This window comes from Centroberyx affinis, unplaced genomic scaffold (assembly GCF_046629955.1).
Source record: "Centroberyx affinis isolate AG114_WGS23_722 - 3 ecotype Tasmania unplaced genomic scaffold, CSIRO-AGI_Caff_v1 ptg000766l_1, whole genome shotgun sequence".
In the NCBI taxonomy this organism is placed as follows: domain Eukaryota; kingdom Metazoa; phylum Chordata; class Actinopteri; order Beryciformes; family Berycidae; genus Centroberyx; species Centroberyx affinis.
Genome location: NW_027279376.1, coordinates 346,558 through 418,201, shown reverse-complemented (window position 1 = coordinate 418,201; position 71,644 = coordinate 346,558). Strand labels below are relative to the sequence as shown.

General features: G+C 43.5%; 4 protein-coding genes across 6 annotated transcripts in view; 2 read left to right on the top strand and 2 right to left on the bottom strand.

The window, feature by feature from the left end:
- Window positions 1–25,400: 25,400 nt before the first annotated feature.
- Window positions 25,401–29,551, top strand: mrps22 (mitochondrial ribosomal protein S22). Of its 3 annotated transcripts, none has more exons than XM_071520096.1 (8): window positions 25,401–25,531; window positions 26,146–26,306; window positions 26,452–26,616; window positions 27,051–27,194; window positions 27,469–27,552; window positions 27,905–28,050; window positions 28,213–28,321; window positions 29,134–29,551. In XM_071520096.1, the coding sequence occupies exons 1-8, from the start codon at window positions 25,405–25,407 to the stop codon at window positions 29,224–29,226; spliced, it is 1,029 nt and encodes a 342-aa protein (XP_071376197.1). In that variant the 5' UTR covers window positions 25,401–25,404; the 3' UTR covers window positions 29,227–29,551. The 3 variants fall into 3 exon arrangements, with proteins under 3 accessions (XP_071376197.1, XP_071376198.1, XP_071376200.1); XM_071520097.1 differs by having other exon boundaries at window positions 25,405–25,528; XM_071520099.1 differs by having other exon boundaries at window positions 25,405–25,538; window positions 26,159–26,306.
- A 63-nt stretch (window positions 29,552–29,614) lies between these two features.
- LOC139644644 (coatomer subunit beta'-like) lies at window positions 29,615–43,899 on the bottom strand. Its single transcript, XM_071520086.1, has 22 exons — window positions 43,827–43,899; window positions 42,794–42,931; window positions 42,425–42,511; window positions 41,770–41,896; window positions 41,427–41,575; window positions 41,154–41,300; window positions 40,459–40,558; window positions 40,216–40,358; window positions 39,301–39,500; window positions 38,545–38,655; window positions 38,354–38,442; window positions 38,164–38,270; window positions 37,719–37,862; window positions 36,673–36,803; window positions 35,872–36,079; window positions 34,985–35,095; window positions 34,085–34,299; window positions 33,868–33,960; window positions 33,335–33,515; window positions 33,027–33,098; window positions 31,217–32,410; window positions 29,615–31,075 (listed from the first exon to the last, which is right to left on the bottom strand). The coding sequence occupies exons 1-22, from the start codon at window positions 43,827–43,829 to the stop codon at window positions 30,986–30,988; spliced, it is 3,840 nt and encodes a 1,279-aa protein (XP_071376187.1). The 5' UTR covers window positions 43,830–43,899; the 3' UTR covers window positions 29,615–30,985.
- A 1,908-nt stretch (window positions 43,900–45,807) lies between these two features.
- On the bottom strand, window positions 45,808–48,349 carry LOC139644648 (retinol-binding protein 2-like). The gene is made up of 4 exons (XM_071520091.1): window positions 48,277–48,349; window positions 46,805–46,983; window positions 46,428–46,529; window positions 45,808–45,861 (listed from the first exon to the last, which is right to left on the bottom strand). The coding sequence occupies exons 1-4, from the start codon at window positions 48,347–48,349 to the stop codon at window positions 45,808–45,810; spliced, it is 408 nt and encodes a 135-aa protein (XP_071376192.1).
- Window positions 48,350–71,526: 23,177 nt separating this feature from the next.
- LOC139644653 (lysophosphatidic acid receptor 4-like) overlaps window positions 71,527–71,644 on the top strand; it is a 1,058-nt gene continuing 940 nt past the window's right edge. Inside the window, exon 1 of the mRNA XM_071520100.1 lies at window positions 71,527–71,644. This exon is cut by the window's right edge and continues 940 nt beyond it. Within this exon, the coding sequence (XP_071376201.1) occupies window positions 71,528–71,644 (117 nt within the window). The 5' untranslated portion in view covers window position 71,527.

Here is a 71,644-nt window from a genome sequence, read left to right as displayed (position 1 = left end):
CACATACCTCAGAGCATGTGAGTGTATGTCTGTGTTTGAGGTTTGTGTGTGAAAGTGTGTGGGTGCGCGCAAATCTCTGTTATGTGTGATTGAATGAGAGCAAATGAGATAATGTACCATATGGTACTAAGTGTGTGTGTGAGAGTGTAAGAGAGTATGTCTGTGTGTGTGTGTGTGTGTGTGTGTGTGAGATTGTGTGTAAAGCAGGAAGCGTACTACTCTGCAGTACGATGCTGGCGATAAGGGTGGTGTGTGTGTGTATGTGTGTGTGTGCGCGTATGTGTGTGTGTGTGTGTGTGTCACCAGGGAGGTGGGACGGGGTTCAGTGGTAGGACACGGTCGTCCATGCTGGTATTCGTGAGAGGCTCCCAAATACCAGGGCGGGGTGGGAGGAGGGAGGTGGTGGGATGGGGTGGAGATGGAGGGATGGCGGGGGGTGGTGGGTGGTGTGTGTGTGTGTGTGTGGGGGGGGTAGTGGTGGCAGAGTGTCGGCCCAAAGCCTGGCACAATATCTACTCTCCCCGTCCCTATGAAGGAAGATGGCACATGCAACACAACAAAATATGGGATGTTCATCCACTAAATCATCTGCTGTCAAAACTTCAAAAAACAGGGAGTACATTTCTAGCAAAATATTATGTAATCACAGTAAACAGTACATCCTCTATAGAATTATGGCTTTTATCCAACTGTTACTGACACATGCACACTGACATTTTAGATAGAATATCCTTCAGATTGTGTTTAGAAATAGTTTTCAAAATATGCAAAAAATGACCAGAAAATGTGATGTACATTTTTGTTAAAAGTGTTTAAAATGTCTTGAACATTTTGGAACTTCTACATGTTGTCAACAGCACACAGGAAGAAAATGCATTTCCAGTGACCAACATATAAAATGAATGTCATCTACATGTTGTACAGCTGTTGTACAATTTGAAACACATATACACATATTCTTAAATATATGAGGAATGTGTTTTTTGCAGTATGGGACAGCTTGCCTGATGTGATGCATCAACACAGTTGGGATGCGTTTCTGACCACTTACTTTGCTTGTCTGAAGCCAACACTGCATTAGATGCAATAATCTGTGTGGGTTTTACAGCCTTTGTAACAATATATTTTGTGAAATCATTAGTGCAATTAGTGAAATGGTAGTAATTGTTTGTGACAGCCCTATTAGGCAGCATGGTACTTGGACATTTAACACATGGTGATCATATCTGTCATAAAGATGCTACAATCTGTCCAACAGTTTTCATGGGGCAACATAGTAGTAATGAGTGTGTTTGTGCATATGCATTATGTATGAGCACCTGCATTTCTGTGAGCTTCTTTCCGTGTACTAATGGCAGCCGGCAGTGTGCGTGTGTGTGTGTGTGTGTGTGTGTGTGTTTGCAGCAGCAGGTGTCAGTAGTGACAGGGTGGAATGTCAGAGCAGAGCAGACTTTGGCTCAGAGCTGGAGTGTGAAGTGACACTCAGTGCTAAGACTGTCAGCCTAATTGCTGCTGCTCACAGCTGTTCATCCGCAACACACATGCAAATGTGTACATGCATGCACACACACACAAACTCACACACATGCTGAAATGCACGTTCAGATGGACACACATACGATACGATATGATATGATATGCTGCGATATGCTGCAATATGATGCAACATGATGTGATACAATACGATACATTACAATATGATACAACACAATACGATACCATATATACACACACATATGGTCATGCACACACACACACACACACACACACACACGTGCACACAAATCCTATGGACACACATACAAACACATGCATACATACACACACACACACACACACACATCTAATTAGACCCACACATGCACTCAAACACAGACACAAACACACATCCACATTCAAACGCTTACATTTATGCATACACACACATGCAATTAGACGCACACATGCACCCACACACACACACATACACACATGGCACAGGAAGAGAGTGGTGAGGCGGCCGACGGGAGCAAACAAAAGCCGTGCCCCTAAACAAACACACAAACACAATGAGCATTGAGAGAGCTGGATAGGCGTACAGATGGATAGAAAGACTATAAGTAGCTCCCATGTAAGTCATGTTATCTGAAAAACTCTGTTTGTGTGTGTATGTGTCCTTATGGCATTTAAAACCAGGGCATATCCTTCCTTGTTCCGCCTCCTGAAAAGCGGGCCATGGAGTGTGTGTGTGTGTGTGTGTGTGTGTGTGAGAGAGAGAGAGAGAGAGAGAGAGAGAGAGAGAGAGAGAGTGATAGTAGCTGCTGTATTATTTTTGAAACCACTATGAAAACAAACTTAACCATTGAGTGCTTGATGGGATGTATGTATGTGTGTGTGTGTGTGTGTGTGTGTGCGAGCATGCATGTGATAGTAGCTACATGTACTTTTGGAAACCACATTTTGGAAACCATTATGAAAACATACGTGTGTGTGTGTGTGTGTGTGTGTGTGGGTGCGTGTGTGTGTGTGCGTGCATGCGTGTGATAGTAGCTACTTTATTATTTTGGAAACCATACTCTTTAAACGTGACCTGTTGACAGTAAAGGTAAAAGCACCAGGGTATACACTCACTCTCACTCACACACACACACACTCACACACACACACAAAACAACACTCCAACGCACTAGGGGCCCCTTATATTCCAGCCTCTTTTCCAGCCAAATTATTGATACACCAAGTGTGTGATATCCATCTGCCGGCGTGTGGCACAGCGAAAGAGAAACCGAACAGAGGGATGAAACGGGGGCGAAAGATAAATATTTGGTCTAAGCTAAACCGGCGGTGTTTACGTTAAGAGTAGCGACTGTTTGTTTGAAGCCTGTCTCTCTTTTTCGGCGTGTAAACTTGGCTACCAGATAAAGCCTCGGCCCTCCTCACCTCTGAGAGACGGCGAGAAAGAGAGTGAGGGAGGGATAACAAAATAAACACAAAACAAACGAAGGAGTGCTTTTCCAGCGGCTCCTATCTCCATCGGAAACATTTACTGTACCGTGGCACAACAAATAATCAGGTGACAAGTGAGCAAAACATAAATAGGGAAGCGCCGCTGCGGACCCACAAGGAAGGCCTTCATGGAGAGAAGGAAAAAGAAGAGAGACGGACGCAGGAGAGAAAGATCAGCTGAAGAAAATATATTCTGATTCCACTGCTAAACCATTCTGTAAAAAAACAGAAAGAAGTATTTTGACCGAGGGAGAAATGCAGGGAAAAGGTGATAAAAAGTGGTATCACTGGAAAAAATTGAGGGAATAAATGATTACAGAACATGGAGACAGGCGGGGGGGGCAGAAAAAGAGAGGCAAAGAGACAGAGATGTAAAGATAGAGAGCAGCCAAAAAATGGAGAGGTTGAGCCGGGCCAAAGATGGAGCGATAGCTCAGCCAATAAGGTCCTGAGTGCGAGTGTGAAAGAAAGAGCCTTTTCTGTGGAGTTCAGAGAGGCTGTCAATCAAAAAAAAAGAGTCCAAGCTCAGATGGAATATTTATTCAGCAAATAGAATAAAAAGAGGGAGAGGAGGGAGGGGAGGAGGTGTAGTTGTGTTTGTGTGTGTGTGTGTGTGTGTGTGTGTGTTTGACGGTATTCAGTCACTTTAAGGTGCTAGATGTTGTATTTTAACATCAGTCATTACCACATTCATTTTCATATTACTGTAATTACCGTAAACCATACTAGTTTGATATTAGTGCAATTACTGTAAACAAACAAGACCATCATTGAGGCAATTGGCAGCCTTTACATTGCATTTTACATTGTGAGTCACTGGGTCCGATTTGGAGGGAAATCTGCTGGATTGCTTTACGGCACAAAACAGCACAAATGGAGCTAAAGCTTTCAGAGTTTCTGGCAACAGCAGACAGTGGAAGGAGTGAAGGCCGATGGAAAAATCACTTCCAACATGTTTATCCTCTTGAGTAAGGTGAAAGCAAAAGCCTTTGACCAAAGAAACAACATCCTCCTTGCGACAAGAAGCAACAGGGTTTATGGGAAACGTGTTTTTTTGAGAAACACTAGCACTAACAATACCACTGGTGTGAGATAGAGGCTATCAATTGTCTCCACCATGGTCTCATGTGTTAACAATAATTATACCAAGGTATCACAATTAATTTGATGATGATTGATGTTTAAAAATGCTACACATAGAACCTTGATGTTGATGATCACCACCTAGAAATGTCTCTCCACACCTCCTGCTTACTTGCAGCTAACATTATTCCTGTAACGTTAGCTGCAAGCTGTAAAGTCAACCACCCCATCCCTAAAATCTTATCTACCATGATCTCTCAGTTAAACCCCTGGGGACCCCCCCCACACACACACACAGACACACACACACACACAGCCTCACCCCCCACAAAAACAGCACAGTGCAACAAGCTGCTGCTGTGTTTTCAATACGCCCTCCTCTTCAACTCAGGACCCCCTGCTTAATAAATCAGTACACCTACTGTCATTGTCATGCGTGTGTGTGTGTGTGTGTGTGTGTGCTACACACATCTCTCTCTGCTGTCAATCCAGTCACATCATGGCCATAAGCTAATTGAATGATGACAAACGAAAAAAAAAAAAAGACATAAATTCATATAACAAAACTATTGGAATTCTAAAATCTTTTAATTCAACTCATTGTCGTCTATAAAAGACCATCCAAACTAATGCAAACTACTCTGCCTTATTGGACGCTCTTTGATGCTGATGTATTTTGATGGGGAATTAGTTTTCCTCCCCCCTCGACAGTGTCGACCCGCTAAACAAGAGCCAGCTGTACAAGCCTGTGATTGCATCTCATCTCCCCACTGTTTGCCCCAAATACCCCAACAGCACACTCGATGCTCACTTCATCAGCAAATAGAAGCAGAGTCGCATGTAGCCGAACGGAGCGCACGGAAATTTCTGGGATCCAACAGGCTTTTTTGGATGAAAAGGTGTGCCGAAGGAGTGGTTCTGTAAAAACATGGGTGTGCGTTGACGAAGAAAGAGAAAAAAGGACACAGAGTGAGAGAGATTTGGACTGATGTGAGAATGGCTTACTGTATATACAGGCCATGAAAGTGTATGAGAGAGAGAGAGAGAGAGAGAGAGAGAGAGAGGGAGAGAGAGCGAGCTGTAACTTTCACCCTGAGCGAGCCTACATTCTCCAGATAGCTGGGGCTGCTCATATGAAAGGCCCTCGCGTGGCGGGGCAGCACGCTGATTCAGCTGCAGGTTATTGTCCCTCAAAGACTCTTTCTTACAGTGAAAATATTGTGATACATCTGCACATATTTAGCTCTCAGCCACACACACACACACACACATAACGAACACACACCCAGAAAGCCACACATCGAAAACACACCTCGTGGGTATGAGAGTCAAAGAGAGGAGTCTTGGAGAGCTGTCAAACGTGCTCACATGTCGGTGGGCTCTCAAAGCAATAAAAACGCTATCTACACGTCATCGGCTACCCATCAGCCCCCGGGGAGCGCTATTGATCAGCACGGCGGCTAATCCAAAACGGACTAACCCGCGGCGATCTCCTCTGCGACGCGCGGTCCTTTTCCCCTCGCAGCCACGCGTGTCAAAGCCCTTTGTTATCCGAAAAACAAGTGTTTTTCACTAAATGTCCAATAACGTTTTCAATGCTGCCCGCGGTTAAGCATGGTGGAAATAAGAAAGGATTCACTGGGCCTGGAATCCTTTGAAGCACGCTGGATAGGGGGTCGGGGTTGTCCACACATACGAAGACGCGCACGCACACACACACACACACATCCTTGAATTGTTAGACATGTGAGGACAGTGGGTTGACTCCCGCTGACTCCCTAACCCCTAGCTCTAAGCCTTGACCTTAACTCTCACCACCGCATGCCAGCACTAACCCTTACCTTAACCTTAATCTAACTCTAAAGCAACCATTACCCCCTAAATATAGCTTTTTGATTGATGTGGTCTCACCAGCGGTCCCCATACGTGCCCACTTTTTTTTTTTTTTTCCTTGTGGGGACATTTAGGACCCCACAGGAGAGTAAAAAAAAACAAACTACAAACACACACACGCACACCCATATACATACATGCCAGATGATATCCTCAAACATTTTCATTAAGTTTTGGCTCTGCAGACGTCAGCCCCGGCGCCCTTTGGGGACAGCGAGAGCTCATTATGTGGGAAAACAAGTCAAACGGGGTGAGGATCTTCGCGACAGCCGAGCGGCATCGTAATATAATGACACACTTCATTTCGTCTACTGGAACTGTATATGGCGCGAGACCCGGGGAGAAAACCCCGCGTGACCCCGCGAGCCTTCGGACTGAGGCGCCATGAAAACAAGGCCTCACTAGTCGCCTCTCTCCTCTCTCTCTCTCTCCCTCGCTCTTCTCTTGTTATTTGTTCAGTATGTAGTACAAATTTCCCCGTGTTGCAGGCGTATAGGGATCAGTGCGGCGAACTGTGCCCAACCTCGGCTTACCTTATGGAGCTCGTTACGGTGCCACAGAGTTCAGGCCTGACAGATCCAATAACCCCTCCACCGTCGTTCAGGGGAGAAATTGCTCCGAGCGATCCGCGCCGAAAAACGCCCCGCGCCTCACCCCGCGTTTAAAGTTATGATCCTTATCGTAATTAATTCAATAAAGCGGTAATGTGCTGCAAACCCGGCACCCCCCTGCCTGGTCCAGTGTGCAGGGGGATATAGGCTTTCAGGACCAGGCTCTCTCGCTGACTTCAGTGTCGTAGGTAATAGGGAGCAGACAGGAGTTAGACAGCGATAGGTATGTCTGCACCGGCGCGAGTAAAGAGGCCTAATCGAATTTGTTTTAGACTTTAAAAAGATACTTTCAGGGGTTTGTGTTAATAACCTAATAATAATAAGAAATGGAAAGCCGATCCAAGGTCAACAGTGGAAGGAGGCCATTTTTAATTTGGAAAACTGGAGCGGGCTCCAAGTAATAGGCTACCATCCTGCGGATGCACACACTGGCTTCCAGGGTCGCCCCGACATCACAGGGCTGATGGGCCAAGGACTAAATTACTGCAACAACTGCTAAGCAGACCTGAAGAAATGTTAATGCAAAGAAACAAATAAAACCTCAAGTTAGTTAGGGAGCCTAAATGAAACAACTTGCGCAAGTGAGTGCAGTTGTGAGTGAAATTTAAAATGAGATCAAGTTTGAGCTTTATATAGTCTTTATGATCAATTTCAGATAATAAATAGGCAATCTTTGAAGAAATCAAAACCATTTGCTATGTAGGTTTTTCCAAACTTTAATCTAAACTGCTGGTAAGAATGACCATCTTATTCACCCACCGTGCCAAGACACATTACCTGGAATAATATCAATATTATCTCTGAAAACAGAGAGCATGTCCTCACAACATTTTAGAGTAATTGGGAACGCGACCTGGCTTAAGATGAAAAATAATATCCAGTCGTGTGTATTGTTTTACTCAAGCCTTAATTAATTCAACAGACTTCTGGAGATTGAAACACTGATTAGACACGCTGATGAGTGTTGCGACCCAGTGTGTGTGTGTGTGTGTGTGTGTGTTAGGTGTGGCTGCTTAGGGTAGTGTTTATGCATGAATGTGTGTGTGCACGTGCATGTGTGTGCATGCGGGTGTTTGCACTTTTTTCCATTCATAAGTGTGCCTCACGGTTGTTACTGAGACATTTGCATATTGCAGCAAAAAGAAGTGACGCCAAAACCAGCAAAAAAAAAAGGAAAAACCAGTTAAAGTGAGTGTGGCTAGACCACCTTGGAAAACTGGAGGAAAAAAGTATTTGGCTAAATCCAAACACTAAGCCCAGCTAAAGCGAGGGGTCCAACGCCTGGAGGCTGCGAGCGCTCAGCCGTATCTCCTGTTACACTTCCAGAGGAAAGGCTGGTGTTAGTGTGAGGTTACTGGCACAGCGAGGGACACTTGGCGAGGGCGGCGTTTGCCTAAAAATGTGAATTCATGATGAAACCGTCCCACATGTTTTCATACTCGGTTCCTCCTAATCCGTGCTCCGGAGCTATAGACAGTCTCGCCATGTTGTAAACAGTGGTTGGGGGGGTGACTGTGGTGTATGCAAATTTAAGGCAAAGCGGGGTGGCAGGTATAGCTACAGGCGATCGTTGGTCAAATATCGGTCGCGAGTCCAATGATTTTTGGAGGGGGGGGGGGAGTTTCTGAAGTTCTCTGTGTTTGTGTGTGGTGGGGGGGGTGGGGGGTGGGGGGTGGGGGTTCGACATCTCCTCATTCAGCTCAGGATATTTGACCAACGTTTGCACCCGCCCCCCTCCCCCCTCCCCCTCTCTGAGTCCCCCCTCGGATTGATTAAATTGGATCAAGATGACACCAATAATTGGCTCAAGCTGGGGGCCGGTGCGCAGACCCAACGATCCATATCTAACTCCTTTTGTTGCGACGGTGTCCCTTTTCCCGCGCCGCGCTCCATTTGGAACGGTTTACCTTGGCTCCGTCACAAGCGCTCTCCGGCGCAAATTCCCCCCGCTGAACGCGGCGGCCCGCTGACATCATGAGAGCGACGGGAAAGGTTACATTTTTCGCAGATGTCTGGGAAAATTGTCGGCGGCGCTGGCTTTTTATGGTCACCCGTTTCATCCCTCTGGTCCCGCATTCCCGGGAGGGAGAGAGAGTATTTTGGTGTGAAACGTTTCCTCTCCTTGATGTCAATATCGATGAGAGCTGAGGAGAAAAAAAACGAACGGATGGAGAAGTCGAGGAGATGATTTATCGGGGCGGTCTGAGTGTGGAGATGTAGTGATAGGAATCAGTGCTTGATGTCAATATTGATGAGAACCTGGGAACAAAAAAGGAGCTGGAGGACATAGGGGGGATTCAGTCATGACTTGAAGGTGTAATCTGTAGCAAAAAAAGGGAATGGTAAATTGGATGCTTGACAGAGAGATTGTCATTTTGGCAGAAGTCAAAAGAACACAAATTAATTTTATCTTTAGAAATCCAGGGAAACTCACTTCTAGTTCAGAGAGAGAGGACCGATCAGACAAACCTGATAATCAGCACTATGCTTGGCTCTGCTGAAATACAATGACTGAATACTTCATTCCCTCCACACGGGTGATTTATTTTCGATGCAGATGGCAAAGCAAAATGTTTAAAGCTCTAATGAATTTAAAGTAAATTGTTACAAAGTGCAGCAACGTGAGCATCGAAAAGCTTAATCAGAAACAATATACACCTCACGGCTCCGGCCAGTGACCTGCCGTTGCCTGCTAAATAGGTCTGACATGTTTGTTATGCTTAGAAATTCCGGACTACTGGAATCTACTTTCGCTCTTCAGGTTGCTGATTTCTCCTGGCTCGCCGCATCGCCTTGGCCCCGGCTCCCCATACGCCCCGAAAAGGCACATAAACATCACATAGACCTCAGTTTAATTGTTTGATTCATGCAGCCGCAGCCGCAGCCGCAGCCTCCCCCGGCCATCCGCTGTGTCCGCCTTCGCAAAGACGAGGCATTAGATGACACGTCCGGGCATTGGGAACAATTAAATCAAGTAAATAGCGCGGGTTATCGCGGGAGGCGATCAGAAGCCCCTCGCCCACCCCCTCGGCTGATGCATTCAATTAGGCCGTTATCTAATGCCCCGACCGCGTCCTATAGGCCCGGGTGATCCCGCTGCGCTGGAGACGCGGACGAAAACACGGCCTGTCACATCCGATTGAACCAAAGCCGCGCGGATCCCATCTCTTCGTCACCAAGGTTACTAATCAGATTTCCATCCAGCACAGCCGCTCGCAGGATTTCCTGATCAAACGTGGCGGCCCCGCCGGCTGGCCCGGGCCCATTAGCTAACATGTTTTCTATGCGCCGGGGTCAGGCGCAGTGTAAAGCCCGGGGAGAAACACTATACCTGTCTTTTTGGAGCAGGCTGGAGGTAGAGCCACCGACGGGGAAAAAAAAAAAAGGAAAAAGGAAAAAGACTTGATCTCAGGAGGGTCAACGCCAGGACTCAACCCAGTTTCAACCCACATCAAGGGACAAATCCAAATAACACTGGAAAATATTAGAGTGCTATCAATCTGGGTGTTTCGGAAACACTAGAAGACCCTTATTCGTTGTTATCCACTTCAGATCCAGCTTAATTTGATTTGCCTTCATCTATTGTTTCCTCTTATTCATATTGTTTAACATCAGTCTGGCTTCTTAGTAATAGACGCCCCAATTGCCATCAGGATAAATTGCAAAAACAATGTCATAAATTGTGATGAATTCATGAAAGGAAATATCTCATAATTCCCTTTGTTGTCCTATGAAACTACGTCAGCAGGTAATTGTCTCTCAGACCAGACCAACAAAATACATTTCTTGAGCATATCAGTTAAATCCTTCACTTCAAATATCATCCCCTATAAGATAAATTAGCTTCTACCTTCTGCATGTATGCAGAGGTGGGAGCTCGGGTTTAAACCAATCAAAGAAGGCTACAGTAATGCATAGAGTCAATGTGGAGCCAATCACACGGTCCCCTGTTTATTTACACAGGGATGACCTTTGAACTCAGCCTACGCCTGCCAAGAGGTACGGTATTAGTCATGGTAACTCGGCGTGTGTGCATGCACGCGTATGTGAGTGTGTGTGTGTGTGTGTGTGTGACATTTGGCTGCGGCTGAGCCTCCTTCAACAGCAGCCCAAGCCAATGCCTGTCTAATTCTCCAGATCATGGGAATCAGCGGAGGTGTAAACACACAGAGCCAAAATTATCAACAGATTACGAGTCTGAGAAAGATGTTGCAGGGAGACGGCCAATTATCATCAGCGTCACAGTGTGTGTGTGTGTGTGTGTGAGAGAGAGAGAGAGAGGGGGGGTGTTTCTGAGTGTGTGTGTGCTCGCCTGCACGTGCATGCATGTACAGTATATGTGTTTGAGAGTGAAAACACACACGCGGGCGTTCCATTCCTATTGATTTGTTCCCCACCGAAACGGCTGAACAGCAGAGGTGAAGAGGTGCGGGGGGGAGGGGGGGGGGTGAGGCACCTACCGCTACACCCTACTACCAGATGTGGCAGTATTGGGTGTAAAGTGCAGGGGTGGGTGGCCGAGAGCCAGAGAGAGAGAGAGAGAGAGCTGCTGATTTACCAGTGACAGATGTGAAGGTGCCCACGCCGTCTTGGAGACGCTTCCTCTTGTTTTGAAAGCTCGCTCCACATGGGCTCCTCATGAGGTCGTATGGTGGCTCTGCGCTGGGCTGCCTGGGTGATAACATTACTACCATCCGCCAAAGAGCGAGAAAGAGGGGAGGGTGTATGTGTGTGTGTGGAAGGGGGGAGGGGGGTAGGCGAGAGAGAGAGGAAATGGAAAGGGTGCTAAAGTGACCGAGGCACCTCAGAGACTTTGGATGAGAGCGGGATGAGATCCACTGATGGAAGGAGTGTGAGAGAAAGAGGCAGAGAGACAGTGTGAAGACAGGATGGGAGAGAGACAGAGAGTGGAGAGAGAGAGACAGAGAGAGAGAGAGAGAGAAAGAGGGGGAGAGAGAGTGTTGAGTGAGGCTTATTCTATTTCACTTAATGTAACCATGGAAGGCTGGGAGCCCCAGCGCTGCCCGCTCTGGGCTCTTTAATGTAAATAGCCGTCACTGCCCCAACGCTCAGGCACATGTGAACACGCCATAGCCGTGTTATATGACTCTGTCTAACCAAACAGCACACACAGACACAGAAATTCCTGCTCCGGCTCTTTTCCCATCACCCGGGAGAGACGGGGAGGGAGAGAGAGACGGCCAGAGAGACGGAGCGAGAGAGAGATCACGGTGGTGAGAGAGGAAACATTTCTTTGGCATGAGGCAAAATACAATTACCAGAGAGACATAGTTCTCTAAGACAGAGGAGAGCAAGATATGGAAGCGAGAAAACCAAGCAGAGATCTCCTGGAGTGAAAAGTTCATGATCTCTTCAGAAATGTCCTCCGTATTGAGTTCAGCGGTCTCTCGGGGACCCGCAGCGCCATGACCCGATTGGCCGTCAGCCTGAGATTGAGGCGCCTGATTGGCTCTGGCACATTCCACATTCTGACCCACTCCGACTTACATTCCCATTGATGTCGCCCTATCAAATTATGGACGTCGCTCTCTATCTGCTAAAGGCGGATGAAATGTGCAAAATTTGTCCGGAGCGCCAAGTGCAGGAGGATCCAAAACATTTCAGCTCACAAAACAGGCAAACAAAACAGGCAAATAAGTGCTTTGATCAAACACATTTTGACAGTACCTGCTCCATATTATTCGTTTTCACAACCTTTCTCCCTTCCCCTCCTGATTTTATTATGTCATCGACAGCATCCCATTATGCCTCAGGAGTTAAAAGTTCAAGTTCAGTGGTTCAGGTCTAACTCCGTGTGCGCTGGTGCTGCTCCTACCGCCATCAGTCATCGGCCACGTCACATGTGTCAAACCGTAGCGTCCGCCCCCGGCAGCCCTCGCCCCCTTGGCCCGCAGGCTAAATCAACACACCACATCCTCCCATTGTGCCCGCCTTGCCGGCCTCCACAGCCCCCCCCCCCCCCCACTGCAGTGCATCTCGCCTCCCGAGCCTGGCGATGTGGGCATATACGTGGGTGCCATCCTGTCCCAGGCGTGATCCGTGTGTGGGTGGTGGTCACGCGAGCGTGTGCCGCCGGGCCAGCGGTGTAGGGGAAGCGGACGTTCACGCGCATATGCATAAGCGGGAATCCATTAAGCCCCATGTAAAACAAACTCAACATGTGCGCCGCTTCCTTTTCCTATGATGGAGAGCTTTTATCCACACTGCCCCAGAGGCGAGCAGCTAGAGGACCCGGGCCGACGCTCAGAGTTGAAAGACAAGTGCAGACCCTAAGGTCAGCGCATGTAGGTGAGAGGTCAAGGAGCGTGCCGATGCTAATCAGAACTGTTTCTGTACATTGCTACGTTGCCTGATGTAGCAGACACATGAGTGGCAATGCACTGAACATTAGACTTTACAAAACTGCAAATATAAACACGCAGTTATCCAGATTTTTGATGGTAAAAAAGAATGCAATCAACAATTTTGGGCATAACAAGCTCAATCCTGAGAGTACTGGCACAACCTGTATGGGAGAAGGGCCGATATCAAACAGACATCTGCTTATACAAATGTATTCCTGTTGACCTGTAAGCAACTCTTTCATACCCTACTCGCACTGGAATCACAAAGTGTGACCACAACATTTCACAGTGAAAAGTTTTTCCACCTGAGCTCCTCTGTGCAGCCAGAGCCAGGTTAGCCAGGTGCCAAAAAGCCTGCCTCCTCTTGTTTATCAAACTCCATCGGGAGAAGCCGCTGCTGGTCATGCAAAATTCCAACCGATACTAAATTCGCAAACTCTGGAATTTGCACCGAAGACCATGGCGGCGCACCAGCGGGGATGTCACTCCCGGGACAAGGATGGAAAGCGGCCGACCCGAGTGGTAAATGAACAAATGAAGTCATGTAGCAAGGAAAATGATATCAATGAAAGAAGCAGCATAGGGAAGGAAGAGAGTGGGAATGAGGAAGCGATGTCTTCCATGAGTCAGTGGGAATGTCAAGGGTAGAGCCAAACCTCACGGAGCGAGCACAAACGCCTTTCTTTGGAGCAGCTGGACCATGACGAGCCCGTCCACGCCTGATATTGAATAAGTATGAAAATTTGTCATAACTTCACCTCAACAATGGAGCATTTTGTTGTTTCGGTTATAATAACAGCAAAAGATATTACGGCATCAAGAGAGGTGTAGCACTTTGTTTAGACTCCTCCCTACAGGTTAGCATAAGGACAAACTCTATGTAATGACTGCCGGCTTATCCCCAATGAAAACAAAACGCCTCTACAAAACACTTCCACCCACAGATTTTGGAAAATTGGGAAAACACTGTTTTATTTTATTCAACCCACTTATGCCAATAGAATATCCTCATAACAACAAAGAAGCTATGGGCATTACTCAACTGAGTATTATTCAAAACATTCCTCAACTGGAGACCGTGCCTCAGCAGCGAACTAACCGAGTACAAATTTCCAAAACAGATATGCATCTTATCTATTCCACGTTTTAGATTTGGAATCGTTTTATGCAGTGCAATTTGGACCCTTTGCCAATTTTATAAACAAGCATCTAACAATGTGTAAAATGAATCTCTCAGGGAATGCTCATGCACATGTATTTATGCACATTAACAAGACATTAAAAGCCTTCCTCTCTCTTTCTCTACTTTCTCCACACACACACACACACACACACACACACACACAGAGACAGCGGTACTAGTGCTGTCTTGGTGGTAATTTGAGACCGGAGGGGACTTTTTTGGAGGAAAGCAGCTCAAAGCTAAGTGAGAGCAGCTGATGTTGCATCATACTTCAAACATTCTTCAAATTAACAATATGTCAAAGGCTATGGAGCGCTCCTCGACACACACACACACACACACACACATACGTGCACACACACACACTCAGATCTCCTTTGTGATAAGGAGTAACCCCAGCACCTCTGCAGATGAGTGTGTCTCAGGCAGATAGGATGAGGGGGTCTTAAAAACTCCATGCTCTCCCACAACCTTTTGAAATGCATCGTGGGACGCAAGAGCAACGGGTACCGAATAATCGCATCAGAAAAAAAAGCCCTCTTTCAATACGAGTCCTCATCCACCAACTCTATTATCATAAGGTTATGTTCTGAAGCGGCGGGAGGGGAGATTCTCACCAGCGGCGGACGTTGCAGATGTTTCTGGAACCGTCCGAGGCCAGCTGTCGGAATGTTTTCCCACCGCGTGAAGGGGGCCGGGGCGGCCGCGCTATTGGCTGCCCCCGCCGGGTCACGTGACCGAGGAGGAACCCGACCGACGCTTTTGGGCGGCTGACCGCCGTTGCCGCGGTCATCTCAACCGGGCCGGCCCACGCGGACCCGGGCCACTGATCTCGGGCCAGAGGGAGAGGGGAGGCGACCGTCAGCCACATCAAACGCACTGGAGCCTCCCACTCACAGGGGGATACACGGTCCGCGGGCCCAGACGTACAGTGCGGCGGAGAGGCTGAGGTCACTCACACAGATGGACACGCATCTGAAAGACACACACACACACACAAACACATACAAACACATACACACACACACAGACACACACACACACACACCTACATGCATTCTTAAATGTGCGCACAGAAAAATGTCCTTCTTACCAAGTGATTTAGTCTCATATTCTGCTAGTGGGGTGAGAAAATTCTGCTTGTTTCACTCTATTTGATTCCTCTCTCTCTCTCTCTCTCTCAGAAAAAGAATTGAAAGACAATTGTTGAGTCAGCACCTTAAACCAGTGATTCTCAACCTTTTTCATGTCAAGGACCCCTAATTTAGTCCACATTAGTGCCACGGACGCCCATTTGATGAGATTTTGTGTCTCGGACCCAAATCTGAGAATTTGTCCAGAATCCCAAGACTATCTATATTTCAGGTAGAGAAATAAGAGTGATACTAAAAAAATAGCCGTTCTTCTACTTTCTGTAATTGTGTTGTAATTGTGTTGTCTTGTAAATTAAATAATGCTGAAGTTTAACAATTCATCAATTTTCCGGGGACCGCTTGGAACCCTCTTAAGGACCCCGAGTGGTCCCCGGACCCCACGTTGAGAACCACTGCCTTAAATATCATCAGTTCAACATATGCACTTATATGTGAATATGTGGACTTATATGTGGGTCCCTTTAAAACAAGTGAACAATTCTGCTAATGGGGTGAGGTCATTCCACTTTTTTCCAATGCAGTTTCACTTGTTTAAGACACACACACACACACACACACACACACACACACACATACAATCCCAGCCCAGCCAAATAAATAAAACCCTTTACACAGACACGACCATTTCAAAGTCTACAACCCTGGAGTATTTCCTCTACACTCACTTTCAAACATTTTCTTCATGCTTCTACCACTTTCTGGTGAGCTGTGGGAGCCAGTGAAAACAGGAGTGTACCTGTGGCAGGCCAAACAGGTGTTAACTGGGTAATCATCAAAGCAGCAAGGTCAACTGCAGTTGATTTGTTCGAAGCCCAGCTTGGCTCTAAGTGATTGGTGCTGACAGACACGTCTAAACATCTCTAATGTTGGCTGCTAATTAAGATTAAACCCTTCTACACGGCACTGACAAGCAATATAATATGTGGGTGTACTGCATATGGGTGTGTGTGTGTGTGTGTGTGTGTACTCACGTGTGCATGTGTGTGAGAGAACGTACGTATGTATGTATTAGAGAGAGATGTAAAATGTGAAAGAGTGTGAAATGTCTTCTGACACTACGCATAAACATCCATATAGTGAAATCTTTAAACCTTTTCTTATTTCCACAGTAAACGTACAGCCAGACTCCTTACACTCTACTCAGTCAAAACCTTCCCAACGCTGATTATTCCAACTGTCTCTTTCTTTCTTGAGAAATGACAGGAGAGAGTGGGAGAGGCTGGCTGGACATGCAAACATAGGGGTGTGCAAGCCCAAATATCCAAGGTTTATGTTTTTACACTGATGATGGGGTAACTACAACATATTTTGCACTTCTCGACTTGATCGCATGTTTATTGGTCAGATGCAGAATATAAGTGGTTCATTTTCATGGGTTTAACATCTAGGTTTGAGAAAGTCCTTATCTTCCAGTTGTGAGTATGAACTCCTCTTGCATCTATAACAAAGGTTATAAATTGAACCCAATGACATTATGAAAATGGAGAGATTGGTGTCCAAGGCTGGCTGTGTTTATTACCTACGTCTTCCCTATAGTCCTAGCAGTGTATGGTAGAATAATATGCTGAAATAAGAATACAAGTTTGTTAGACTGGCCTATGCAAGTTCCTGCAAAATCGTTTTTAGACTGGAAGAAGAATTCTCTTGGACCCACATTTTGGCACAGTATTCGTAGAAAGCAGGTGAGGTGGCAACAGGAGACACTCCCATTCTGCAGATTGTTGTGTTATCACCCCATGGTGCTCAGCCTGAACTGGCCTAGCGCCCTCTAGTGGCCTGTGCTGCCTGTGATAGTTACTCCAGCTCCATATGAAGGAGGGAGAAAGTCTCACTGTGGAGGAAAGTAAGAGAAGAAAAACAGGGGAAAAAAATGGAGTGTGAACATGTTCTTAAATAGATATGACTTTGATGAAAGCATAGCTGTATTTTGGTGAAAGTGAAAGCTGGAGCAGAATGATGGGATGAAGGTGAGGGAGGAAAAAAAAGATCCGGACATGAACAGTAGGCTATAGAGGTATAAGGAAAGAGAGAGAGAGGAATGAAAGAGTGTGTGACCTGATGTGGACCAGCTGCGGTGGCTGCTGAGTGTATGTGTGTGTGTGTGTGTGTGTGTGTTATCAGTGTGTCAGCAGACAGAGTGTACAGCCGCTGCTTCGCCATCAGGGAGTCAGACCCAGAACACTCTGTCCATCTCTCTCTCTTCCTCTCTTTTATTCTCTCTCTCTGTTTTTCATTCTTGCACCACAAACTACTGCGATACCCCCTCACCTCTATCTACCTTATTCTCCGACTTATTTCATTACTAACCACACACACACACACACACACACACACACACACACACACAATATACACACACATACAATATACACACACACACACACACACACTCCAGCCTTTCTCCAGCCGGGACAACAATAACAACAACAGCTGTTAGCGTCTTGCGTGTAACTCCATTTCCACTGCAGCCTCCGTGCCCCCCCCCCCTCCCCCTTGCTGTCCCGGTCTGCTGTGACAGACATGACAGCGATTAATCACCTTTTCTTCCGCCTATTCCCAACCCGGACCTGGGATGCAAAGGGCCGCTGGTGGGGAGCCGGGAGCCTGTGGCTAAAATTAGAGGCCGGCTCAATCAGCGCCCTGATTTAGTGGCAGCGAGTGTGTGTGTATGTGTGTGTGTGTGTGTGTGTGTGTTTTCCGAGTGCTGGGGCGGACCAGAAGGCCAATCCCACTGGATTTCCTGTTCCTATGGGACACTGATTCTGATTACTGTCACCGAGCCGCCAGAGGAAAACCATTCCCCTCTTTCTTTTCTCCAGCTTTTTTGCTTAGATTTTTGTTTTTGCCCCTTTCAATTTGTATCGGTAAATATCAGAATGTCAGATGCATCCCCCTCAACATTCCCTCAAACCCCTCACTCCCCCCCTCCCAGTTAGCCTGGGGTGACTTTTGACCTTTTGGAAAGCGGGGTATTAGCTCGCTTATCAGTGCCACGCTCCCCGTGTCACCTCACCTCACCCCCTGCCTCCTCGGCAATCTTGAATTATAAAAATAACAAGGTGAGAGAGACGGGGACGGGGGACGGGGGTGGGTTGGGGGTTGTGGTGCTGAAGGAGTGTGTGCTGCTTCTCGCGTTGCATGTAAACCCAGTAAACCCAGCCAGCCGGGGGGGGTTTAGTTGGAAACAAATGCAGCGTTGAGGCCTTTCTGATGGAGGTGTGTTGGTCATCGCTGGTTCACCGTTCAGCGGGAGGTAGGAGGGTAGAGGGGGTGAAGGTGAGAGGGTGAAGCCAGGTTAGTGTATGTGCATGTGTGTGTGTGTGTGTGTGTGTGTGAGTGTATGCATTCGAGTGTGTACGTGTATGCGCCTGTGTATGTGTGTGAAGCGGTTATTTCTCAATGTTACCATACTGATGACATTTGGCATAATAGGCATAAGGTTATTATACTTAACCTGTCAGAAGTATACTTAACCACTTACTTAATACTTAATATATGTATAACTCAATACACAACTAGAAGTTAGGTATACTTAAAACACAGTGGGTAGTTAATGAAAATTAATGTAAATCCAGGATTTTCAGTGTGTGGGTGTGTGTGTGTGTGTGTGTGTGTGTGTGTGTGTGTGTGTGAGTGCTGGATGGAGGCCTGTGGAGAGAGAGTGCTATGCATGCAGCCTGGCTGGGGAGGCAGGAATCAGTGAACATAAACAGATGGATGGAGGTCAGTGAGGGTCACTATAGGTCCAGGTGAACTCTACCGCCATCAGCATCCATACCTCTCTCATTCTCCCACTCAGACTCTCTCTCTCTCTCTCTCTCTCTCTTTCTCTGTCCATTTCTCTGCATGCATCCCCCCCCTAACACACACACACTCAAAAAATGTGCACGCTCTGTCTGTTTGACTCTCTCCCTCTTGTTTTCTCTCTCTCTCTCTCTACTTCCATTCTCGCTCTCTCTCTCTCTCTCTCTCTCTCTCTCTCTCTCTCTCTCTCGCTCACACACACACAACAAAAAAAGTTAAAAAAAAAAAAAAAAAAAGTCATTGACAGGCTCATATTCCGCCTTAAAATAGTATTTCTTCTTAAAACAAGAGAAAAATTCTGTCCATAGGGTGAGATGTATTCCACTTGATTCCAATACAGTTTCACTTGCTTCAGGAATTTTCTGAATAACAAGTGCCGATATCATTAAACACGGCAGAAAATCCAGAAAATAGCACTTGATTCAAGAAAATCACTGAAAAGTTGATTTTCAATGGATACAAGTGAAATGATCTCCCCCCACTGGCAGATTTCTGCACTAGTTTTACAAAAATGAAGATTTTAAAACTGAATGAGACTATAAATGACTGGACATTTATTTGCCATTAATGAGAGAGAGAGAATGAAGGAGGCAGAGAGAGTGAAACAGAATGTGTGTGTGTGTGTGTTTCTGAGAAAATGACCAGACTATAAGACTCAATACTGCAAGTGACTACTTTTGCGGTGCTCTCCCTCGCTCTCTCACACACACAACCACACACCCCGTATCATGTGCAGTCTCTGAGTCATTAAAGGGGCTTTCAGCGGGAGATTGTGGAGGGCCTCAGAGGTAATGTCACTGTGCCCTCTGCCCCCCCCCCCTCCCCCCTCCTCTATCTCTCCCTCGCCCCTCCTATCGCTGGCCTCCTATCTGCCCTCTCTCCCATCCTCACTCCTCTTTGTTCAAAGACTGGGGAGGAGAGAGGAGGAGGTGGGGAGGAAAGAAACTGGCCTTGAGTTGCTCCCAAGCCACAACGTTTCACACAGGTGCACACACACACACACACATACACACACGCGAGAGAGAGAGAGAGAGAGAGAGAGGGGGAGAGAGGGAGAAAGAGAGAGAGAGAGAGAGACAGCAAGAGAGAGATATTAAATTCTCCAACAGTTTTCTTTCTTATTGAATTCACTGGATGCATCAGACATCAGTATGGCCAGTTGTCAATACCGCTATTATACTGGAATACAGGAATATAGTTCATCTTAAAGTGCAAAATACCTAAAAGCACAAATACAAAACAGTGAGACTTAAGATAAGATGAAACTTCAATGACCCCTATGGGGAAATTGGCCGATAATAGAATACAGCTGAGAAAAATAGAATATGAATAAGAATAGAACAACTGACAATTGCAACCCTAACCCTAGAATGTGTTATGTAGAACTATGAATGAAAAGTATGGATTGTATAAGTAACAGCATGATATGACATTTGGTGCATAGAAATTGAAATTTGATACACCATCATCATCATATATTCAAACAAAGTGAGCCATTACAGGAATAGTGGAAATTGAAAACAATTTTCAGTACTGACATAAACTTCTAACTGCACCCTAATTTGAGTGGGAGGAATTTGAGTGTGACATTTTTTAAAAAACAGAAATCCAAACAAAGCTCTACATTCAAAATGATCAATTCAAAGTGAAGCTATTTATTCCAGTATCTCCTCTCGCAATTCTACATTTTTTGACAACTGCAGATATTTGAGGACGGACATCCTCCGCACATTCTCTCTCTGTCTCCCTCCCTCTCTCTCTCTCCCTCACACACGCATGCACACACACCTTTCCGTTTCACCCCGGTCTGAACCCGTTCTCCGTCCACTGTGCAGAAAGCTAAATAAACATAACACCGAGTCATTCCCAGAGTGCCCCACTACCACCACCCACCCACCACCCCATATACCCCCTGTGTCCCCTCTCCCTGACCGCCCCCCCACCCCCCCCACCCCCCACCACCCCCTCACCCGCCCTCCCCTCCCCTCTCAGCCCCTCTTCCACACTCAGGTTTCACCTCTCAGCTTCCTGCTGCTCCCAGTCACGCTGACACACACTCTTACACTCAACCTATTGACTGTCGCTGTAAGAATGTGTGTGTGAGTGTGTGAGTATGTGTGCACTGCAAAAAATGTCCATATTAACAAGTCATTTAGACTAGTACTGAGTCTTTAAAATCTTGTTTTTCTCTAAACAAGTGAAAAGAATTTGCCACTGGAGTGAGATCATTTCACTTGCTTCCAATACAAACTTTCAGGGTTTTTTTTTTTAATTTTTTATTAAGTGTCATTTTCTTGATACTAGTGGAGTCATCTGCCTTTTTCTGCCTTGTCTCAAAGATGAAGACACTTGTTTCCAGAAACTTCTTGAAACAAATTAAACTGCATTGGAAACAAGTGGAATTATGTGGAATTATCTCAGCCCCATTGACAAAATTTTGCATTTGTTTCATGAAAAATACACACACACACGATCACGATAGGATTTTATTACTGAATAAGGCACTAAATGACTTGTTAAGAAGGGCATTTTTTGCAGTGTGTGTGTGTGTGTGTGTGTGTGTGTGCGCGCGCAAATCTGTGAGTGTGTGTGTGTGTGTGTGAAAGCAGCCGTGTCCATGTGGATCCACTGTACGCGCTCTATTTCAGGGTCAATTCGATCTTAGTTCAGGAGGTGAGCGGAAATTCCAGTTCAACAGCGAGCATTTCACATTTCATACTCGGGAGTTGAAGCTAAGTGGCACTTTAGGATCACTTAGAATGGAAGTTCATGCTCCCTTTTGTGCAAAAAAACAAAAAACGTGTGTATGTGCATTTGGGAATATATACAGTATGAATTGTGAGAGACAGATAGACACAGAGAAAGGGAGAGAGAAAAAAAATATGTGATTAACATTTCTTATTGCCTGGATTCTGCTGAAAAATCTGGTAAACCTCTCAATGAAGACTCTCTCTCTCTCTCCCTCTCTCTCTCTCTCTCTCTCCCTCTCTCCCTCTCTCTCTCCCTCTCTCTCCCTGGCAGTGGGTCGGGGCAGCAGGATTAGTTTCTGTCAGCAGTGTGACAGCTGTGTACATCTGGTTGTGTAGGGGCCTCTTACAGCTCAATCCACACGTCGTTTCACCGGTGTCTGGGCCTCCGGACTCACCGCCACCGCTCACCTCATTACCGACCGAGCCACACCTCCATCTGTCCGCCTAATATCTAAATCCTACTACTGCAGATTAGTCGGTGGGGGGGGGGGTCGGTCGGGGGGTTGAGGGGGGGGACTATCTGAGAGGAAACAAGATCCTGGAGGAAGGGTTTATGCGTGGCACATGAGGTTTTATTAATGATGCACTCTCTGGGGTTGTGTGGTGGTGTGATGGAGGGGTGGGGGGTGGGGGGGGGTTTGTTTTTTGAGTTGTGGATAGAAGTTGCTGGTTGGGGGCTTGTGACTGCTGCTGCTGCTGTGTGTGTGTGTGTGTGTGTGTGTGTGTGTGTGTGTGTGTGTGAGAGAGAGAGAGAGAGAGAGAGAATAACCTAATAATCTAATGATCTAATAATAAAGAGACCAAGGCTTCACTCTAAAGTTTACCTGGGTCAACAAGTTGGCAAAGTTCATGCCTGTCTGAATCTTTCTTTGAACAAAGTCCTATGCAGACTATTATGTCTGAACCCTATAACTGTAAGCAAGGACACACTCAAAATGTGGGACAAAATCCACAAAAAAAATCCACATTAAAGGATAGTAACAGTAGTTATGATTCACTTACTAGCACAGATAAGGGCACTGTTATCTAAAATTTTCTATTGCAGATAATATTTTGAGTTTTGTTTTCACACAAACAAACAATTATTTTGTACATATCATTTTGAATTTGCCTGGTGGAAAGGGAGAAGATGAGAGCCCACTGTTGTTTTTAGTCTTATTTTGAGACAAAATGATACATGATGATTGTAAATTTAGTATTAGAGATGATGTGTTATGACAACCAATATTAAAAAAAACTGTTTTTACATTTTACGCCCTTTGCTAAAAAGGTAAGTGAATTCCTTGTTCATTAAGTGTCAAATCTGCTGTAGTAGCAAAATGTTAAGCCTGACACTCCCTGTAAGGATTACTCAGTCTCAATTTAAACATTATGTTAATTTCTACTGCACCTCACATCAGGTTTCTCTGATGGATATCAATAGTTTTTAGAAGAGGTTGGATTTTGCTTCAAAGCAATCTGATAAAGTGTGGAATATTTCTATAGCTCAATGATTGACTCAATACTGAAGTCCTGAGTGAGCGAAGGACCTCCAACCTACACACAGCTTGTAGTATCCCCACTTTATTCAAGGACTGTTGTGCAACATGAAGCACTGCAGCAAGAAAGTGACAATTTTTGCCTGTTTTACTCACTACACAATCTGACATCATGTCAGTTTTTAAGATGAACCAGACCACATGCAAAATCAAGCTGAGGAGCAGATTACTAAACACTTAAGATGCACAAATCTCAAATCCAAAGATGAAACAATTATGGTGCAGATAATAAAATAGCCTAAGATCCAAATAATAAAAAGCCACCTTTTACTTTGTCATTCCACATCATCCTTCAGCTATATTAGTAGCTACCATGATTAATCTCATTTTCTTTGAATATAACCAAAAACGAACAAAAGAAAAACAGATTAGCGTGATGTGTGTGTGTGTGTGTTGCATTACAATGATCGTGATCGTGTGTGTGTGTGTGTGTGTGTGGGTGTTTCTCCTAGTATGTCCTCCTTGCAAACATACATTTTTTTTCAAACTTATAATCAATAATAAATCAACCACACAAGCAACTTAGTTCTGTCAGGGATTGTTTCTTGTTGTCGTGTCTCTTTGTTATGTGTTTTAATCCACTTTAATTAGTTAATAAATTTGTTCTTCTGCCTGGCTGTTACTCAAAATAAGAATTTCCTCATAACTGACTTAGGCCTACCTATTCAAATAAAATAATTATTATATGATTTATTATAATTCTGCTAATAAAAGAGAAAATTTAGACAAAAAAGCATTTGAGGAGCATTATTAGACTCAGGGTGACTGTTCTGTAATTATTAGGCAACATATAAACTTTTATTATCAGCAGATTATTATATAATTTCCCAGTCATGTTCATCACAAACTACAAATCACAGTTTTGGTGATAAATAGTTGAGAGTTAAAAAATGAACCAGCGCGCACATATGAATGTTTTGACCTTTGGCCCTACAAGAGAAAGTGTACAGGCCTATGTCTGCATGAGAAAGTGTAGTAGCTATGTGTGTGTGTGTGTGTGTGTGTGTGTGTGTGTGTGTGTGTGTGTGTGTGTGTGTGTAAATGTTTAGGACAGTCCTTATCGTCCAGACAGATTTCACAGTTATCAGACAATTCAGAACACATTGTAATGACAGGTCAGGAATGTGTGTACGCGTCTCAAGGATGGACCAAAAAGCCTGTGTGAACTCTGATGTAAACACATCTTTACATATGAGGATATGGTGTCACATTAGTCTCCATAAGGAAAAAGAATGTGCTTTACTTTGAAATGAAATGAAGGCTGACTAATTGATCTTCAATTGTATAGCACAGGTTGTCGGGGTCTCTGGTAGCATAGTGCCACCTGGTGGTCAATCAAATTTTACCTTAAAGCGCATACTGGTTTATGAAATACTCTATTATTATTAGTTCATTGGATTGTAAGTGAGTAACCTTAACACTAAAGAACTACAAGACTAGTGAGTTTGGTCACTATAGGACCACATTCAAAAATCATAAATCACTTCTTAAAGCTTATTTTTTATAGACATACCGTATTCAAATGTATGTGATATATTTAATGATATCATTTTTACTGTTATATTGCTTTTGTTCCATATTCTTATCTTTTTATGTTGTGGTGCCTCTTTCTTTTTACTTTTTAAATGTATTTTAGGAAAACAATGTTTGCTTTTATTTTATTGTTAAAGCACTTTGTAACCTTTGTTTTTAATATAAAAACAAATAAAATAAAAAATAAATATAAAATATTATTATTATCATTATTATTATAATAAATATGATTATGATTATGATGATTATTATTATTATTATTATTATTAGGTTATTATTATTATATCATAGACTAAATCCACACTGGAAACCTTAGGCTTTTGTTTCTTGATCTATGTTTTGTCTGCTCGACTGTTGCAAAAATGGCCTTTGATAGCCATGGGAACGAAAAATAAACAAATAAAATGTTGAGGCTACGTACTCACGCGTAAACACTACATATCCCATCATTCCTGTTCAACTGTAAGGTCAAAGTTCAGGTCAATTCTATGACGTATTAACAAACATGGCGACGCTGGGTGCTGCAAGGTGCTTACTTCGAAGCTACTCTCGGGTGAAAAATGTTGAGAGTAACAAACACATGTTTATCAGATGTAGCAGGAGGACGCTTTGCAGTGGAACACAAGACAGCAGTAAGTTGTATGTCATAAAATGTAATTGCAAGATGAATCTTTTCTAAACTGTAGCGCTGACCTTGTAGCATGTGTGTCGTTAGCCGCCGTACGTGCCGTTCCAACTCGTATAGAGAATAGTGTACGCCAAACTCTATTAAAATAAATTGGCTGTTAATGTTGCCTTGCTTATTGGCAAACGCGCGTAACCTTCGGTGTATTCGGCTTAAAAATGACTTACAAACGTATAAAGCATCAGTCTTTTTTCAGTAAAATACCACTTACCACAGTGTATTTTAGTGGAAGAAGATGATTGCTACAACAGGCAAACCGGTTTTAAAGTTGAGATTTTATTAAAATGAGTGCTGCCATTAAAATAAGTGCTGCTTGGTACATTGGATAGCTAACTGTCGTTATTAAATGCCACTCTAGTCAGTACTAGCTAGCCAGTACGCAAACAGTGCGTTTCATTTAGTCAGTCAGAAACGTGGATATAAATTCTAAAGACATTGCCAGATACCTCACAGGGTGACATTCTCGCTCAGGCAAATCAATTTGCAGTTTGTTATCCAACGTTACATAGCGTGTTACATGTTTTTTTGGTCTGTACATTAACTCGTAACCCTCTGCCTCAGCTCCCTCAGACAGCAATGCCAAGCCCCAGTTCACGGACACAGCGGTGCAGGACATCCTGACCAGGATAACCGGCCTGGACCTGCAGAAGGTTTTCCGACCCATCAAACAGGAGTTGAAGCCGCCCAGATACAAACTCCTGACTGATGAACAACTAGAGGAGGTACTTTCTACATATATAGTATCTCTCCTCTCCATCAAACTGATATCACTGATGGTGTGATGATAGGCTGATACTGATAGTGTGACAGTGTCAGCCCCTTCATCCAAACCCCTGTCACTCCTAAGCGGTCGGTGTGTGTTTCCAGGCGACCCAGCAGGCCACAGAGCAGGCTAAGAAGCTGCTGCAGATGGCCCCTGTCCTGCCGGAGAGGAAGCCCATCAGCGACGTCCTGTCTGTGGATAAGATCCTGGACGGCATGGACACGGCCAAATACGTCTTCACCGACATCACCTTCAACATCCCACACAGGGTAGGGATGGGATGTTTGTGTTTTGTGTGTGTATAAGGGGGGAGTTGGATGGGTTATTCATAGATATGTATCCCAGCTCAATAAGCAAAACAGTGCATGTTTTTTTACACTAGTAACATATAAAGTCAGTGTGTGTTAAAAGGAGAATATACTGCAGGGAATATATCTCTACTGTTTTTTATTGTCATCAGGGTTTCTGTAGCTCCTGAAAAGTCTTTAAATGTCTAAAATCATATTGTCCAAACTCAGGTTTTTAAATGCAGTTAAAAGATGCATTTTTTTCATGCATAATTCAATTGAGAAACTGGTCTTTCTCTGGTTATCAGAGCCTAAACTCTCTATTTGTATTTTGTTAAGTAACCCTAACCCTAACCGGATGTCTACATTGTCCAAATCCAGTCCTTACCCAACCATATGCTGTGTTTTCCCCTCAGGAAAGGTTCATTGTTATACGGGAGCCCGATGGCACCCTGAGAAAGGCTAGCTGGGAGGAGAGAGACCGGCTCATCCAGGTCTACTTCCCCAAGGAGGGACGCAAACTCACAGCGCCTCACATCTTCAAGGAGGAGAACCTCAAGGTACGGGATGGCAAAGGGTAGGAGACTGAACAGTTTTGGAGGAGGCAGGAGGAGGCTGAAACTAGGAATTAAGGAGAGACAACTTTGTGAATCAGCCAATAGGTTCTTGCCTATGAAGAACTAGTCCTAATCATGAGAATATGAAAGATTTATAGTTTTATTGTGTTTCTGGACAGACAGTGGTGGACATTTAAATCAAAGATGACACTTCTCACAACTCTACTTCTTTCCATTTCTTCTCTCTCTATTTTTCACCCATCTATCCCTCCATCAGTTGGTCTTTTCCCAGGACCGTCATGAGGATGTGTTGGACCTGTGTTTGGTCCAGTTTGAGCCAGACTCCTCAGAATACATCAGGGTAAGACGGCACTGAATTTCCTGCCATATTGAGCAGGACACCAACTGCACTGAAATCTGTACATTGTTAAAAAAACCCAGCTAACTTGCCCCTTGATCCTGAATCGCTGAGTTAATTCTCTTCCAATATTTTCTTTGAGTCAGGTGTAGGATTTGTCCAATAGTAGAAGAGTGTACATTTTTACATTGGCAGTATATGAATTTGATATGAAAGAGGATTGCCAGCGTAACTGCACTCTCAATATTGCTGTGTTTACTCATTCAAACCACATCAGGGTCTTTACATGTGAACCAGACAAGTCAATATACACGCTGTAGTAAATGTATCTCCATCCTCTATCCCTTGTGTGTAGGTGCATGCAGCCACCTATGAGGACTTGGACAAGCACGGCAAGTATGAGCTGCTGCGCTCCACCAGACACTTTGGAGGCATGGCCTGGTACCTGGTCAACACACGCAGGGTGGACAGTCTCATAGTGGACATGCTGAAGAGAGATCTGTGAGTTTGTGTGTTTGTTAAATTAATGCAGATGTGTGAGAATGCTTTGATGCTACTGTAAATGATAATCAGGCTGGAATATCTGGCCCCCCATTGACCCATTTACCCATGTTTTTAAGACCTCTGACCTACCTAAGCCCTCGGTGTGTGTGTGTGTCCCAGGCTCCAGGATGCGGTGAGCCTGGTGTCTCTGTTCCACATGGTCCACCCCCACAGCGAGTCAGCCCAGGACGCTACCAGCCAGCAGGCCACTGGCACCGACCTGCTCAAGGTGAGAACAACTTCAACCCTGGCTGGAAATGTCTGCTGTTTTTAATTCTTTTCCCTAGATGCTTGCCCGTTCCTACGTTTCTATCCAGATCTATCCAACCCACACGTATTATGGGAAAGGAAGGGGGGCACAATGTAGCTTTTGAGAGGTCAAGTCAAGACCATCTCATCTGAGGTTTCCTGTGCGAGAGGTTGGGGTTTTTCTCCGGCGTGGGAACTGCGGGGCCAGGCCCAGGACACATCAGTTCCGATTAGGCCTCACGGCTCGACCCTTGGCCTCTGAGAAATGGGGAGGGACATTGGGAATGACAGCCATTTAATGTGGAAGGTTAGCAGCGGGAGACGCCGGTGCGCATGTCCGTCTGCCGGAGTCACTGTAGCGCCGGGCCTCTCGTTTAGTCACGGCTGATACTCTAGTCACTGAGACAGATGTTCAGCGTGTCTGAGCAAGGAGAAACCTGACAGCCTGACCAATTTCCTTTGCATTAACTCAGTGCAGTTACATGCCTGAAAGGTTTTTGGAGTGATTTTTGTTTATTTCTGTAATGACTATTGTCCTACCCCCAACTTAATGTCAATAACTTTTTAAATTTTTTTGTGCATTTTATTTGTCTTGATGGTGAAGCACTTCCTACTCCTCCTGTGTTTTAGAAAGGTGCACTACAAATAAAGTTAATGTCATGATTATTATAGGTTTATACTCCTAGAACCTTGTCAGATGAATTGTTGTGTCCACAGTTCCAGTCTCTAAATAATTAGGATGATCTGTTTCCCCTTCCACATTGTGCTGACCTTTGACCCTTGTCCCTGCAGATCTATGCCCAGAAGGAGTCCCAGAGGTCAGGCTACATTGAGTTGGCCCTGCAGGCCTACGAACAGACGGCTGCTGAGAGCTCCGCTGCCTGACTGGCCCGCTCCTAGATATAGAAACATACCACCCTCCTTCAATGAGGAATTGTAACCACATTGAGATCTGCCTGCCCATAGCTAAAGTATGACAATGTTCTGTTGTGTAACTGCTTGGGTCCAGATCCACTGCTTCATGTCTGAAAGAAAGCTGTACAGTGCACAGCCACATTAAAATGCACGTCATCATTTTATGTGAGGGAAGGCATTATAGGAGATTCTGCCTAGCGTCTGATCTGTTCGTCTATATACATGTATTTAAATGAAAGCTCTGAGTCAAGCCCAACTTGTCAAGATAACTGATTACTGTACATAACAAAATAAAAGATGTCTTTGTACATGAGTGTCTTGGTTTTTGACTAAAATAACTCCAGGCCAGGCTGACATTGTAGACTTTATTGAGATAGGATTATTCCCTTCACTTTTCTAGGCCAGACATACCAACTGTGTTTCAAAAAATACTTCTAAAACAGAATAAGGCATCTGTGTTTGCATCTGTACCAGCAACATAGATTTCATATCAAACAGTATGATGCACTAAAGGCAGCAGTATGTGAGGATACTGTAGTTGATGTCTCTCTCCTGGTTTCTTTGAGGACGCAGGAGGAGAGCGTTGCATTTTGAAAATTCTTTTATCCTTTGAGAAGTAAACATGTACAGACTATTGGGAGTCGACAACAAAGGCACTAAAGACTAATCTCTATTTGTCCAAGTTTGTTCTACGCTTTGGAATACCTACAACTTGGCAAAAACGGCACTTGGAATAGATATGGCTCTGTCCCATGTAAACATTGAAAATACAGCCCTGGCTAGTTAGAAAAACAGTATTGTAGTGTGATGAAGTGTATTTCTATCTCATACTGAGAGGATAGCGTACTCAAACACTACATAACTAGTCACTGCCAGCATATGGTCCAATTCCAAAAATGAATATTCAAATTGGAAGAATTCCTCAATGGCTTTGATAACACCCTGATCAACAGTGGTGTTGTTTGAGGTATGAGGAAGAAGAGGTATGAAGTAAGAATTACTGTTGAAAATTACTGTCCAAGGTGGTATACACAGTCAGCTGCTAGAGTTTATAGCATTTAGAACTGAAAAAACAAATACCTGTCTGTTTGAATGTTTTGCTTTTGTTGAGATGTGAAAATACTGTTGATTAATAACAGACTGTGCCATGACCGCTGCAGTAAAAAATCTTTTTTAAGTAGCAAACAAGTGTAGTGTAAACAAGGTCAAAATTTTAAGATGCAAAATCTTGCCTGACTGCATTGTGGCCCCTATTTCCCAACACAAACACTCACAATCTAAAGCACATTTCTTTAAATCCCTTTCAACCTACCCTTCACCACTTCCACTATACAAAAGGCACAAAAACAAAACACTTGGGGCCAGTTTCCCAGACAGGGTTTGAATTAAACCTGGAGTAGGCCTTAATTCAGAATAGTTAATCAAGGTTAAAAAGGGAGCAAATGACAAATAGCTTTAATGTGAAGATAAACCCGCCTCCTCAGAGGTTTAATTTAACTCTTCATTTAGTCCTGGAGCATTAATCTTTGTTCTAAAAATCAGACCATTAAATATAAATTAAGCTAAATTTAGAACTATTTCAATCCATGACCCAGAAAGCAAATTATTGTTAATCAAGTTTAATGGGGCATTTTAGTCTGGGACTAAGATTAATCCCTGTCTGGGAAATCGTCCCTTTCTGTTCTTTGGTCACTTTGTGAAAACTCTGGCTGATGAAAGATGTCTCTTCCTAATCGTTCAAGAAATCATCATCCAGGTTGACATCTGTGGTGTCGATATCATCCAGGTCAAAGTTGTCCAAATCCAAGTCATCCAAGCCCTAGGAAAGAGGAAAACATTTGTGTGTGGAAATCAAGAAATCAAAAGTTTGTGGTTATATACATTAATTCATTTTAGTACAAATCAAATAGAAGATTCAATATTTGTGCCAATATAGGGACATCGTGACCATAGGCTTTACCTCGTCATTCATCTCTACCTCCAGGTCCACAGCTGGTTCCTCGGCTGCTGCAACGTCTGCCTCCTCTGCTCCCTTCCCCTCTGAGGGAGCTGCTGCTGCTGCTGCTGCTGCTGGGGCTAAAACCTCTGGCTCCGGCTCTGGAGAAACCACCTCAGTGGGAACAAGGCTTGGCTCTGCTGGGAGCGCTGTGGCCTGATCCCCTTGGACTGGAACTTGGGCTGGGACCGGCTCCATTACTGGCATTGTATCTGGGACTGGGTCTAGGGCTGGAGCAGTGGCCAACTCCGGGAAAGTTTGGACAGGGACTGGGACAGACACATGCACCTCTGAGCCGACTGTGTCTTCTAAAGAGATGAGCTCCTCTACGGCTACAGATGGTGGTACTGACTCTGAAACAAGTAGCTCAGTAACAGGAGTGTCGCCTGTTGCGGCTGCCTCTGTTGCTATGGCTTCTGTAGCAACGATATCTGTTCCCAGAGCTTCATAAACAAGCGATTCCCCCGTTGCTATGACTTCTGTAGCAATGATATCTGTTGCTAATGCTTCATTAACGGGCATTTCCTCTGTTGCTATGGCCTCTGATGCCATTACATCAGCATCAAATACGAGTGTGTTGGTAACTGGGACATCCTCTGTTGCTATGGTTTCTGTTGCTACTGCCTCAGCTGGTGCTCCGTTTGTTGCTATGGTTTCTGATGTTGTCTCCGTAACAGGTGATACTGTTTCGGGAACACAGGCTGCTGTTGCTATAGCTTCAGTGTCAGGTACAGCATCAGTTGCTAGAGACATTTCCTGAACACCCATCTCAAGTGATGATATGACATCTTCTACAGCAGTGGTTTGTACCACCTCTGGCTCCTCAGGGGCAGCCGCTGTAATGGGCTCTTCCAAAAGGTCTTCCTCTACAGTGACTGGAGCCTCCTCTAACTTAGCGGTGGTGTCCTCCACCTCTGGTTCAAATGCAGCCTCCTCAAAAGAAACTAATTCTGCAGGTTTTGTCTCAGAGTGCTCTTCCGACACTGCGACAGGTGGTAGCGATGCTGCCGTTGCGATGGATTCTTCCTCTGTTGCCGTGACAGGATCAACAGGCTCCGGCTCTGCTGGAATGGGTTCTTCCACTACTGCTGCTTCTGTAGATGCCGCCTCTACCACTGCTGCTGCCATGGGGGTTTCATCCATGCTCTCTACCACTTCCTGCATAGAGAACAGGTAGAATGAGTCAAGTAGCTTGTATCCAGCTACAGTCACAAGGTAGAAACACGCTACCTTCATCTAAAATGACGTCAAATAGCTATCTACACCTTAGGGCTGGGCGATATGGTTGAAATCAATATCATGATAATCATAAGGATTTTTCTCGATATCAATATATATCACGATATGGTTCATGTATGCAAAATCACGTTAAATAATCAAATTGATGTTCATCTCATTGAACCGAATGGTAATGTTAGGTGTGATGTCAAACAAAACAGAAATATTCAAATAATATTCCTACCATACCTCATTTTATGAGAGTTTTTAAGTTAAATTTGCTTGTCATCATCAATTTAGACAGCAGAAATGTGTGTCACGATATCAAAATATCTTCATATCATCACGATGATTCCACTGAAAGACGATAAACGATAATATTGAATTATCGCCCAGCCCTACTACACCTTATACACCATTTTTAGACAAATCTACTGCAAAATCTCCAGTATCTCAAACAGACGATACATTTCCAACCATGGGTCACAGGGTCAGTTTGAGAAGCTAGATCATGATTATATCCACTTATGTAGACATGTGAGATTCCGGTCTTTACCTCTGGCTCAGTGGACGCTCCTTTTGGCACATAGCCTGCAGATTCCTCCAGAACATTACGGTCCTCATTCGGCTGAGGAATAGAGCAACAGTCAAACATGATCTCAAACTGGCATTTGATAATGCTTAAAGTATGAACTGTTGATTCAGATGATTCTACAATTCAACAATTGAGTGGAAAATCATACATTTTAAATGTTCTAACAATGAGTCTGAACAAAAATGTAGTTCTGTGCACATTTGAGTTTAAAGTCTTTGCTAGAGCATGTAAAGTTTTCCAATCTAGTTGACTGTGCCTTCTCCACTGACCATGATGAGTGTGTATTCTGCAGCCGGTCTGACCCTGACATGAGTCTCCTTCAGGTACTGCTCAGCCAGCACGGCCTGCTGGAGGCCAGGGAACAGGTTGCTGTACTGGGTGGGGTCGGCCAGAGCATCTGCTGCCTTCTGGTTCACCTTGGACAGGCTCTCCTTCCACAGATTCACCACCCTGGAGGGAGGGGAAGAGGGACGGAGCACAGCTCACTGGTGATGCACATGCAAATATGCGTACACACACAGAGGCACGGCCCTGCAGAGTCTTTGCATTGTCGAAAAGTCACATTTTCAGGAATAGAGAAGAAAAGTGCCTCCACTGATGTCATTTGATCAAAAGGAGCATTGTCGTTACATGGGAGACAGTAACAGCCATCAACTACAGGCAAAACTGGACATCTGCAGGACACCAGATGGTATACTTACATTGAGTATTAAACCATGCAAACACTCAGACAATAAACCTGGATAGGCTGCTCAGGCATAGGCTGTCGTCCACACACTCGCGCATCTACGGACAACTGTACCTTGACACATGGCTGGGTAGATATGTTCTAGCCAGGAACGCAGCCTCTGGCAGCCGGTTTGTTTTGATGAGGAGATCCAGACATTTGTCCAATCTGGGCAAAAAAAACAAAAAAGTTGTGACACTGAAATTGATTGAAATTTGGATTGAACTGTACCTCCTTCCCCCCCCCCCCCCCCCCTCCTCTTTCTTCCTCCACTCTGTTGTCAGACACTTACTTCCCCTGCAGGAAATAGGTGAGGAAGGCCACGTTGGTCTTGCCGTCCCGCTCGGCCCCCTCGGCCAGTTTGCCCACCATGGCGGCGTTGCCTGAGGCGGTGGCCAGCAGCAATAACCCTCCATAATCCTGGGCTTGGTGCAGACACTCCTGGGCCAGGCTAAACTGGCTCTTTGCAGTAGCGAGCTCAGCCAACTGCTTCCATTTCTGCTCTGACTGGAGGGCCCGCATGCCAAGGTAGCAAAGAGAGAGCAGAGAGGATTATCACAGAGGGAAACGCATGAATCTGAAGAATAATACTCTACCAAGCAGTTACCAAGTGAGCGATAATGTTCGCGTCAGGGTCTTGATTCACTCTGTTGGGGCTTATTTTGCAATAAAGACTGGTTAACTATGCATTATCCTGCTTATTACACAGCTACTTATTACAGACATTAATCATTTCACATGAATTTTTTTTTGATTTAAAATGATTACAAGCTTAAGTAATATACAAGCTCCAAAAAACTAATTCAGCAGGACTGTGTGCAGAAGTAAGGTCTTTTTGGCACAAGGTGGCGCCAGTTATTTTCATTAGAAATCAACTAAATGGACTGGACTTGATATATGTGGGGGCTATTGAATGGAACAGTGGACCTCAGACTATGTTTATTGGCCAATCAGAGTTGTGTATTTAACTAAGCCATTAAATAATACACAATAAATGTTTGCATGTATTCAAATCAATAGATGTTTTGCACAGTGCAATGAGTTGTGAGATTTTGATATGCAATTTGGAATAAGCTTAACAGTAAAAGTTTGTGGCACATTCATCCCCTGTATTCATACATGCATATATCCATTGTGTGAGTGTGTGTGTGTGTGTGTGTGAGTGTGTGTGTGTGTACATGCGTGTTCTGACCTCTGCCTCCAAGGCCAGCTGGTAAGCTATCTTCAGCTCTCCCAGCTGTAGAGCCAGTTCAAACCTGTGCTCTGGGTCTGTGGACACAGCCAGGGCCTGCTGTCTGAAGCCCTACACAACACAGGGAAATAGACACACAGGCTTACACACTTACACAGCAGCAGAATCACATGTCACGCACATATTTCATAATAATTCAGAAGAGCAGGAGTTGGGGTAAGGCCCTAAAGTTTAGAGCAGGATTGTAGAACAAACTACCCAAAGAACTCAGCCTAGGTAAATCATCTATTAAATCTTCGCTTAAGACCAATTTTTAGACAGGCCTTTATGTAATGATTTATCTTTTGCGTCCTTGGATTTATTTCTATTCCATATGTTACGGTATTTCTTCTTTTTACGTGAAGCACTGATAGAGTATAATCTCTGTTTTTAAATAAGTGCTATATGAATAAGGCTTATTACTGTGAAAATTTGGGTGGAGAAAGGGAAAGACTAGTGAGTTCCTTAGTGCCTTTGACCAAGGCACTTTAACCCAATTGCTTCAGCGGCTGTCAGTGGCCAACAGTAGAAGAGGAAGAAAGTAGAGAGCAGCTTCCTGGTGTGAACATGTGTAACTGTATGAATGTGAAACCGTGCAGTACTGGAAGAGAATGCATGAGAAGCAAATCCATTCTCCGGGTAAATACATTTTAAAAGAATGCATGAGAATTCTGCCCAGAGGGTGCAACTCCATCTGGCTGCCTGCTGCACCGTAACACAGAAGAAGAAGAAGGCTCTGACCCCCCAACCCACTCATACAAAATCACGCATTTGTCCGAACCCTGCATTTATAGTCTGTGCATGCGGATAGCAAACCACAGAGACGGACAAGGACGTGCGTACGGTACCTGTTTCTCCAGGAAGTTGGCCACCCTGGTCCTCTGCTCCTTGGGGATTGTGGGTAGGACCTTGTCGGCCATACCGAAGTCCCTCCTCATGACGGCCGTCTGGTACTCCAGCACCGAGACCAGCAGGGAGTAGCTGACGATGTTCAGCTCCTTGTCTCCCAGATAGAGGCGGTTGTCCTTAGGGATGTAGCCCAGCAGGTACATGGTCCTACACCAGACAGAAACTAATGATTTTTAAGGTATTTCTTTAAGAATATTCGTATTTCTGCTTAGGATAGGAGAGAAGGAGATGACATGTGACATGAAGCAGATTTAAAGCCACAAAGCCTTGTACACATCTAGGTTCAGTCTGATGAATGATTTTTTTTGGGACATAAATGTGCTTTGAGTGAGCTACCGGCATTGCAACACATTTCATTCTGAATCCACAAAAGCAAATGATGATTTTGCATGGTGATCTATTACCTTTCTGTAGGATCTCTGCTCTAATTAACTAGCTTACTTAGCTCTACTGTGAAAAAGTGACTTTATTATTTGTCAATTTCAAGCCACTGTAAACTGTGCCACAGATCTGACGATGTTGTTGCAATTCCTTGGTCGCCGATAGAGGTCAATAAAAGTCATGGATTACTTCAGATTAGATAGATAGATTAGATTACTTAATTTTATCACTGCAAATGAATCAAATCCTGAAGTGTGGATGCTGCTATGAATTCATTCTCTTTGTCCGGTGACTGTATACATGACTCATCACATACATTTTCCCAGCATGCCAGGTACACGCGTGCACATGCAGTGTACCTGTCCAGGTGAGCGACGGTGACGATCTCTCCTCCAACATAGTAGTTGAGTCTGTTGACGGAGTTGGTGTAGATGAAGCAGTCTCCCACCCACACGCCTGTCTTCACCACCTCCTGGATCTCTGCGAGCACCTGGAGAGCAGGAGCACAGGGTCACACAAAGATCAAGACATGTAAATGATAGTCCAGTGGTAGAGAGGGAAAATTATGAACAACATCTCAGTAAACGTGAAAAAAACCAAAAAACATTTGGCCAATTTGCCCAGCCTGACAAAAGTGAATATTCAGTTCATGCTATCAGGACTGCTGACATCATATGTCTACAGAGTATCTGCAAGTTTCAGAAAGCCAAGTGTAAGAGTTGTTAATATCTTGTAATTGAATTGGATTTAAGATTAATTTAACGACCAAAATGAAGAAACAAAAAGCTGCCAAAAACAGATTATTTGTGATTGAACATAGCTAATGAAAGTTCTAAAACTGTAATTGAACAGTATATGAATAAAGGGCACCAGGGAGTTAACTGTTTAGGGACATGATGTCCAACTGTGTTTACTAATGCAGGTGTGATGAAAATGAAACATATTGTATTAACCTTGTATTCAGTGGACATGCATGTGGATCAAACATACTGTGATAAACTGTAAGTGCAAATATATAGTAATACAGCATACGAAAATAAAACCAACACTACTGCTGGTCCCATTTTCATCTTTTGGTGAAACTACACAATTTATGACATTTGCCTTATTTCATTTGCCTCACGTTCCAACTCTAGTTAGTACCACTGTCTAATTTGCATCAAAATGAAAGTTATGTAAAAAGAAACCTGTCATTACATGGTGAAAACAATGAGACATCAAATAACTGTCTGTAAGGCATTTGAAAACTTTTTAAGGCCTAGGGGATACCCTGCTCTAAAAAATAAATAATTTAAATTATTGACAATTCAATTGTACAATTTTCAATCATGAGTTGTACATTCTGCACAGTTCAATCACTGTATTGCACAGTCGGATCGGAAATACACTCAAATGGGTTTCAGACCTCGAAGGCGTCTTCTATCCCGTCTTCAGCCATCTCCTCCTTGGACTCGTGGGCTGCTGCCACTCTCTCTGCCAAGTAGCGCAGCACAAAGAAGCACTCGTCTGTGGCGATGCACACCAGCTCCCCAGAGTCAGACCAGAAGATCTAAAGACAGGAAGACAAGAAATTGTAAGAGGGACAAGGCAATAGACAGTCTGTGTACTGACTCTACTGTAAAATGCTGAACACCAAGTAAAACAAGTATAATGCTGTGTAGCTAAGCAGGAAAAAATAAATCCTCATGTTGCTTTCTCCCATAATTGTGTGCCATAATTTGACCCTGCTCCACTCTATTTCACTCAGCATTAGCTAATTCATCCCTTTATCCTTTTCTAAGACTAATTCTATTAAGTGAGATTGTCATTCGGCTCCAGTAAGTGGAATTGGTCATAAGACTCGGACTCACATGTTTAGGTTGGATCTCGATGCGGCGGACCAGTTCAGCGCTGTCCCAGTCGTAGAAGGCCAGACCACTGGATGACCTCACTCCCAGCAAGAAGCCGCCATAGATCGCTATGGGACAGCAGAATACTTAGTAATTCACACCCACATATAAGTCAGTCAGATCAAATGACAGAATAGGAAATTAACCTCACCTTCAGCCCCAAAGTCGGGTTTAAAAGCCTTCTTCTCTTTGAAGTTCTTGAAGATTTTGACCATACTGTTGCCTTCCCTGATGGCATAGCTGGAAATGTGACGTACAGTACGGTCAGGTTAAATACAGCTGAGCGGACTGGAGAGCGGGTGAACCTTGGCACATGTATGGTACAGTTATGACAGGACTCACTCTGAGGAGTCGTGCGCCCAGACGAACTCCTGGGCGGAGCCGAAGCTCTTGTTCCTCAGGGCCATGGCGGTGTAGATGATGTACTCCCCGTCTCCACACACCACTACGAACCTGGATACAACAGAGGTAGTGCAGTGGTAAGAATCGCAAACATCACTGACACTTTTACGCTCTTCTGCGTATGAAATAACACTTTTGAAACATCAACACAGGGTTAACAAGCATCCTGGGTGATCTGATTACTTGGACATAATAAGATCGCATAAACTCCAGGTGTAATCTGAATCTCCGTGTTAATAAGAGTTGATTTTTCAGTGCCAGTTATTTGGAGTTGACAGGTGTTGATTGGAGAGTTGTTTGTTCACACATAGAGCTGATACGGCTCTGTGGCAGTGTGTGGTTGTGTGTGTTCAAAGCCTGTGTGCGGAACTTTACAAGAATTGATTTTATGTATTCTTAGGAGAGCTTGCACACTGCTGCAGAAAAAAAAAATGTTTTGAACTGTTGTCAATGGAACATCCTCTGGTAACTTTACAACTAAACGTTCATATTTTCATTCCAAAATATTGACATCATATTTGGCGTGCAACGGCTTTAACTCTGATGGTTGTGGACTTATAAACACGCTTGCATTGTGTTGATTTTTACACTTTTTACACCATGTACTTCTCAGATAATATGTCATTTCATCGTTGGCTTATATTGTATCTTTCATCACCAAATTTTAGTTGTATTTGCATCCACCCACAGTCTTACCTCCCGTTGGGGTTGTGCTGAATGGTCTGGGGGTAGATCTCACAGCTGCCCATGTCCTTGATGCCCAGCGGCAGCCTCTCCCCATCCCTGATCTCCGCCTCTCCCATGGCCTTCAGGTTGGCCTGCTGCACCTCAGAGTGGCGAGCCCACATGATCTTCCCGCTGGAGTCCATGGACATGGCCGGCTCCTCGCGGCCCAGCTGGGACGGAGAGGGAGAGGGGAGGGAACGGAGGATAAGGAGAAAGGAGGGTGAGGTGGATGATAAGGATAAAGAGGAGAAAAGAGTAGGGAGAGATGCAAAGATAGGGGAGAAAATGGAGAAAAGGAGGGGAAGCATTTTAATCTCACAGGTCGACAAAAAATCTTGAATGTTCATCTTAAGAACTGCTATCTACTGCACAGTAAACTCTAAGTTACAGTGTATTATATCACTATAATATTTTTGTACTTGACAAGTTTATGAAGAAGACTGACAGACCGAGCTTCTTACTCCAGTAAGAAGAGCGCAATCACTCCCCGTCTTCCATTATAGATGAAAACTCATCTTTTCAAGAAGTACCTCACATCACAATCTCCCTGCTGAATGACACCCCGTCTCTATTCACTCTAACTACCCTCTAAAATAAAAGAAAATCCCTTCCATCTCTCTCCTCAGCTCTTATTTTATTTATTTTCCTAGCACTCTTATATGATTGTTTTATGGTTACAGGAATGCTGTTAGGGCACCAAGGCCCTGACCTTTGCCCTCCTTAGTTTTGGTTATTTGTAATTTTTTGTGAACAAGGAATTGAAGCTTATTCTTCTGTTCACTAGTGTTACTCTACAGTTGCTCATTCTAAGTCACACTGGATAAGAGTGTCAAATGTATGGACTCTGGGAGATAGTACTAAATCCATAACAACATTGCAGTTTACCTTGATGATGATGCTGCCTTCATCGTAACCCAGCGCCACGCTGTTGGAGCCACGCTGGCCACACACACACCACGCCCGCTCCATGCCGTAGTTGAGTGTGTTTTCTAGCCGGTAGGTGTTGGAGTGCCAGACGCGCACAGTGCCTGAGGAAATAACAGCAGGGTCAAATTGGAGAAAGACACATTGGTTTAAGATTTTTTGGGTATATGGTTTTAAATATTGCATTAAAAATACACGACCCACCGTCCTCGGAGCCCGTGAGGATGATTGGCAGCTCGGGGTGGAAGCTGACGCAGGTCACATTCTGGGTGTGACCCTCCAAGGTCTGAACACAAGTTTTGTTCTGGGAGATAAAGAATGGAGCAAAGTCAGATACGTTACACCCATCACATAATGTAACTGGAATCACTAAAATAGCCCTGTACATAAGTGGGGGACTACAATATATTCATATACAGTACCTCCATCTATCCTATACATGTATGCTTTACCAATATGTAACAGTATCTATCTAGAAAAGAATAATATGCATATACTATCTACTATGCTTGTGACTATATGCAAAATGTTTCCTTCCAGATATTCTCCATTTGAAAAAAAGCACCTACTCCTACAAAATGATAGTCACTATAATGCGGATTATGGTATTTCTGAAGAAAAATAGGTAAATGAAATCCATGGTTGACAAAATGATAGCACTTTTACAGATTTGATCGTCTATATTTTAGAAATATTGAACCTTAGGTAATATCAAAATGGATATACTGTATAGCACTGTAGAAATTAACTCCTGTCTGTATATGCATTTCAGAGATTGCATACTACTACTACTACTATTGCTTTTACTACTACTGCTACTACTACTACCAAATTGGCATACTGCTACAGCATATTGAGCAACAATGACTACATGAATCAAAGAGCGTAGTCCTGGATACCTGATAGTCCCAGATCTTGACCAGGCGGTCATCAGCCCCTGATATGAGGTAGGGCTTGTCTCCCCCGCTGTAATAGTCAATACAGTTGACTCCCTTCTCATGGCCCTCCAGAGTGAAGTTAGGAGTGTTGGAGCCCAGCTGCCACACCTACAACAGTAGAAACAGTGGGAGTGAGTAACTGAGAAAGTCTATGTATGAATGTGTGTATGTGTGTGTCTGTTTGTAAATGAGATATTTTGTGAATTAACTGTGTGTGTGTGTGTGTGTGTGTACCTTGATGGTCCTGTCCAGAGAGGCGCTGGCGAACTGGTTGTTGTCTTTGGGGTTGATGACGATCTGCATGACGTAGTGAGTGTGTCCCTCAAACACCTGGGTGCACGCCCACTTCCTGTCCCAGTCCCACAGCTTGATCAGCATGTCGTCTAAACACAGACACACACACACACGTACATGATGATGAGTGTGTACTCTTTTGCTTTTTCTGGTTACACATGGGGAAGCTCAAGGAAATCAAGGTAAAAACAAACGTATTTAATTAATCTGACGTATGTCCTCCAGTTTATCTGTGTGTGTGTGTGTGTGTGTGTGTGGGTGTGTGTGTGTAGTTGATTCCTACCGCTGCTGGTGAGGATGTAGGGCTGTGTGGGGTGGACAGCGATGCAGCGGATGTAGTCAGAGTGAGCCTCAAACATGTGAGCTCTCTCCAGAGTGTTGTAATTGAACACACGGATCTGCATGTCATCCTGGGGAATGAGGGAGGGAGAGATCGATACATATGATGTGATAGTACAAGATGGCAGATTACTTGACCATGGTGACTGAGAAAATCAGAGGAGTAACTATGACGAAACAAGAGAAGCCTATCCTAAATTCAAAATAATATGGAGTAATTTTGAAAACCTTTCCCTAAATAAAAATGTAGTGTATTCTAGGAGAACATTCTAGACAGGACGGACAAAGTATGCATATCATAGGTCCTTCGATAAATTTGTCTATTGATTTACTGATCAATTAGTATGATATTGAACCACTTGTTATGATTGTCACATTGTCATGGTTGCTATCTGAATTGAATTGAGAGATTGAGAAGAGATGAATATTTACTGGGCGTATGCTCACTAAAGCTCGATTTAAACTATTTCCTTTCCATTCTCCCTCCTCTTTCCTGAGTTCTTGCCTATTAACAGACTGCGAAAGAAGCAAAAAGATAACTGACACCGAGTTGTACCTCTGAAACACAGATACTTCTCCTGTGGAGTCATGATACTCACCGCTCCAGCGATGAGCCAGTGCTTCCTGGCAACAAACTTGGCCACTCTGACAGGCAGATCACACACCTCAAAGGTTTTCACCATGGACTACAGCACAGACACAGCATCCAAACAAGGTTAACATCATATGGACTGCAGTTCCAATCAGATAAGCAAAAGGCATGGATGACGGATGGATGGATGGAATGATGAGGTGATTAAGTGAGTGTGTGAGTGAATGAATGAATGCATGGATGAATGGATGAAAGCAATGAATCAATGAATGAATAAAGTGAGTGAATGATCAAGGGAGTGATAAGAGAGTGAATGAGTGAATGAATAAGTGAGTGAGTGGGTGAATGGATGAACACATGACTGAGTGATAGTGACCTGGCTCTCATGGTTCCACACCACCACGCTGCCGCTGTAGAGGCTGGCCACCATCCACGGCTCTGTGGGGTGCAGATCCACACTCTTCACCCGGTCGGACCGGGCCGTCAGCTTCCGCTTGATGTCCAACCGCAGAGGCTGTGTGAGAGAGAGAGAGAGAGAGAGAGAGACAGAGAGAGAGAGAGAGAGAGAAGCGATGGTGACCCAGAAAGTGACTTATCACCTCTCCATCAGTCTACTCCTCCCATATCGACTGCTGTTGTTCTCAGTGGGGAATCTGTAAAAGTATCTCTCTATAATCACATTCTATGGTTCTTAATGAGAGGAAAGCAACACTAAAGTATCATCCAAAGAGGACAAATTTACACTGTGTATTTACAAATATTCTACTCTATTCTATTTGGCATCTTACATTTTTTAAATTTACAAGTTAGGGATTCAGCTCACACTCTCATCCAGAGCGATTTACATCTTGTGTGATATTTATTCAGCAGAGCTTATTCTGCTCTATTCCTGCAGGCTCTGGAGAGAGTTATGATGGGGGCGTGTCTGTTTATACTCCTCATTCCACATTTTATATGCATGCCTGCTCCAATAGTTTGTCCTGAGAGTGATTAGTTCCTTGTTGCCTCTCATGTCAAGTGAATAGGCTAGACTTTTAATTCATTTTTCAAAAAAATATGATCATACCATTTCATACTTTTTTTTTTCATATGATCGACGAGCGTGTCTGACAACTTTTCCTACATTTTTAAAAATGCCCATTGGCGTTCTGTGCTACTTTCACTTTTTTGAACATCAAAACGTTGCAATTTTAGGTTTCAATGTAACAACTTGATTGTACTGTTGCAGCATATGGTAGCTTAGCATACGTGTTTGGACAGATTTTTGTATTTCTAATGTTAAACAAAGTTGAAGGATAATCGTTTCTGCCAAATGATGCATTCCACAAAATCTGGAGAAAAACTACTAGAAAATATGAGTTTAAACAAGGATTTCTCTGCCATGCTAACTTGTTGTTTGTTCCACCTACCATGTTTCCACGTTAGCGTGTGCTGTGTGATGAAATGCCCGACCTCCCTGCTGCCCTCGTCGGGCTTCTCCTGTGGATCTCGGCGGAGGCACTTTACGCACCAATGTCAAGCTAACCAGAATAAAAAACAGTACTTCCGGTTTGAATTTTCAAAATAAACCACTTTGACTAACATTTACGTTACGAGTAATACACAGTGTAAATACAATAAAATAATACTAGTAATAAAAGATAATACTGAATAAGATAAAACTAAAAATATAAATTGACTACATGGGCGTCGATTGGGCATGGCAGGGTATGACGTGCCACAGCCCACATTAGCCAGTGAATCTAAAATGTATTTTGTAGCCTTTACATTTATATGGGCGAGCATAGACCAAGGAAAAATTACGAGAAATTTGTTTAGAGACTATATACAAAAAATAATTGAGAACTCAGGGCCAATTCCTCTAATATGTGATAATTTGGTGACCAACACTGTCTAATAATTTATAACATTGACCAAATCATAACTTGTTGTCAGACCTTCCATCTAATATTTTATCACACTGACCAAATAACAGTTGTCAGTTATCAGCCAGAAATTTTGTCAATATTCAAGGAGGTTTGGAACTTTTGGTGGCAAATGATATTAGATGGAAGACTCTTTTTCCAAATCTGACAAATTGTATGCTTTTATTTTGAAGGAAGAATTAGGTACTTCTGGTTTTATTCTGTGTCTTTCTCTCTGGCTTGACGCGGCTTCTTTTGGCGACGTGGATCCTGCGGGGCTTCCTGTGAGAGCAGCTCGCCAGATCCGGTAGAGAAGTAGGACATGCTGTACCTGTTCTGTGCCACACTGCTAAAAAATGTCCATTTTAACAACCCATTTAGTCTGGGTAGTTTTCAAAATTCATGTAAAGCAACTGAAAACAAAACTATTTCACTTAAACCGAGTGAAAAAAATTGCTCACGGGGAGATAATCTCAGTTGTTTCAAATGCAAAGCGACTTGTTGGTTTCCTTTCTTGCTAGGCTACTAGTGGAGGGCTGCCTTATTTTGCCCTGTTTCAAGACGCTGACACTTGTTTCTGGAAAATTCTTGAGACAAGTGAAACCACATTGGGAACAAGTTGAACTATCTCACTCCACTGGCAGACTGTTCCGCTTGTTCTCAGAGAAAATACAAATTTCTGGCTGAATATTTGACTAGAAATAACACGTTAAGATGGACATTTTTTGCAGTGCATTCCCAAGCTCACTATGTACTCACAACTGAATGTAAATATGTTATGTTCCTACACAAAATTTCAATCGACCATCCAACATTCTACTAACAGAATAGACAACACACTGGAAGAAATCAATTTCGCATATGACTTATTTCAGAATATCTTGCTTATATATCTTGCTTTTATATCGTGCTTTATTTCAAAATGCACTAAAACTGGCACAACATAGGCTATATTTGTACATGTAGCTGACTTTTTTTTTTTTAAACATATTTATAAACACAAATAAGTTAAATGTATTTTGTGGGATGTATGAGTATTCAGAAAGTGCTTGTAGGCAAACATACAGTAGCCTATAGGCCTACTGTAAGTAGGTAAAATAACTGGTAGCAAATGTATGGCTGCAGACAGTTGTCTGAATTGTTTAAATGCAGTCTTTTAAAAGCCTTGAAAGTCACTCTTGTTATTCATAGAAAAGACAGATATGCTGACTTGGGAAAACATCCTGCAGGCCATTCAGAGTCCATACTAAGTTATCACTTGGCTGTGTGATCAAAGGTTTGCCACAGTAGGCTGTTCACCTGTAGATCACAATCATTTGAATCTGACCTTGTGAGCAAGATAATGTAAGTACACAACTCTGATAGAACACCCAGAACTCACTGGTGTTAAATCAATTTATTACAGGTTTTTACAATTACATTATAAATAGACAACAACTTGCAACACATAAAAGACAGGACTGTGCAGTTCAAATTTGTTCTCATCTTATTGTTTCTTCTTAAACACTTGGTGGCAGACTTTGTCTAGAACTGTGATTTCCTGAAAGAAAAAAAACAAACAGGTCTTTAGGCTACAAGTCTAACATGAAACAACCAGAATGTAACCCAAGTTACATAACCAGGGTGCACTTCACTATTGCTGCTTATATTAATATGTTTTATGGCTCCATAATCTCTTATATTTTATTTCCTTATTGCCTCTTTATTGTTATCGCCTACAGATATGGAACAAATCGCTCTGGTTGAATTAAGAGGGGATCAAAGAAGGATCCGTCAGGTAAGTAAAGAGAGAGTAGTTTCTAATTGTTCTTAATTGTTGGTTAAAGGCAACAAAGTGTGGGAAACTTTAGAAACCTGGGAACCTTTGGCCAACTCTGATTGATAACAAGGTCAGAGTATTTGCTTTGTAGCTCTAATCATAATCATAACTGCCTGTAAATATAAATTTACAGATAGATAGTCATATAGATTTACAACTCTGTGTCTCGCATTGTTGCTGAGAGCGTTGCCTATCTACATTGCCCAAAATGTGTCCAGTGTGTCACCACCCTAACTCTCTCTTTCTCTCTCTCTCTCTCTCTCTCTCTCTCTCTCTCTCTCTCTCACCAGATGTAGCAGGTCTCCCTCGATCCAGTGTTTCCAGCCGCGATTTTCCTTCTCTCCCTTCTGGACACACACCAGCTTGTCCCCGTCCCAGGTAACCACTGTCTGTTATATACACACACACACACACACGCGTGCATAAAGAGTTACACCCAATGAGTCGAGGCAAATATTTGACAGATCCACATCAAGTACTGATTCATTTAATTCTGAACCAGTTATTCTGATTCCGAACTACAGTTATTCTGAACTATGGTGATTCTGCACATGGTCACTCTGACAGCATTCTCCTCATCCTCTTCACAGTTAACACAGTAAAAGAGGATCTGTAAAGTTGCCTATATGTTGTGATTCAGTTTTTTTTATGACCCGGAACCCACCTTGACTGTCCGGTTGTCCAGGCCCTTGGTGTACTCCTCAAACTCCTCTCCCACGGTGAAGTCCACCTCGTAGTTTCTGAAGGTGCTCAGGGTCTTGGTTTCAAACTTGTCTCCGTTCTGGACGATCACCTTGGTCTGGCTCAGGTGGGCCGCTATCTTCCTGGTGGCAAAGTCAATGTCTACGAACACACACACACACACACACACACACAAAAAGAGGGGTGGGATGGAACGTCAGTCAATCGGTCCATATGGCGAAACTTTTCTGGAGTTTGCTTAATCCTTTTTTGGTGTGTGTTTGTCAGCCCCGCCCCCCTTACTGTGCCGCCGGTTTACTCGCTTACTTCCAGAGTGAATCTTTGTAACTTTACATAATGTACATAGACACACAAAACCACACACAGATACACCTACACGCATACACATGACACCACAGGCCACATATTACGATTCCTCTCATACTGGCCTGTTGACAGTCTCATTCACCCTTTAAAAATGACCTTGCTCGCAGTCAGAATAGGCCTAAATGAGTTTCTCCGCCCCATTCAGCTGTGAGCCGCGCCAAAGAGAGCCACCCACCCCGACCAGTTTGATATTCATATCCCATTTGCCCTAAAGTGAAAATTCAATTTCTTCCCATCGCTCTTACAGATGATGAGGCCCCCTTTATTTACCCATCCAAATGATATTTTTGACCCATTTCCATAAGGATGTCATTTTCCAATCCGCTCGATGGAAATGAGATGCTGCGGAGGAACGAGGCATTTCGGATGCAGGATTTTTGGGGATTTGTGTGGCTGAGTGTACCGGGGTTGTTTTATGAATTGCAGATAAAGTCGTGAATAATGAAAGGGTTTCTGGGGCTGGATCAATGACGTGCAGAGATGAGAGCGTGGCGCTCTGGGTTTTTTTTTTTTTTTTTTTTTTTTTTTTTTAAATGACGAGCTGGCCTGCTGCCTGATCCAGGGTCGGAATCTGTCTTCCTTCTCTGGGATTGGGAGGATAAAAACGCAGAAAGCAGTGAATCAATATTTATTTGGCGTGGTAACAGGCGGCAGCTGCTCACAGAGTGGAGGTTAACTTGGCCTGACAGCAGCTCAATAAAGAAATGAAGCAGTGCCACAGCATTCCTCATTTTCTCTCTCTCTCTCCCCCTCTCTCTCTCTCTCTCTCTCTCTCTGACACACACACACTCTCTCCCTCTCACACACACTCCTACTCTCTCTGTCACACTCAAACACTTCTGTCGCCCCATATTTTCTGCATATGCCTTCCTCCCTAGTTGATTGCATCCTTCAATGCAACCCTCTAATTGATCCCTCTGTTTAATGAGGGTTACATGGCATATTCTCTCTCTCTCTCTCTCTCTCTCTCTCTCTCCCATGCCCTGCCATGATGTCTTCTTTTACCCGCTGCTGGTTTTCACGAGTCAAAGCTTATAAATCAGAGCAGGCAGTATGAGGGCAGCTTACCGAGGGCCTTCATGATATCCTCAAAGTTGTCGTTGCTCACCATCTCCCACCGTCCGTTGTAGTCTGCAGGCATCTTGGCTGGTGTGACGCTCAAGGTGGGGCCTGGACAGAGAGTGTGCCTTCAGGATGTGTTCGACTTTAACACACTGAGAGAGACAGTTGAAGGGCCCAACCCTTTATATGCACTGTGTGTGTCAGTATGGACCTAAGGACAGGGTTCGCCTGATAACTCACTCAGGAGGAGTGAGTGTGTATGTGTGTGTGTGTGTGGGCGGAGGGGGGGTGCAGGAAAGTTCATGTTTGGCTGTACAGTATGTATCTGTGTGTGTGCATGTGCTGCTTCTGTGTCTATGCATTGTGTGTCTGTGTGTGTGTGTGTGTGTGTGTGTGGGAAGCACTTAAGAGTCTGCTGCAGTCTTTCAGTCCCCATTTCCTCCCAACAAGCCAGCCTCAGCAATTACTCATTCTAATGCACTGGAATGGAGGGAAGATGGAGAGAAGCAGAGACAGAGACGAGTGCTGATTACCGCAGCCATATAAAACAGGCATATAAACAAGGCTGCAGAGACGTTCGTATCTGAGCCTTTTTGAGCCCGCCGTGGCAACAGTCTGCTCACGTCACAGAACAAAGTTTGCTAGTTCAAGGGGGGGGGGGGGGATTTTTGTTGACTCAAATGCAACTCTGCGATGGTGTTTACTTGGCCGAAGTTTTGGTCTGATATCAATTTTAATCGCGAAGAGTGAGAGGGATGATATTCACTCAGTTAGCACGTCAATTGACTTATCTTCTATCAGCAGACACTCAGCGTTGATTATATAATGTGGTTACAGATTAACATTACATTTGTGCTTGGTGAGAGGATTTCATTGACCTCATACAGTACATCAATCCCACATTTCTTAACTTCAAGCGGTCTATCAGACGGTCAAGATTGGATATCTATATAATCAGCTGGAGATACTTTATCAGCAAGAGAGCATCTGCATGTGTATGTGTATGCATTTATTCATGCCTGTGTGTGCGTGTCTGTTTGTTAAATGTCTGATGAGGTGTTCAAATAATTCAGGACGTGCTCATCTGGAGCAGTTCTTCATTCATTCTATGCAATATTAACCGCGTTTTGGCAGTGGGTTTGTGCAGTGTGTGTGTGTCCGTGAATGAACTACTTGGAAGTGGATGAGTTGGGTCAGGGATATGTATGGAAGCGTATCGCGTGCATAATTCAAATGGGAATGTAATATGTAAAATGGCCATGTAATCCTACATTTTAATTTAAATTTGCCACTTGTATGTGCAGTTTTTGGCGCAAAATGAAAATTCAAATTCAATAATATCATTAGCATTTGACAATACTAGTATTGACAGAACCAGAAATGGTATTGTGGCCAGCTTCACGGAAATTTTGCCAGGGAATCAGCGCAGCGGCGAGTGTATTAAATGGCAAAGACAGGAGGCGCTGTTTCGCTTTTTACATTCGGATAACCATTTACATTTTGCCGGGGTTCGAATCCGGCCCACGGTCATTTGCTGCATGTCCTCCCCTCTCTCTCTCCCATGCCTTCCTGTCTGTCTCTCAGTAACTCTGTCGAATAAAGCATAAAATGCCAAAACAATAAATCTTTAAACACTCCATTAGAGAGTGCAAAACCATATAAGGTAAATGACATATCAATTATAATTTTGACACCATTATTGCATAATCACACGAAACATATCTATGCAGTTCAGGAAATACATTTTAATTTTCCAATTCGCATTATCATTTGAATAAAGCTAAAAATAAAGCGTGCAAATCTCTGTTTAAATGAAATGTCAATACTAGTATAGGAATTGTCAAATGCAAATGACATTATTGAATTAGAATTTTCATTTTGAACCAAAAACTGCAAATACAAGCGGTAAATTAAAATTAAAATGTAGGATTACATGGCCATTTTACATATTACATTTCCATTTGAATTATGCATGCAATACGCTTCCATAGATATGGTCTTATTGATCATGGTTCATTGTTTATGTTTAGGAAATGCGAAATGGATATTGCTTTGCCTGTCTCATTTCTGCTCTCTCTCCCTTCTTTATCTCAGACAAACATGCTCAGCGTTCATTTTCTCTCAGCGGCAGCCAGAATCAATGAAGTTGGCTGGCTGGATCTCTTTCAGAAGGGAGCTGAAGTGCTTTCAACGAGAAAATGATCTGTGTTTGGTCATGGCATGATATGATTTTGCAACTGCAAATTTCATAAGCGCCGCGGTGATACGATAGACCTTCTGGTGGTGGGGAGAGGAGGGGGGGTCAAAGGTCAGTGTGTGCCACCCTTTATCAGAGAGCTGATAAGGTGCCTTGATCTAGGACAACACCTTCACTTTCACCCACCAACGACCGGTTTCCTGAGATGCAGTATCTCACTCCGCTGCTGCACCTCATTTTTTTAATTTACGCTTTCATTGACAGTGACAGGTGTCGCCTGTGATTAGCGCCGTCCATGTTTTTTCCCAACCGCATGGATGATTATCAATTAAAGCACATAAGTGACTCATAGCGGCATCAAGTAAAGTAATGCAAAATTGAATCAATGCAACTCCATTCATTTGCTACATGCAAGATTTATATGAAGTTCAGAGCAACACAAAATGTCACAGTGTTGTATTGATAGTACATCAATGTGCATCAATGATGAAAATGTTTAAATTTGAAATGGTGAAAAAAAATCCATAAAGGTTTTCACATTTAATCTATAAAGACATAATATATGATGAATGCTACATCATTGGTAATTGCATTTTCAATTTGTATGTATAGTTGATACTCAATTAATAAAAAAATGAGTTGATCCTCAGTAATGTCATTACAAGGCCTGGGTCAAATGGATGGGTGGGGTTTCCACATAAGGTAATACAACGAGTCCCAGAGAGTTTTGAGTATTCATAAATCAGTGTTAGAAAATAAATTTAGTATACGTTTCTGTGATTGACAACTTACCAGACACCATCTGCATTGTCCTAATACAGTAGACCCCTCCCATCTGGCATTCAAAGGAGGTTAAAACAAACACTATGAATTATTTCCAATTACAATTTGACCCATTTGTCGGGTTATTACTTAGAATTATGGCAATCAATAACTTTAAGCTGCAGGCATATAGAGAAACTGGTTGTTTCTCTCAACTCAACTTCAAATCTGTCAGACGAGCAGATTTTTCTTTCCACCACATAGGGGCAATGTTGTTACATAAAAGTCCCAGCTCCTCATGAAAAGGGGAAGCAAAACTCTATGTTTTGTGCAAAACAGTACCACCACGTATTATACTGTGATCAAAGTAAAGATGACACGCAGCCATCTGGTAACATAGGAAACAAAGGTAACAAAGTCTGCTCTCTATGGTTTGTCGGTGCTGTCAGGTGAATTGTAGGAACTTGTAAATTGTGGGAACAAGTTAAACAGAGGGAATATCTGTTTCAAACGAGTTACACATTCAGTAACTGAGAGCATCACAAGGAAATCTATAAGGAAGAGGGACTGCACACACACACATGCACGCACACGTGCTTGCAGGCACGCACACACATGCAGCATCTGATAAGCACATGCAAATGCAATTAGGGTAGTTTTAATAATGCATGACAGGGGATTCATTTTCAATTCTGTGTAATACACACCTAATGGCACATACTGCACCCTATAACCTTAACCTTAGAGAGAGAGAGAGAGAGAGAGAGAGAGAGAGAGAGAGAGAGAGAGATTCTGTGTTTTTGTACACGTGTCTGTGCATTTTTGAGCGAGCACTACGATAGTCAGTGTTTGAGATGTTAGTTCACTTTTGACATTTCCTCACTGGTTGTTCCCACATGTGTCTGTGTGTGTGTGTGTGTGAGAGTGTGTGAATGTATTCCTCCATGCCTGTATTCTTGCAGGTAGTACTTGGCTGCGATGCTTTCTCCTCTTCACGCCTCCCACCAAGGCTACACACTGTATATTACTACAGTATTTGTGGATGATGGTCTGGGGTCTGCAGTGCACACAGCATCTCATTTCCAACACACATCATATATTAGTCAGCAGGCTCTGAAGTAATCCTGTACCTCCTATTTACTTCCTATTTTCCTGTAACTCTTCATTTCGTCCCTCTCCCTCTGAGAGTTGTCTTGTTTTTTTTCTCCTCCATCTATCTCTGCCTCATCTTTTAACGGTGACACGTTGTGTGTGTCGTGCTTGTACTCCATGTCATTCTCTGGAATAGAGTTTCATCCATTTCAATATGATTCATTAGTGTGGCATTCAAAGCAATGCATTGCTAAGTCCTTACATCCCCAGCTCCCCCGATGGTCCTCTCCTCTACCCCCCCAACCCCCGCTGCCTATTGTTTCGAAACATCAAAGGTTACACTCATCACAATCCTCAAAGACAAATGACGGGAGAAAATCTGCTCTTTGCTATGAAAGCCTAGTCATGAATTTCAACAGAGAGTGGATATATTTGTAATATATTTTCATCCCACCTACAGACTCTAATAGTGCGGTGTCTTGCTGTGTGCTTTGAAGTCCCAGTGAGAATTGAAAGGGCTCCAGTGTTCCCAGACAATTGAATGGTTTGTGCTTTTATGCTTATGCTTTATGGAAAAAAAAACTGCTCATGCTATAATTGTTGGTTTTACACTCGTTACACAGTACAAGCTTAACAGTGGCAACATTAAAGGACAAAGAAGAAGTTTGCATATAGAGTATGCGTATGCACGCACATTGTCCCTCTCTCTGTCTGTCTCTCTCACGCACACACACACGCACGCACACACACTGAATGACATTTTCATCTTCAAAAACCTTTACAGTGACAATCTCAGAGGACAAAGGCTCAGTAAGTGCCAGTCCATTTTTGTGGTTTGACAGCCTTGATGTCAGTAAAAGACGTCCATTCAGGTGCCACAATCACATGTTTTCTCAAAGCGAGTTACCTGTGGAGGGTTTGTGTCAAGGTCACCTTCTGTGTGTGTGTGTGTGTGTGTGTGTGTGTGTGTGTGTGTGTGTGTGTGTGTGTTGATGCACACACTCACATCCCAGCTCTCACAAAGGCTCTGTTTCAAGGAACAGCTCTACATTCTGTGCATTTGTATCCAGTCATGAATGTGTACCTGTGGTGTCCATTTACGCCCCGCCTGACCCTCATCATTCTCCCGCGCTCCTTCCTTTCTTGCAGCCACTCTCTGAGCCCGTTCTCCTCCCCCGCTTCGAAAGGAACATAAATCAAATCCCACGATGCACCTCTTTGCATGTCACCCCGTCCCCCTGAGGACAAATCTCCCGCTCTGCCTGGCCCCTACTGAGCCAGGTACAGCCTCACCCACCCATCCACATAATCATGAGCAGAAAACATAAGTGCTCTGCATCTTTCACTTTTTTTTTTTTCACTTTTTCTCCCTCAGGAAGTTTGAGCTGGAAAAGGGAGAGAGAGGGAGAGAGGGGAAGAGGGGGATGACAGTGCTAAATATTTCATGTTTTCCTCTCGGTAATTCCGCACGGTCGGAACGAGACCTCGTTTTCCGGAGTAACATGAGCGACTGTGGGGCTGATTGCGGAGCCCCGGAAAGTTCTGTGTTTCTCTCTATTTTTGTGCCGCTCTGCTCTGAAATAGGCCTGGATGGTGATGCATTATGCATGGGGCTTCCTATGTGGAGCTGGAAAAGGGCTGTGGGTCCTGAGGGATCAGCCGGGGAACCGGTGTCCAGATTCGCATTCTGCAGCGTGGGGCTGGGGACGCCGAGCAGAGGAGATGAGAGGAAGCGATTACTTTGCGCTGTATTCATGCTTATGTTTTCGTGTTAGTGGCACATATGGTATGCTCATGCTAGTTCAGTGTGCGCGTGCCTCAAAGAGAGGACTGACTGTGACTCTTGTTGCAAAGAAACGTTCATAGCTGCAAGCATATAGGCCTACTTGCTTTATGTCAGCACATCTGATATATAATAATCAGTTAATTACCACATCAATCATCGGATCATCGGGTATCAAAACCAAACATCACAGTATGATACAATACGGCCAACTAAAGCAGGGTACAGTATACTCTGCAGAGTGATGTACTATATTCTATAGTTTATTGGCACAAATAAGATATGGATAGGTCAAATAGCAAAACAGCCTATAAACACACAAATGTATGAGCATTAAATCAAAAACAGAGCACGCCAGGCTGCCTACAAGGGATCGAGTCCTCATCAACAACGGTTAAAGTTACCCATCACATACAGATGAGCACAATAATTTCTTGATACAATTAAGACATCAAATGTGAGGGTCACATATCAACAAACCAGCCTATAACAACACACACGCCTGAGCATTGTAAATACCAACAAAAATAGGCCAGGCTGCCTACAAGGGATCCAGTCCTCATCAACACCCATCACATACAATATAGTGCTAACAGTGAATAATACAGTTACTGTAATTGGGAATAGCCCTTACCTTAAAACTGTAGTATGCTGACTACAAAACAGAGAAATGAATAATGGTGATTTGGCGCACAGGCTGAGTGGGACTAAGAACGTTTTTTTTTCTTTTTCTGATCTTTGAGTTAAAGAGTGAGTGAGTGAAGTTTGATATTGCGCCGCCACGCTTCGATGGTGATGGCAAGAATAGCATGCATGCCGGTATCTTCATTAAAGTGAATTAGTGATGAATCACCCTCATGCATGAATCATACATCAATAATAGCCTAATTTTAGGCATGATCCATGATGATGAAGATACAGAAAAATAGAAATGCATGGCAAAAAATAGCATATTGTCAACATTTTAGAGACCCCCCAAAATTTCACAAATCATGTTTTCAGGGGAGCTCATGTCTTATTAAGGGGAGCCAAGCTCCTCCTGGCTCCCCTGTAGTCCGCACCCTGTGCTAGTTGCTGTTGTTGTTTTGTTGTTGTTTTCTCATAAATCACAGACATAAGGCCTTAAATAGAATACATGCATGCGGAATGTAGAATTCTCATACTCTCTCATTTGTTATGTACTGTGTGTAGCTTTATATTCCTCAGTATACATAATACATCCATACAGCCATATAATATAAAATGTTCATATTTTCAAATCATACATATTTTTCATATTTCTTATTGTCTTTTCTTTGTCTCAGCATGTTTTACTTGCACAACCTATATGATCTAAATTCATGATTTTTTTTTTTTCATATAGGCCTACTATATATATTCATTTTCTAGTATTGCAATGTCATGTTATGCAATGTTATGTTTAATACTCCCATTTGCTCTGTTCCTATTTGTGTTCTTTGCTTTTCCTTTTTCTTTTCTTTGCTGTATCCTTTTATTTGCTGCTGCAACAATCTAATCTCCCCACAGGAATAATCTAATCTAACCTAAACTAACCTAACCTAACTGTACCTGTAATCAAATCTAATTTAATCTAATTTTACCTAACCCTATCTAATCTAATCTAATCTAACCTAACCTAACCTAACCTAACCTAACCTAACCTAACCTAACCTAACCTAACCTAACCTAACCTAACCTAACCTAACCTAACTTTACCTAGTCTAACTTTCTAGCACACAGGTTGTGTGTGTTTTGGAGGAAGGAGACTGTTGGCTGCTGGGTGTAGAGGACCGACATGGAGGGAGGAGGGAGGGGAGAGGAGAGGAGAAGAGAAGAGAGGAGAGGAGTGGAGAAGAGAGGAGAGGAGAGGAGCTGTTGGCGGGAGAGAAAGCCTCTTCTGTCCAGACGGACTGCAGCCAATCCATCTGAGTAGAGCTGAGGAGGCTCTCCAGCCGCCACCAACATCCAGCCTGGACAGCAATGATGTCTGACTACACCCTCTGTAAAGACCAGCGAGGGAGGGAGGAATGGAGGAAGGGAGGAAAGGAGGGAGGAAGAGAGGAAAGAAGGAAGCAAGGGAGGGAGGAAGAGAGGAAAGAAGGAATGGAGGGAGGGATGGAGAAAGGGAGGGAGGAAAGAAGGAAGGAAGGAGGGAGGGGTGGAGGAGGGAGGGATGAAGGGAGGAATGAGGGAAAGATGGGTAGAAGGGAAGAAGGAAGGGAGGGAGGAGTGGAAGGAGGCAACAAATGAAGGAAGGAAGTGAGGAAAGAAGGAATGGAGGGACACAGTGTGGGAAGGATGAAGGAAGGAAGGAAGGAAGGAAGAGAAAGGAGGAAGGAAGGGAGGGAGGAAAAAAGGAAGGGAGGGAGGAAGGAATGAGATAAAGAAGGGGAGAAGGGAGGGAGGGTGGAATAGAGGAAGGATGGAAAGCAAGGAAGAGGGGAGGAAGGAGGGAAAGAAGGTGGTATGGAAGGGAGGAAGGGAGGAAGGAAGGAAAAAAGGAAGGAAGGGAAGTAGGAAGCAAGGGAGGGTGGGATGGAGGAAGGAATGAGGGAAAGAAGGAATGAAAGAAGCATGGAAAGAAGCAGAGCATGAAAGAATCAAGTCCTTCTGTAAGATGCGGGAGCGTCTTCAGCATCTCGGATGCACGGCGTGGGAGTGGAATGAGAAAACTCTGGCCCGGGTTCACGTCTAATTTCTCTTAGTTATTTGGCCTTTCTGCCCGCGAAGCTTTCAATCTCTGAGGCCTTCGGGGGGTCCAGATTATCTCTTCAGTTTGCAGAAAATGAGCTGAGCTGGAAAGCTACATTACCTCCCCTGCCCTGTGTCTGCGAGCTCATTTTCCCCACACCGCCATTAGCTTGCGAAAAGCCATTTGGAGATGCACAGTGGAGTGCCTCCATGTTCATCAGTAAGAGCCTGGCATTCCTTCAGTCAATTATCACCAGAACTGTCTCTGTGTGATAATTCACGGCTCTGGTGGCTTTCTCTGTGCCAGGGCGGATGTAATGTACGGGGGACGCTGCCTCATTTCGGTGGAGGTTGTGTGATGTGAGAGCAGCAGTGAATGTGCAGTCATTATTGCCCCATGCTAATTCTTTAGCATATGTTGAGTAATAGTTGGTGCAGTAAAAATGAAATATGAACTCAATATAGCCACGGTTTATTTTTGGAGCCATCTCAGGTGACCAACCATGTATTCATGCAGTGGTTTTTAGCTGTACACCGTCTCCCATTGACCACATTTAGTTCCTGTGTAAGTTTACATTTTTACCAATCTCCTACAAAAAACTACCAGATATGGCTGCATATAATTTAAGATTAATAATCATTTAGTTGCTACAAGTTCTCATTTCTTATGCTAATGCTACTATACTATCACTCAACATAGTGTATGCTAAAGTGTTAGCATGGAGCACTGGAGCCAATGATCTACCGGGGACACATGGATAACTTTGGTGTCTATGTTCTCATCCTTTAAACCTGCAAAGCGACATCAGTCCTTATAACCAATCCTGAACCTACTATGTGCTATGTGGTAATGGCGTAATGGCGGAATTGATGAGGCGAGTGAGTAAACTTGTTAAACTAGTAAACTTGCTACCTACCTCCTCACTCGTCATTGTTTGTGGCACAAATAACCTCCAGCTGGAGAAAGCAGCAGAAAAAAGCAGAAAGCAGGCCAGGCAAAGAAAGACTGGTAACCGGTGAGACTTCTCTATTAGCCTTTATGCGCGGTGCTTTGCAAAGTTTGTCCTTGGCTGGCCTCCATAGTGCAGTGGGTGAGTGGTTTTGCTGTGAGCTTGTTTACAAATGCGTTGCAGTTTCTGTCACCCTCTAGTGGTCAGAAAATGTTTCTTATTGCAGCTTTAACAGGTGACCAACATGTTAATCTCCTAAAATCTTGGTGTGTTTCGTTAAGGATGGGTTACTCATTAATGGCCATTGTCAATGTGAAATTACTGTCATGCAATGAGGATGCTTGTCGTTCACATGAAGAGTTTTGTGGTAAATGTGTGATATTGCGGCCTGCGTGCAGTATGATTTCATGCCAGAATGACTTCAAGCCAATGTGGGTCAGTTGGGTTCACGGCTGAATTGCATGTTCACAGATTATCATGTGGTTACTGTGCCACATCCAAACAAGTCATAAAATTGCTTTTTAATGTGGTGTGTAGGTGTGAACTGTAAATGGTTATTCAGCTGTTTAGTCTAGGCTGTAAAACTTGGCCCTGTACGATTGCTTCTAACCTCACTTTTAGACTTCTGTCTCTCCGTAGGCCAGGCTGCAGTGTCTCAGCTAACATTTATTGCCAGTTATGGACCCTATGAATAATTGATCCCGATTCTATTTAAGATCTTGACGAGGACAAACGGCACAGGGCTGCACTGGCCAATATTTCTCCCTCCACTGCCCTAATAGGAGCCCTCTTTACCCACGCTACCGCAGTCATTTTTCCTCCCTTTCATATTCTCCCTCTCTTTGTCTCTCCCTTCGTTTTCCTTTCTCATAGTGTGCTGTACCTTCTTCTAACTCCCTGACACTATTTTAAGAACTGGAATAATTCCAGACGGTATGAAGGGTATTACAGAGGCGTAGCTGCAGCACCATGACGGATGATGCCAGTGTTGGCCAATAGTGGAGCGGGGGTAAGGATTGATCTCTGTGGTTTTGTAGCAGACTGGCCCTTTAGTGTCATAACCGGGGAGATCATTTGGAAACAACGACATCGGACTATAGTACATCTATTAGTGATATGAGGCGAACACCACGATCAATGCTTATCATATTGGGCCATTGTGTCTGAGGAGCTAGTGCAATTTATTAGATGTGTGTGCGTGTGTGTGTGTGTGTGCGTGAGTGTGTGTATATGTGTGTATTGAGGGGTTGGAGGGGAGAGATACAGTAGATCATCCATATGGATGTGTCACTGCTCAGCCCAGAGTACAGGCTGGATCCAGCTTCAGAAGTGATGGTAGATCATTAGACTATACATGAAGGGAAAAGAGAGGATATGGATGTAATGCAATGGCAACACACACACACACACACACACACACACACACATATATATCTGCAGGCTTGTGGTTCACTCCAGCACCAACTGTAGTAACCATAATGAGGAACTCACCCCGTGTTGTAGCGGTTTTCTGCTCCCTTTTCTGATATGTAGAAATCACTGGATGTGCTCAGTCAGAGTAAAACAATGGTGAAAATCGCTTGAAAATCTAGTCACTCTTGATTATCCTCAGAAACTGACAAAGGAATTATATTAGCAGAATACTATCCGTTTCTGTACATCCACGAAGCTCTCACGATGGCTCTTCCTACTGCATTGACATTTGCACAGCAGTGAGATGTGAGAGCAACGTGAAAAGGACACGGCATACTGACAGAGCTCAGGAGCTCAGGTTCTGTAAGGCAAACCTGCCTGATATCACTTAGGCTGACAGCCCGGACTCCTGTACTCGCTATGCTGTAAACAGAGAGACAGGTACATTGATGAGTTACATTCAGAGATCTTGCTCCTTCTGTCAATCTCTCTTTTTTTTCCCTCTCTCTTTCTCCCTCTGGCTCTTTATCATCGACCTCATTTGCTCTCTTTTCTTAATTCACACCCCCACTCTGGTACTGAAGTAATAATGAATTCCTTGATCAAAGATTTCCGTACATTAAGATGTAAAAGTAGAGGTGTATGGAAGGAGTTTGAAGTGGGCAGAAAGATGAAAGGCCATATAAATGAATAAAGGGCACACTGTACCCAAGATTGATTTGTTTTATGAATAGAGATCTATCTAAATCTATCTGTGTGCTCTGCTTTGTTCTGCTTTGCTAGCTGCTGAGCGAAGACAGGATAATGGACCCATCTACTCAAACATGACCACAGCAGGCAAACAGCAGAGGAACAACAGGGAAAGAAAATAGGGTTAGACCAACATATCCGGCCCATATTGGCCTTTTATTAAAAATCGGATATTGGCCAGTCAATTTCATCTACTGCAGTGTAATCCAGTCTTCAGGTACCCCCTGTCCTGTGTTTGTCCAGCTCTTCTCTTGCACACCATATCCAATTAAAGGACCACATACGGTTGCTTTTGCTTGCTTTTTTAGATTTTTGAATATTTACTCCATTTCACTATTTTCTTAAATTCACACATTCAGGTGATAAATCTACCATAAAATTGTCTGCTGCTCCAGCTAACATTCATGCCCGGGTTTAGAAGTCATGGACGTTTGCATTGTACTTGGGAAAACAATCTTTTCTACAGGGACTATTTTATGCCGGAGATATACATTCTGTTCTGTGGGTGTCTGCATGGAAAGCATTTTCAAGTTTAACAGAGATGAATGGTGCATTCATGTGCTATTGGATAAATTAGAAAGAAAAAAAATTCTACTATCATAACTTTTTTAAAGCAAGAAGAAGCAAAATCCACATCATCCTTTCACAATGTCCATGTTTGCTTACTGTTTGTCTTCTGGGTTTGATTTTCCAACCAAATAACATGTGAATGCAATGCTGTTAATGCAGGCATTAAACTGAGTTACCATACAATGATAGTAACTTTGACAAAAATAAACCCGGGCGGGATGTTCACTATGATGGACTACCAATCTGAAGTCTCTGCAAATTGACTTTTGTACCATACTGAAATGAATGGAAATGAATGGCTTCATGGAAGGTATACAAACCCTTAGTACTGACTGGTTGAGCAGTAGCAACAGATCTACCTGAACAGTGCTAACATGAAAGTGTGTAGCCCTTAATTGGATCAGGTGTGCAAGAGTATAGATGGAACCAAAACATGCAGGACAAGGGTACTTGTGGACTGGGTTGGGGAACACTGTTCTACTGCCAATATGATGGAGGTTCCTCCCTGATTACCAGTGGCAGTCTGTAAAATCACCACCTGCCTTAAAGCTGCACTAAGCAAGATTTTTATGTAAAAATACACCTGTCTTATCTGCCTAAATCACAAATTGGGGCTGCAACAGAAGAGCGTCTCATCCCTACTAATTAATATCCGCCCTATATTTGCCCAAATGGAGCTTCATGGTAGTTCAGGCAGGACAGTAGTTATACATCAGGTGTGATAACTAGGCGGTCCATATAATCAGATCCAGCGCTCACTGATCCTGCATACGCTTATGCTGCTGCATCACATTGCTGCGTGCTGCTCCCTCCACTTCCAGCCTCCTCCTGCATTAGCACTCTGGAATTCATACTATGTTGGCTCAGTATGTCTATTATATTGTCATTATAATGTAGTGATGCGCATCTCTCAGACTCTGTGCCATACTCAGGGGGGGGGGGCAGGATGCATACTCTGAGCCAAATCGGTGTCATGCTTGCCTAGATTTGTTCTTTAAACATTCTGGGAGCAGAGCCACGGGTTTGTACACTCCTTTGCCCACAGGAGGTGATGAATCGAAAATTAAGATCGAAATGCAAAACTTTTTCCTAAACGGCAGCACCAGCAATAGCTGAGCCTCATCACCACCTCCTCCCCCACCAGCCCCGAAGAAGAAGGAATTTAGGTCTGAGGAGTGCCCAGTTTACCAAAGTCGCGTTACATGATTTCTGGGTAATGAAGTCTTTAATGAAGTAATCTCTTGTTGCCACTTGGGGCCGCCAAAGTGCAAAGTTGCCTAGTGCAGCTATGGAGAGCTTTAAAGTCATGGTGGTCTAAATCAGAGGCTTTTCCATCCTACTAAGAATTAAAATCTTTGGGAAACACTTAAACCTTGGCATTGTTTGGAATTTCAAAATGTTTTAAAGATGTTGAATATTGGCACAACATATAAATTATTGGCAGCTTCAATCCAGAAATATCAGTATTGGCCTCCAATAACCTATATTGGTCTAACTCTAGAAGAAAAGTGTTTGTGCATTCATATATTCCTCCTGTTCTTTCTCATTTGATCACTCATTTAGACACGCACACATCATTTCACATTCCATGTCATTTCCCAATAATAGATCTACCTACACTTATGTCAGCATAATTATGACATCCAGTGTGCCACACTGTTATGAAACATGTTGAAGTGTCCGGAGTCCTCAGTGCTCAGCGCTAATCACTAGAGCTCTCTGATAACTCCTCAGAGAGACGGTGAGAGGAATGTTGTGGAGCGACTCATTTACATACTGAGTATTTTTGAAAGCGAGAGAGAGAGATCTGATACAATCCTTAGGGTTCGATCACACCCACAGTTTGCTTTCTTTGGTTTGCTTTAAACCATAGTGGAAAAGTTTCAAACAAACCAGGACATGTAAGCAGTCCCATGGAGTCACAAGTAGCTTGTTTATTGGACGGAGTTGGTACTGTGTCATCCTGCCAGGTTAGAGATTTTGGGGTTTTGGGGTCGTTTCCTGTAGTTGCAGCATCACAGTTTGCTTGGAAGAGGGCTAGTTCCCATATCTTCAGGTTATTTGGTCCCAGCCGAGTTCGAATGGCATTGTTCTCACCTAGCCAAATGAACCAAACTGAAGGAGGAAACGGATGTGAATACAATGCTAAAAACATGCTTGGTTGTGAACGTGCCCTGAGAGAGAAATCGGAGCAGAGCCATGCTCTTTGCACGACTTTCACCCTTCTCTTTGCATCCCCCTAAAGTGGTTTATTTATAGAGCCATGTGCATGTAGAGCAACATGCTTCCCTCCCCTTCAACACAGCACCGTTTCCCTGCCCCAACCCTGCTGGATCGTAACCCATCAGAATATTTTGGGTACAGTTGTGACAACCGTCTCGCATTCCTCCAGCGTCCATATGGGTTGGGGGGGGGGGGGGGGGGGGGATTTGTGGCAACATGATAAACGACAGATGTCAGACAGAGGGAATGATAGAAAGAGAGATAGAATGAGAGAGAGAGAGCAGGCCGACCTTGGCCAAGTCGCTTGGAGTGGGGGGGGGGGGGGGAGTGTGTCGGAGATAGTGGCAGAGTGGCACATGTATAATTGACAACCTAAGCTTCCTCTCCATAGAGTTTATGACATTTTCTCTCTGTAATCTACCTTCCTTGCCAACGCAGGAGATGGTAGTGGGCCGGGCTGTGAGTTGGCGTCTTGGATGGAAATGGCAGAGTGGAGCATATGCCTGGCAAGGAGAATGTGAAGGGGAGGAAATGCCAAGGCAGCCTTGACATTTTTTTTTTTTTTCTCTCCCTCTCTCCAGTGTTGCACTTTTTACCGAGAAGCAAATCTGTCACTGATAAAAGCAGTGGGGAATGGGAAGGATGGGAGTGGGGAAGAGACGGCGCAGTGAGGACATTTTGTTTCAGTATTGTGAGGATCTTGACAGGTGCTGATGTGAGTGATGGGGAGGAAGAGCGAGAGGGAATTAGTCAGAAAAACGTCTGGGGGTTTGGTGTTACTGATTCAGTATCGCATGTGCTTTCTCTTCACTGGATGCCTGTAGGGTGAGATTATGTACTAAGAAGTTTGAGAGTGCGGGTGCACGCACATGTGTGTGTGTGTGTGTGTGTGTGTTTATACGGGTCTGTGTTAACTCTACTGAGTGTGTGTTACTTTGCCCTTAGCCTTAGCAAAGATAAGGTCCGCTGTAGGTCACAGTCACCTTGCCATATGGTGTTTTCACATGACTAACAATCACAGCTAACAACCTGCCACCTATCAACCAGTGTGTCCAGCAGTTAAATCAGCTCATAGCACCTTGTCCTGTAAAACACAACAGCATGACCGAATCAGCACCGACAGATGCCCTGGGTGGATGCTGATACACACACACACACACACACACACACACACACACACTGTCTATCTTACTTTCTCCAGCCTTTATCTGCAAGCATGGGACACCCCAGAGAGAGGAGGAGAGAGCAAGAGAGGAGCAAGCACGTCAAGTAGATTAACTAGATCTCTTTCTCTCTCTTTCTTTCCCTCTTTCTCCATCTCAATTGTCTTCTCCTCGCTCAGCCTCTTTGTCTGTCTCACTATCTCCCCTCACCCGCCCCGACTCACTTTCTCTCACTCTGTTTTTTTTTTTTTGGGGGGGGGCGTGCATTTGCAATTTCTCTCACCTCTTCTCTTTCTTATTTGCTCCCATCTCCTTAGCAGCTACCTGCCTCTCTGCCTCGCTCGCTCGCTCTCCATCACGCTCTTCCTCCTTCACACCAGCGCTGCCTCGGCTCTCAATTTTCCCTTCCACTCTCCCTTCCCTTCCCTTCCCTTCCCTCCTCCCCCCTCTCTCTTGTATCTAACTTATCCAACTTATCTAACCGATGCAGCTAGCCGCGTATTGTTTTTCGTGCCACGCTGTTCCACATCATGGCGTGCATGTTGAACACCCCCCATCTCTATCAACCTTTTTTTTCTTTTTCTCCCCATGCAGCACTTATCTGTGGTCTCTGGGAATTGTTTGAGGCAAATTGAGCAGGTAGGGATTGAGCATTGCTTAGTCTTACTTAAATGTAGGCATTTACATTTCCAGGTTAACAACAGAGTTATGCGCTGTATGCCTAATTAGCATAAGCGGTACAGTATGCAATTAAGGCTTCCCTTCAGAAGAGCACAGCTTATAGGAAGGATAATTACGAATATGTGCGAATGATGTGTTCCTTCCTCGCTGTTGTTAGTCTCTTCTCTTTCTAATTTTGCCTCAGCCTGTGACTGTCTGCAGGGATACATATTCATAAAGGTCTCAGAGGCAAAGATATAAGCTACATAGGATTTTTAGAGCAACGCTATTCCCTCAAGGGAGTGGATGTACAAATACACTAATATATACACTCACAGCAATATGAACCACCCACTGACAACAAATCTACTGCAGCTGTGATTCTCGGCGTACACAAGTTTACACACACAAACGCGTGCACACGCACACACACACACACACACACAAACATGAAAGAAATGAAATTCCTGATGAAAGTAAACATGTTAATCGAATAAGTTCAATTTTCAGACCAAAGTAAACGGATTTGCCCCCTGGCAGACTGGAGAAGGTTATTTGTTTTGTTTTTTTTGAATATGAAGTGTTTTTCCTCTCTTGTATTCACGCAACATGTCATCATCTGAATGCCTGTGATTGACTCAGCTTGACTGAAGGAAGTAATTTACACAATAGCAAATTGTTTTGTTTTGTGTATGGAGAGCAGGCAGCCCACCTCCTCAAGCCTTTCATTGTGGGAGAATGAAGGGAAGATAAAGCCGAGTGAATCCCGCTCCTCGTACACACACACACACACACACACACAAACAAGGAGTTTCCCTCCAACAGTGTCAAATACAGTATTACTAAACAATCTATTCAAATGCTTATTTTTTTTCAGTGATTATAATCTCCATAAAACAATGCAATCCACAAAATATTAAAATCATAATCTGCAATTAGTTACGGTCTAGGGCTGCAACTAACGATTATTCTCATTGTCGATTAATCTGTCGATTATCTTCTCGATTAATCGATCAGTTGTTTGGTCTATAAAATGTCAGAAAATGGTGAAAAATGTCGATCAGTGTTTCCCAAAGCCCAAGATGACGTCCTCAAATGTCTTGTTTTGTTCACAACCCAAAGATATTCAGTTTACTGTCATAGAGGAGTAAAGAAACCAGAAAATATTCACATTTAAGGAATCAGAGAATTTTGACTTATTTTTCTTAAAAAAATACTCAAACCAATTAATCGATTATCAAAATAGTTGGCGATTAATTTAATAGCTGACAACTAATCGATTAATCGATTAATCGTTGCAGCTCTATTACAGTCCACATCCACCTTAGTAAAGGCTTGATTGTGATATCTGCAATTCATGTAATTGCATTCCTTTCTTCACTTTCGAGAACCAAAGGAACTTCAAATCACCTCTTGAGCAAAGGAATCGAAAAGGGAACTGGGCTCCAACCCTGTTCCACATCCACGATAAGAAATCAGGTTACACTTACAGCGTACTTACTAGTTCTGCCCGAATTCCAGCCCTAGGTATATTCATAAATATTGGTTGCCCTCTAAGTGCGGCCACTTCGTCATGTTCTGTCCCGGTAAAGCATTTCATGAATGTTGTCGCTCTTTGTTTAGCCCAGCGGGCAATGTTCGGGATTGCAACGCTCTCCTCTGTTAAACCCGTTTATTTCTGTTGACAGCTTTATTATAGCTTTCCACTCATTTGCATAGGTAATCAGCCCATGTTTTCAGAACCTGTTAAGATTTAAGATGGCAGCCGCTAATTGGAAAAGGCACGGCAATAAAGCGTCATTTGAGTTGTGCCTTTTTTTTTTCAACTTCCTCTCTTTGCATGAGACTAATAAAAGTGAGGTCCCCGCTGCTTGGGACAAATTAACTTGTTTTGTTTTTGGCCTCAGATGAAACATATGAAGCAGGTTAATTACTTTGGCCCTACTGGTAATGGCAGAGAAACCGTCTAAAGCGTATCTTTTCAGATCCGTGGCTCCTCAATGACGGCGACTTGAACAGCTAGTGAAGCCGATGAGAGAGAGACAGAGAGAGAGAGAGAGAGCCTTATGCTTAAGCCTCCATGTTGACTTGCTGTGTTTACAGTGGTGCTATTTACCTGACTGAGGAAGAGAAAAAAACAAAGGATTTGTCCATATTCATAACGATCAGTGTAGGTCAAAGACTTGTCGTGTCACTGCTCTACATGCAGACGTACCAACACACCCGCACCCACACACACCCACACAAAGCCCCATAGGTCATTGTTCAATCATTTTCAAGCTACCAAACTGCACACTGATAGGTAAACTAGCCACGAACACACACACACACACACACACACACATCCACACGTTTGCTCTGTAGGCTATGGGAGTGTGGCTCATTGCGACTCCTGCAGCTGCAGAAATGGAAATTTTAATGAAGTGAGCGCAGCAGTGGTCGCCTCTGCCCCCCTCCTGTTGTGGGAGAATGGCACTTTACCCCACACTGCCCAACAATGGACCAGTGATTTCATTAGAGATGGAGGCAAAGAAGTCCAGAACACCCCCCCCATTACCTCCCGCCCCCCTCGTGCCCAATACACATGCCATTTCACGGGAGAAGTGAGTAGTGAAACACTCCACTGACCTCCCTCACTGTTATCGTTTCAGCCCAATCACCCTCCCTCTAAGCTCTCAAACTCTTCTCTCTTTCTCTGTCTTTCACTTTTTTCCCTCTTTATCGCCTTCTCTCTGTCATTTTATCGCACTTGGATGGAGCTAGTTTTGGTCTGTCTCAGTTTCTGTGTGTTTCCTCGTAAGCAGCAGACAACTTACGAGGGCTACAATGCAACCGAGCAAACATTTGGACATAGATGTTGTTGATATGATGGCCTGAACCAGCATTGAAAACCAGTGTAAGTAAAGCACCAAAATTAAAGTCTCACAACTACCTGCATCTCCTCCTGAAACCAGGACCTAAATATATTTCTATCAGTTCAAAACAGTTCTCAAAGCTGTTTTAATATGAATTTTTACCATGTCATAATATTATATTGTGGAAATTTTGTGCTTGTTTTGCTTAACGTTGAACTTGGCCACCTCCTGCACATTGCCATCTCTCAAATGCGCTCTGGGAAAGATTTAGAATGTGGGCACATTGTTTATACTTATGAGCGCATTTACATATTTTGTACATCTTGCCTCTTACATATTACTTTGATGACCTGTTTTATGCCTCGCTATTCTTATTCTTATTTTTATTCTTTTTGGTGGTGTTGTTGTTGTTGTTATCTTTAGAAAATGGGAATAGTGCCCCGCTATCTGAACACACATAAGTATAAGATCGACAGGCAGAAAATGGGGAATGCAGGAGAGAAAGAGCGGAGAATAAACAACAGGGAGACAGAGAGAAGTAGAATTTCTTGAGCCTTACCATCTTGCATACAAACGTACACACACACACACACACCTGCCTTTCTCTCACATTTGTTCTCTTAACTCCCCCTGTCCATCTACCTCTTTAGGCGAGCAACAAGCCCAGCATTTTAAAGCAGTGTTTTCAGCAGTAGCACTAATAACAAAGATTATCTGTCTTGAGGAGCACTCAAGATACCTAAATATGAGGGCCCAGAGAAAATAGCCCCCTTGCTTTTACCAGCAAAATCAATTTAGGCTCTCTGGTGCCCCGCATGCATTGACGAGCCGGCTTAATACTCCAAGCAATCTGCACCTTTCATTCATGAGTGTGTGAGTCAGGCAAAATCACATAATTGCTGTCATTACAGCAGCCATTTTCATTTCAATCTTTCAAAAGGTTAAAACGGAGATGTTTTTTGAAGGAAAAAGAGCATAAGTGGTAAATTGGAGAATGGCAGATAAGGTGAGAGGGATGGAGTTCAAGTTAACTGCAATTGTGTGACACACAATCCACACACAAACAATTCACTTTTCAGGTCCAACTGTTTTCATGATTTCACATTGTGTTATTTAATAATAACAAAAACACACACTGCTTTATTAAAAGCAGAACTTTTTTATTGCGTATTACTTTTATTGCAGTCCATTTATAATTTAGACATGCATGCTACTGCAGTTATCTATGTTATCACATCAGAATGTGACCATTTCAACATATATTGCTTTCTGAAAGCATTCAGCGCTTTTGACTTTGGCATTTTGTGGTGTTGTAGCCTGAATTTAAAGTGAATTAAAGGTCCCATATCATGTAAAACAGGATTCCCCTTGCCTCTTTGATTATAAAGGAGTTGGATGTGCTATCATACATCATGAAAGTATCAAAACGCATGGTCGCCAACTAAATCCATACAATCCATATTAGAAAAGTGAGCCTCTAAACGAGCCGTTCGGACTTCCATAACTTTGTGGCATCACAAAGGTTTGATCATTATCATTTCTGTAAGAAATAATAGTTTAACAAAATGTTTTTTTCAAAGCAGTTAAGCGTTTGTAATTGTTTATTACTGGAGAGTTTTCCCTGCCTGTTGCTGTCTAGCTGCCATGTCTGTGGTGTCTCACGTTTCACTCTTGAAACGGCTAGCCAATCAGAACAGATGGGTCCTGAATATTAATGAGGTTATTGCGCTCATGCTGCTTGGATTCATTGGGGAGCATCCTCAGGAGCAGAGCCTTTTCCACCAAATACAACTGTATAACCATTTGTGCTGCAGTTGGTCCAAACTCTGAAAATACCTGGACTGAAATACCCTTGATGACAAAGTGAAAACATGCAAATGTATTGAAAATGAAATACAAAAATATCTCATGTAAATGAAATGGGATTCAAGTGTGGCCTTTGGCTCGGGCCACTCAAGGACTTTCACATTCTTATTGTGAAGCCACTCCAGTGTGGATTTGACTGTGTGCTGAGGGTCACTGTCCTGTTGGAACAGAAATCGTTGCCCCAGTCCAAGGTCTTTGTTCCTCTGAAGCAGGTTCTCCACTCAATTTGCCATTGTTCCCTCTAGCCTTACAAGTCTCCGCTAAATAGCCCCCCTCCCACAGCACGATGCTGCTACCACCATGTGTCATGGTAGGGACGCTGTTAGAAGAGTGATGAGCTGTGCATGGTTTCTAAAGAAAAAAAGTCAGTTCCCGCACACACTTATCACCTCTGCATTGATTTATTTAAAAAGAGTCAACGTTTCGGTCACAAGGACCTTTTTCAAGACATATCAATTGTAAAGTGACATTAGTGCTTAAATACAGCCCATGATCGCATAACAGTCCACAGCTGTGTTGGAGGCGTGTCCATGATCCCATACAACACCTCACTCATTTAAGATTCCCTCGATTGTCAAAACACACAACATCCACAATCGTACACATCCAAAATCCTTCTGACACTGCTAAAGAGCAAGACATCCTTTTCTCTGGTTAGTAGTATATATATATAAGACATAGCCCAAGTTCACAGTATACAAAAAAATCCCATGGGGTCCTACAACTTGAAAATCAATCATGTACAAATGTGCAAAACAAGTACTCCAAAACAACATTATTTTCGGGAAGACATGCCCCCCCCTTCCCCCCCTTTGACAAAAAGAAATCCATCTCTATATAAAATAGTTTATACCATGGTAGAAAAAACCTTTTATATATAAAACACACAGGTGTGCATGGTTTCTGCCAGACTTTCGTGGACTTTTTTGCCTTTTTTTTCCCAACAGTGGATTCCTTCTGGCCACTCTGTCATACAGCCCAGATTTGTGACATGCTGCATTGACTGATGTCCTTCCAGCAAGATCTCCCATCACAGCCAAGGAACTCTGTCGTTCTGTCAGAGCACTCTTTGGCTTCCTCCCTCACCGAGCTCCCTCTTGCCCAGTTGCTCACTTTGGTCAGATGACGAGCGTTAGCATGATTCAAAAGAATCTGGATACACCATAACTCAAAATGGTTGAATATTTATTGACTCCAAACATTTAAGTAAAATATAACTAATTTATTCCATTTTGAATTCAGGCACAAAATGCAGGATGTCAAAAAAAATTCAAATGGATTTAATTATTTCTGAAGACAGTGTAGTGTACAGGTACGTCAAACAAACATATAATTACATCAGTTGTACAACCACTGTCCGTGCAACTAGCTGCACAGCATATGAAAACATATGTTATATCAACATGATCATAGTAATTTGTTCCTTGCACATCCAGTAATTACTTTACATTGGCAGTGCTCATTATGATTGCCACTTCACATAGATGTTCGATAGGCCGCTTCTCTCAGTGCTGGCTAGATGATGTGTCCATATACCTTACAGATCACAGAGATAAGCACTCTTGAAGAGGCTGAGGTTATGTAACAGTCATTGTAATGAGGTGAAATAACAGAAACGTGAACTAATATCAGCACTTAACACAAGGAGTTGTGAATATGTGAAGCTGTAAAAGGATTGTCAACATTTTGACAATCCCTTTATAGCTTCATACAGTCATACATTAACATGTTTTCAATACATTCACAACACTGCATTGTCTGTAAATATTGGAGTCATTTACCTGGATGTTGAGTAACACAAAATTCTCAAAAAGCTTACTTCCTATTTCTTATTCCTCCCTCCTACACTCACATGTGAGGCTATGTTCAACAGAAATCTGGATTGGGTTGTAATGATAAAACCACACAACTCTCAACTTGGTCTAGTATAAAAAAAAAGTCATGCATCTCAAGATCAAATGTGTTGTTTCTTCAACTGCACACTATATACACTTTTTAATAGTTAATGGCATTGGTTGGCAATACTCCGATTTAAAAATAAGGGGAGTTATGCAAAATTGGTATCACACCAGTATCACAGCAGAGCCATGCTTCCTGAGTCACCATTGTTTCCTGTTTCAACACTTTCCGACCACTTCAAGAGCAAACAAGCTAACCTTTGTTCACACTGATCTAGATGGATGTGACGCTCAAGGAGGCTGGGCTAGGTTAGTGTGGTTTCCATCACCGTTATATATCTGTCACGTATACACAGCTGCTGCTTGTCTTCTCAGAAGCCCAACATGGTGAACATTACCCTGAAAGAAAATGGTCTAGAGCTAGACAGGAGTAACATGGCCTATGCCATAGTCTTCGGCTGCATCATGGTGCTGGGTCTGCCTCTCAATGCTGTGTCACTG

What these genes read in the sequence shown, in the direction of transcription:
- mrps22 (XM_071520096.1), top strand. Translation starts at nt 25,405, where the DNA reads ATGGCGACGCTGGGTGCTGCAAGGTGCTTACTTCGAAGCTACTCTCGG. An exon ending in GACATGCTGAAGAGAGATCT is followed by an intron (nt 28,051 to 28,212) that starts GTGAGTTTGTGT and finishes TGTGTGTCCCAG; the next exon opens with GCTCCAGGATGCGGTGAGCC. An exon ending in CTGGCACCGACCTGCTCAAG is followed by an intron (nt 28,322 to 29,133) that starts GTGAGAACAACT and finishes TTGTCCCTGCAG; the next exon opens with ATCTATGCCCAGAAGGAGTC.
- LOC139644644 (XM_071520086.1), bottom strand. An exon ending in CTCTGGACAGGACCATCAAG is followed by an intron (nt 41,301 to 41,426) that starts GTACACACACAC and finishes CTACTGTTGTAG; the next exon opens with GTGTGGCAGCTGGGCTCCAA. An exon ending in TGGGCGCACGACTCCTCAGA is followed by an intron (nt 38,443 to 38,544) that starts GTGAGTCCTGTC and finishes TCACATTTCCAG; the next exon opens with CTATGCCATCAGGGAAGGCA.
- LOC139644648 (XM_071520091.1), bottom strand. Translation starts at nt 48,349, where the DNA reads ATGCCTGCAGACTACAACGGACGGTGGGAGATGGTGAGCAACGACAAC. An exon ending in TGGACAACCGGACAGTCAAG is followed by an intron (nt 46,530 to 46,804) that starts GTGGGTTCCGGG and finishes TGTATATAACAG; the next exon opens with ACAGTGGTTACCTGGGACGG. An exon ending in AGGGAGACCTGCTACATCTG is followed by an intron (nt 45,862 to 46,427) that starts GTGAGAGAGAGA and finishes TTTTTCTTTCAG; the next exon opens with GAAATCACAGTTCTAGACAA.